A 70,852-nucleotide genomic window follows, 5' to 3' on the forward strand; every position below is an offset into this window, starting at 1 on the left:
TAAATAAAATTTAAAAAAAAAAAAAAAGATGGGCAGGATTGGGGCGAGAAATAGTACAGAAGATAGATCGAAGGGGGTGAGCGTGTGGGAAACTTTGAGGGGTGCTTGGGGAAGAGCAAGTCCTCCAGTTTGATTAGAAAGTGGGGGAGCCTTTGGAGCCAAGGTTGGGAAGAGTATGTAGAGCCAGGTGGGAGGATCTGGCTTAGGGAAGGGGCTGGGGGCTGCCAGAGTAGCCCCGGGGAGAGGAGGGGAGCGTGCAGCTGTGAAGGGGGTGCTGAAGGCGTGCCGATGCGTCCGCGACAGTGGCTCTCAGCAGTGGCTGCACACGGGATCACCCTGGGAGCTGAGAAACTGCCGCGGGGACCACAGGAGCGGAGCTCTGGTTTAAATGGTCTGAGGTGTGGCCCCGGGCAACAGGATTTGTGAAAAGCTCCCCCTGAGCAGTGATCCTAAGATGCTGCCAATGTTAAGAGCCTCTGGTTTGGGGCAGAGTCTGGTTCAGTAGGGTGGGGCTGAATCACAGTCTTTGAGTGGCAAAGGTCTGTAGGACTTGGCCATGCCACGCCAGCAGAGCACCTGCCTGCAACTTAACCCTCCTGCGAGGAAAAAGTGAGAAAACCTTTCTTTGGCCTCTTTCATCTGGTTTGCTCTGGGATGCTGGGCCCCTGCTGAGGGAGGGCAGCCTTGTTCACTAGTGGTCGCTGACCTTCAAGGGCATATGGAGACTTTAAACTGAAACACACATACCCCTGGGGCTCTAGGAAGCCCTGCAGGGGGTGTGTGGACAAACAGAGTTTTTAGCAGAATCAGTTTTCTCAGCTTCCACGCCTACGCTCTTCTACAGCCGATCTGCCTGAGCGAGCCCTCCTCAATACTGATTCACCCATGCCGCCTCCTCTCTCCCACTGCCCCACACGTACTCAAAATACAGTATTCTGCATCTTTGGCAGTTACTTAAACGTATGATAGAAAAAATTTGTATATCAGGTTTAAAATTTGGCTCCGTGACTCTGCGGTCTTGGCCCAATCCCACCCTTTCTGAGGTTCAGCGCCTCCTCTGTAAAAACGGGGCCAACCAGCTCCACTCAGCAGGGTTGTTGAAAGATCAAATGAGGGAGCCCCAGAAGTAGCCTGGCCTGCAGCCAGCTCTGGGTGAATGGCAGATGTTAATAACGGAAAACCATCTTGGCATGTGGACGAGCTCCTTGAATGTGAATGCCCTTCCCCCTTATTAATGGGTCCCAGATTTTATTCCCATGGAAGCCCAGACCTCTCATGGAGGGTGAAGTGTGATGCAGTGAGGTTCTGTGCCTCCCTTGTCTTCCCTTCTCAAACTTCCTTGAAGAAGACCTCCCAATGCACCTCCTCCAACGGGCCTTCCCTGAGTAGTGAAGCCTCATGACGGACGACTTTTCTCTTCTTTGATCATTTGACTGGCTCACTCTAGGTATGCCATAAATGAGTTAATGCATCAATGAATGAATGCCGGGAATAAGGTAGTGAATGAGGCAGGCGTTTCCCCCGCCCTCTCCAAACTCGCGGTCTAGATGTCACCAGACAGTTACAACACTAATAGATGCCACAGTAGTAAAAAAAAAAAAAAAAAAGAAAGAAAGAAAGAAAAGAGGCCAGTGCAGGCCCAGAGAAAGGGCATGAAGGAAGGGAAGGCTTCCTGGAGGAAGCGTCGTCTAAACTAAAATCAAATGGGCAAGTGGAAGTCAAGCAGCAGGCTTGCCTCTGACCAGTGGGTTCAAGGGCCTGGAGGTAAGAAAGAGCATGCTTGGCTCTGAGAACAGAAAACACTTAGTAAATTTGGCCATGGAGATGAAGGTTTCCCAGTGTTTTTCTTCCCTTTTGTTGGCCCTCCCAGATGATGGTATGCTCTGGAAAACACAAAGGATCTTCTACATCTTTTATGTTTATCCCCATATTTGCTCCACTATGCAAAACCCACTACTGACACTTTAGTAAATGCTCACTGGGCGTTGAACTTGCTAGAAAAGGAGGCCTCCTAGAGCTTCTCTGGAGCTCTTCTCATACCTCCCTGGCTCTGGGCAGCAGTGCATGGAACCCAGTCTAGCCAGGGAAAGGGCTAACAGAACCTCCTCTGCTGGCCCCTAAGACATGAATCCCCGGGAAGCCATGCTCTGAAATATCTTTTCATGCATTATTCCAAAATCGGGATTATGGAGGAGCGTTTCATCTTCAAGGGGTGTGCACCCCAGTGGCCCTGGGGCTGAGGCCAGGGGCCTGAAGGATGGATGAAATGTGTGTGGCTTGTGTCAGCCTGCCTTTCATGTCCGAGACCAGGGAAGGGCAGAGAGACAGCAGCAGGGACGGGAGAGTAGGATCACTCATTTACACTCTGGCTCTGTCACTGGCCCATCAGGTCCCATCACCAGCAGACAGATTCAGCCTTGCTTGCTGCCCCACAGTGGCCCTGGCGAGCCACATCCTCCCCCTTCTCCCTCACACCCTTCGGGGTTTTCTGTTCAAGTGCACACAGTTTACTCCTGCAGATGACTCAGGGGAACAAGCTCTGGTCCCTGACAAATCAAAACCAACTGAGATCAGATATATCTTTTGAGGCACAAAAGCGGGAATTGTCTGTGATGTTTCGGCACGGTATTTTCCTGGAAATCCACAACTAAGTGCTGCTTGTGGTCTAGAAAGCAATGAAATTCATTCTTACAGTTGGCTCCAAGCTGGTCAATGACCGCACAGGCCAACTTACTCCCTATCTGTCTGCGGGACAAGGCCACATGTATGTCAAACCAGTTTATATGCTTCCAGTTTTAAATATTCAGAGTTGATTTTCCCTGTGGTTGGATGAGCAGGTTGGCAAATAAAAAGCAACAGAAGAAGGAGGCTTTCCCAAAAGACGGAGGAGGATGGAAGCAGAATGTGAGAAGCCTGGGCTCCGTTGGCCTGGCCTCACGGCCTTGGGCCTCTTGGAACCTGACTGGTACCTTGACCACGGTCTGAGGTCCAGGGTGAAGTTCCCCATGTGTGGAGACTGGCCACTTGGTCTACGCCAGAACCTGCCATTTCCTAAGAGCACCTCTTTTTGCTACTGAAAGCAGGCCCAGCTGTCCTTTATGAGTCCTTTCATGGGCATGTTCTATAGGATGTCTTTCCTGACAAATCTCATCTGGCCCCAGTCACTCCTGGCTTTGTCTCATGGGTGTGTGCCTGGCCTCAGGTTGTAAGTGCCCTGAAGTCAGAAGCAAGCCTGCCCTCTCACCTCTCCTCTGGGGAACTGTAGAGGAGACATTTCATCAATGGTAAGGACAGGGTCCTGGGCTAACGACTGCACATGTACCATTTCCCTAGTGATGTGATGTTTGCCCCCAATTCAGCCCCCATCTTTCTCCATCATTTAGGGCCACCGTTATAAGGATACGATTCTTTCAGGAGACGCCTTGCACTGAGGTTCTTGCGTTTGACTGGAATCAACTCCATGGCCTGTGCCCACTAAACAGTCAGCAAGGGCCATGCTTCCAGCCGAGCAAGTCCTCTGAAATGAAAACACAGAGAGAGAGGCCATTTTGCTGGGACCAGTAGCTGCCTGCTGTTAGCTGGAGAGGAGGGACTTTCTTCGGTTACTGTCACCAGGCTGACGCTGTGCCAGACCCCACATCTGGAAACAGTTATGACCCTGCAGTCTTCCTTTCTGCTCCTCCATTTGTTAATTTACTGGTTTGGAATGATCAACTCAGGTCCCCGGTGTAAATTATAGGAACCAAAGTTAAAAAAGAGGCCATGACTGTCACAATACTCTTTGAAAACAGACCAAGGTCTTTTTATGGGGTCTTGGATGAACTTTGTATCTAAATAAATATGTTTTTCAAGTTGCATATTGTGTTGGACTTTAACCACCAAGCCAAGCCTTTATAAGCTCTGCCTTGAGCCTCATACCCCTCCCCGACTCAGCACAACTCGGCCCCATCTGTCTCAAGGGCTCCATAGGATTTGCACTTCGTGGATTTGGACCCACACGGTCTGCTGTTTGCACATCATACAGACACACACAGAGATGTACACTTCTTGGCCTACCCCGCCCCCTTTAAAATGTAAGCAAGTAGAAGGCTCGGAAGGAGCCTGAACATGTTTGCACGCCAGCAGCACAACATGCCATTAGCTGTTGATGGTGCCCTGCAGATGAAATGGAGCCCAAAAGGCTTAGGGGCCTGCTCCAGTGCTTATTGCTTTTGGCGTGGAAAGTGCTCACATAGAAGACCTGGGTCTATTTTTGAGAGACACCAAATATTAAGCCTTAGGATATTTAGTAGATTTCTCAACAATGGAGGAAAAAAACCCTGGATGATCTTGGGAAGGTGGCGTTTTCCTTGGCCATTAAGAGTGGACACACAGAAAAGCAATTCTTTCAGGCTCTTCTGTCTCGGGAACTGTAAAGCCCTAACGAGAACCAGAAACGCAGACCAGCAAGTATGTCTCTGGTACTAACCCTGTCTCCGGTTTCTGGTTTGATGAGTTGCAGTCTACCTTGCTGACTTGGCCTCTGTTTCAACCAGATGATGAATCACCTTTTCTGGGAAGAATCCCAGTCCCCCGTCACCCCTCCCACCCTCCGCTACGCCCCCATCCTCCCTCTTCTTCCCCGTCCCCCCCCACCCCCCACCTGCAGCAACGGAGTTGTTGGGTACTTCCCTGTGGAGTTCCTTTCACATCAAGCCATGTATTCGACACTTATTTCATCGTGTGTGCGCCTGGCTCCCCAACCAGACTCAGTGCCTCATGTTTAGAGAATGACTGACTCATCCATGCTGGGCTTATAGCATGAGCTTAGAGAGTGTTTGTATTAGAATCTGTCCAGAACCACTCTGTGGAGAAATTTGGTTGTCCATATGTTGTCGGCAGTATTTTTCTAAATGATGTAGACCAGCAGGACTAACTCAAACTCTCGTTCAACTGTAACTTCAGAAATGTGCCAGTTAATGTAGGCAAATCTTTTCTACAGACCCTGGGGGTCATTTTAATTCTTTCATCATCCTGGGATTTTGTTGTCTTAAATGTTAATTAAAGCGCCCATGCCATTCGTTTGAAGAAATCTTGGGCACAGATACTTAATATTTGATCAGTAATTTAAAAAGGAATAAAAGGAAAGTTTTTTTAAATGTGCCTTGCCAAGGTGTTGTCACAGGTGGGGTCGTGCCAATTACCAGGAGAAAATTACCTTTCACTTATTTTACGTCCTTTCATGGTGCTTTCAGAGAAACGATGACCGCCAGGTAAAGATTAGTCCATCACCAATGTGAAATACATTAGGAAAGAAAGTGACCCATCTTGCCAACCAAAGAGTCAGACAGAGGTCACTGTGGAAGCACAGAAGGCTGTAAGAGGCTCCTGGAGAGTTAAGGAGGAATGGTGCGACCTTGCCAGCTCCTGCTGCAGTATGTTGAAGAATCCCAAGTGAGCTGAGACCGTAAATTGGCCCCTGGAGCCCAGAGGAGACCTGAATGGGGTGTGGCTCGGGGGACGTTCCCTTCGGGAGGTCCCAGGCCACAGGGAACCCCGGGATCAGTGCTGCAGACTCCCTCGGGTATCTACCCAAACCCCGGGGAAAAGACAGGGCTGTGCTTCCCACACATTCAAGGAAACAATTCGCCTCTTGCCCAGGCTAGCTGAGGAGCATTTTTATTTGTTTAACTCAAATTCTAGAGACTTCATCAGAGGGGGATCCTGCAACTGGATGATTTGGAGGAGCCGAAAGTCAGGGCTGCCGGAGCATCAGTAGCCCTGGGCTCATCGTCCGACCCCCCTGGCCCTTGTGCCTGGGAGGTACTGGCCCCCACGGATTCACTGAGCAGTGGATACAGAGCACTCTATTTGCAGGCTGGGAGTGTCCATGGCAAGGTTGTTAAGGATTGCTAAATAAGTCTAGCTGATCCGTTCAAGGAATACTGATTTCCTGGTGAAAATAAATTGTGGTTCCAACAGCTCAGTTCCCCTGCCTGTCTAGGGTAGGGGGGCAGTGACTGTGCCAGCTGCTTTCCTCACCAAGGCCGCCTCATTCTCCAGAGTGGCTCCCGGGGACTTGCAGGGTTTTGCTCTCCCTTGCTGTGCAAGGGAGAGAAAGTTCCAGGGCTCTCCAAAAATGTGCAGCTACACTACCTGGAGAGGGGCGTAGAGCAGTGATACAGGTAGGGCAGGCGCTGGGAGCTGGGCTGTTCCCATTCAAACCCTGACTCTTCTGCTTTCTGGCTTCCTCACTACTCTGGCAAGTTGCTTCACCTCTCCTGGCCTTGCCTTCCTCATCCGTAAAACAGGAAAAATAACAATACCCAACCCACAGGATGACTTTAAGGATGGAATGACTTAGTGCATGGAAAGTACTTAGAATAGCACCTGCCGTTGGTAAGCTATAGCTCTCCTTTACTAGGCTCTGACTCTGTGTGTGCACGTGCAGGCACACATCTGCTCTCCTCCCTGATTGCTTCCCTGCATCATTCTCAGGCTCACAGCCTTTCCTAGACACAGCCTCACCTGGGGCAACCTCAGAGGCAGAGACCTCCCTGCTTTGGCTGTCCTTAGAAGCAGCCATCCAAGTCCCTTTAAGTGCCCCCTCTTATTGCAGCATTTACCCCATTCATGTCCAGTGAAATATCAGGAGTCGTCTGAACGAAAGAATGAGGAGGAAAATGCTGGAAGAGGCTGGGGAAGGGGTGTTGCACTAGCTGATGCTGACAGGTGTGCCCTTGGGCCTGTCCTGTTGGAGGGGCCCAGAGCCTGCCTGCTGGGTGAGGGGGAGTGGAGGGTGCAGAGAAGTTGGGGTGGGTATCATGGGGCACGCGCATGGGTTTAATTTTGCCCTTTCGTTCCAGGGTAAAGGAGGATGAATTTGTTCCACAGTGTTAAAACCAACAGGCTAAATTTTGTGGCTCTCATCTCACGAGCTCCCCAGCCTACACAGATTGCCTTCTATACCCTGGATTCGAATGTCCAGAGCTTTTTGGTGGAGGCAGGGTGGTGTCAGGTTAGAAGCAATATCTTGGGCACTTTTTTTTTTGTTAATAAATTTATTTATTTATTTTTGGCTGCGTTGGGTCTTCGTTGCTGTGCGCGGGCTTTCTCTAGTTGCAGAGAGCAGGGGCTACTCTTCGTTGTGGTGTGCGGGCTTCTCATTGAGGTGTCTTCTCTTGTTGCGGAGCACGGGCTCTAGGCACGTGAGCTCAAGTAGTTGTGGCACGCGGGCTCAGTAGTTGTGGCTCGCAGGCTCTAGAGCACAGGCTCAGTAGTTGTGGCGCACGGGCTTAGTTGCTCCGCAGCATGTGGGATCTTCCCGGACCAGGGCTCGAAACCCGTGTCCCCTGCACTGGCAGGCGGATTCTCAACCACTGCGCCACCAGGGAAGCCCCTGAATTATTTCACTTAGCATAATACCGTCTAGGTCCATCCATGTTGTCGCTACACAGCCAGCAGCTTCCCCTTTCTGCTCTCTGATGCTGGCACAGCTCTGCAGCTGAGGAAGTGGAGCCTTTCTTTTCAGCTAACATGGGGGAACCTTCCGTGAATTGGGGAGCACCGGCCCCAGAGATGCTGACGCCTTCCTGCTAGGGAACTGAACACCCGGCTAGGGAAGGTGGGGAGACGAGCCAGGACCAATGTTCCTTAAGGCCCATCAGAGTCTCTGCCTGAACCGGAAGGCCACACAAGTCAGTCTAGCCCAGGGTGTGGGGGTGGAGCACCCAGCTAAAGCAGTGCCAGTCTCTGTCTAGAATCCACGGGAAGAGGTGTGAATTGCACCAGCAGGGATTTAGGCTAGACCTTTCAAAACACAGTCAGTCAGTTAATGAATCTGTAAATGTTAACTGGGTTCCTTGCTGAGTTATGATGAGGTTATAAAAGAAACACAGATATAATTATGTGGGCCAACTGTGATGGCACACCCAAGGGCTAAAGGCTAGAGCTGGTGGACATGGCAAAGGAGAATCTCCATGAAGTGGGAAGGTCATGGAAGGGAGACCAGCTGAAAGAACAGTAGCCCAGAAAGGTTAAGGAATTTGCCTGAGGACACACAGCTTCTCAGTAACAAAGCTGGGTTTAAAGGGAGAGTATTATACAGGTAAGTGGAAGCAAAGAGGTAGCCCAGGGCTCTGCACAGAGGAAGCAGAAGTGGGCTGTGTGAACTGTGTGTGGGGAGGGCGGAGGAAGCACGTGCCCTGCAGGAGCCAGAGCTGACCCTGGGACACATGGGAGAGCAGGCGAGATGGATGACAAAGAGGAATTCTACGAAGGACTTAGAGGCCAGGCGCAACAGAGGGAGGGCAACACCTTGGATGCGTTTTGGTGTAGGAACCAAATTTGGTGTAGGGTGGATAACTTTTATGCTCTAATGTCGCCTTTTCAGTGTGTTCCAAGGTTTGTTCAATGTGCATGTATTTCTTTTTAAATCAGTGGTGAAAAAAGATGTTCATTTAAAAAAACAAAAAGAAGAAAATAGGCAGAGAAGTCTGGATTTTCTCTCATAAACAATAAAAGCCATTGGCAGTGTCCTAGGAAAGCAGTGCTTTGGTGAAAGCGGTGTTTGGGGAAGATAAGACCGGCAGTGGTGGGATAGATGGATGGCTGCGGGTCAGAGGAGGGGTGTGGGCTGCTGGTGGTGAGAGGTGAGGCCTTGGGGATCTGGGGTATTTGAGTGGTCGATGGGGAAACAGAAACATCTAGGAGCGATTTGGAAAGAACACTTGTAGGGTCTTGGTGACTGATCGCATGTGGGGGGTGAGGGGCGGGGGGAGAGGCAAAACTGGAAGCAGGCTTTCCAACCTTGGGCAGTGCCATGCAAGAATACAGAAACGGAGAGGAGCTGGACAGAGGCGGTATGAGGATTAGTGGACTTGGGAAGGCGTTGTTTCTCTGAGGCCTTTGCCCTCCATGCAGGAAAACTTGAGGGGAGCAGAGGAAAGGCATGAGTAAGCTTTGCTTCTCAAGCCAACAATCGTCTGGTAAGTTCCCTACAGTGGGCATCACTCCATAAAAGTATTTGAGGTCAGGCAATTGAAGCAACCTCAAAAGTGCCTCTGGATTCTTCTCTTGTAAGATATTTTATCTGAGCCAAATCAATGCAACTCTCTTGTGAAAAATCAGTTTCCCTGGAAAATAAAGTTGGGTTCTAGCCAACAAGTAGCATTTGGCAAGCCCTGATTAAGAAAGCCAGTGTTCAGAGAAGTTGTGAAAATAACAAGTCATTTAGGAAGGTAAACACTGGGTACCTAATGCCATTTTAGGGCTGTGACAGCTGTTCTGTCTCCATCAGTTGTAGAGCCTGAAACTGCAGGTTTATTTTAAGTTCTTGCTGTTACAAACCTGTAGACCACCCACGCCCCCTTTGCAGGCTTTGAAAGGGGAGACGAATTGAAGATGACCTGGAGTGAACACAATTTCCTTTCCCAGTTCAGTGAGTAGAAGCCACCAAATACCCAACAGCTGGACCTAGAGAAAAAGCCACTTGCCAGTCACCCAGGCATCTTGACTGTCATTCACAGTGTGAGCTGGGCTTCCGTGAGAGCAAAGATTTCCAATGTGGTCCTTGGTACAAATTTTCAGGTGTTTTTTTTTTTTTTTTTTTTGTCAATGGCTATGTTTCTTGAAAAGTTTTACGTAAATTGAATCCTATTTTAAACTCATCTGAGCTTTAGCTATTTAACAGAAACCTGTAGGCCTGTGCTTCTCAAACTTTGAGGTACACACAGATGACCTGGTAATCTTATTTAAAATGCAGAGTCTGATTCAGTGCGGGGGAGGGGGGGGGGGCGGGGGACAGAGGGCAGTATCTAAGATTCTGCATTACTAATAAGTTCCAGGCTGCTGCTGCTGCTGCTGTTTGCAGATCACATTTTGAGTGGCAAGGTTATGGAAAATCCTTGAAAAACCAAATCTGAATCCCCTAAATGGCACTATAATCACCCCTTAATTTTAGTAAGTGGGGATGTTGCTTGCATTTGTTTGTTGGGTGGATGGAATAATTGCAGTGTGTAAAGTACCATTCTAAGTGCTGTGTATTGTACAAGGAATGGAAAATTTCCCCCAAATTTGATTCAAGTACTCTTAAAAATTGGATATCTCATGCCAAAACCCACCCTTCTTTCTCCCTGGCAAGTAATAGGGAACTGAATTGTCAGAGCTCTCTCATTCACTACATGGTGGCAGGTTAGAAAGGCTGAGTGTCCTCTGGGAATTATTTTGACCGTGTCATCTATCTTCACTGATGCCTGACATCACCCAGAACATCACCCAGGGAGGATGGCAAAAGGGAGGCATGAAGTTGGTCAAGCGGCAAATGCCAGCTCTCCTGCCGACAGACCCAGAACCAGTTTCTTTCTCTGTTTCCTTTGTGGAGAGCTTGTTGGAACTCTCACTCATCTTGATGTTGAAGCCCTGTTGTCAAGCACAACAGGGTTATTTTCAAAAACTAAACTGTTTTTGGTGATCTCGTAAGAGCCACAAAATGAGAAAATAGTTATTTTTATAAAGTGTCTGAAAAAGTCTAGTAATTATTGTTCCAAACAAGCCTCTCTTTCTCTTTAGTTGGTCTAACATGGAAAGAAAAGGGAAATCTTTCCCAAATGAAAGTGAGCGGGGCTAGCCCCAGTTGGTGGCAGGCCATCTGGGATGGAGGACCCCTGTTCCTTTCCCCAGCAACATCTTTTCCTGTGGAAAAACACCCCTCCCACAAAGCAGCAATCTGTGGTGGAAGAACGTGTTTACATTCACAGGGTTCTGCATTTTCTGGTTTTGGAGGGAGGCGAGTGGTGGGACACAGAGGTGGAATTTTTTTTACATCTAAACAGTAAATGAAGTTTTACTGTAATCTCTTTCCTGAGCTCATGGAAAAACTCAAGTCATCGAATGTTAGTTTTACAGATCAGGGAAGTTTTACGACGAGATTACCTGACTTGTCCTGGAGCCTATAAATCTTGCTAGAGGGAGAGCTGGGCTGGGGAAGGCACAGCTCCCAGGCTCTTACACACACAGGGCATCTTACCTAAAACTGTGATGCAGCCAATGCTCCATCCCCAGGGGAGACATCAAGCCCAAGCTTGAATCTCTTTGAGCACTTCCCAGTGTCCTATGCCAAGCAGTCCTGTTGAAACAGAGAAATGTTTTGTTTTCAATCAATTAAATGATTATTTTCAGATGATTACACTTCCGTAGGCGCTAACCTATCATATCTTTTCAGTGATCTCTATTATATAGTGCAATTACTGGGAGAGGTAAGCGGCTCGTATCTGTTGGCCAGTTTACATGAATTATATCATGTAATCTACCCTAGAGTCCTGTGAGGTAGGTTTTGTTATCAGCTCTATGGGAAAAGTAGCAACTGAGGCTCAGAGGGGTTGAACAACTTGCCCAAGACCACACAGCTTGTAAGTAGTAGGACTGGGATTTGAACCCAGGTTCCCTGCCTCCAGAGCCTGCACTCAGCAGCTTTGTTTTACCAATGCCATCACTCAGGCAAGGCTGGCAGTCTACCTGATGGATCCTGGCTTGGGCACCCAAGCTTTAAACCTAAACCATCAAGCAAAGTTGCCAAAAGGCTACTTCCTCACTTCTCAGCATGTATCCTTCCCAGAAACTTCCTTTCATTCCTTACCCTACCCTTCTGGTCGGGACCACCTCGATTTTATAAAGGAGTTATTTTACAGCAGCTTAGACTAGACAATCCATGGAGGCTGCTGTGTTCTTAGACCTCAGCCCAGCTTTCCAGCTCATGATCTTAGCAGCCGTCCACCTTGACTCACTGAGTAGTCACTGCCAAAGACACCTCTTTCTTTGCCCGATCACTGTCTGAGAACAAAGTCAGCAGATAGGATTTTTGATGTGGAAATCATCAAAACAGTTCTTCCTATCCCCTGGCTTTTCTTCTTGAGGCTCCAGAAAAAAAAGAAAATGATAAACCCCACAATGAGGAAAAAGACTCATAGATAAAGTGGAGCTAAATCGCAGGCGCCTGAATGCTGAACTTAAAGCCACTGGAGAGGCACCCTCCTCCCTCAGAAAGTCATTTTCAGGAAAGTCCACTCATTCCAGACTGAAGTATGTGTTTGACAGTCCTCACCAGCCGGCAGAATGAGCCCCATCTGAACAGAGACAGGCAAAGGGATCATCTCCCCCGAAGTGGCAGAGGTCCCAGCCCGGGGAGCAGCCCCCCACAGGTAGCCAGGGGAGGGACTGTCCCAACCCTCCCTCCAGGGGAGATGGGAGGAGAGGAATAAGCAAGGGAATCAGGGAAGGACCTGGCTCTCCCCAAGGTCAAAACCACCCCAGAACATCCCCTAGTCTTCAATGAGGAAGATACGAGCTGGGGTTAGAATGTTCCAGAAAACATTCCGTAGTCTTGTGGTCTTTGGTTTCCTGAGCGCCAACCGTAGTCTAGGAACCGCTCAGTGATAGGGTCCAGCTTGGATCCTCTGCCCCACCTGGCAGTGATGGTGGCTCTCTGAAATCCTCCTCTCCTGTGGCCTCTCAGGGTGTCCCTGGGCCTCGGTTCTGTCAGGGTTCCTTCTCTGTTTCCCCTCAGTCTCTCCAGATGGGTGCTCCCCAGGGCCTGCCATCTCCTCCTCCTCTTCTCCGACACGTGCGCCCGAGGGAGACTGCCCAAGTCCAGGGCTTTAGCCACCACCTGCTAGTGTGATGACTCCAGTCTGCATCTTCAGTGCTCACACCTCCCCTGAACTTCAGACCTTCAAAGGCAGCTCCCTCCTGCACATCTCCACCCGGAAATGTGGGTTCTTGTCAGGCATGATATGAACGCACCTGGAGTCACACCTCGCTCCCCACGGGCAACCCAATGTGCACCTTCACCAGCGCCCGTCCTGCATCTCATCATCGCAGCTAGAGACCTTGAGGTTGTCCCTGACTCCACGCCCCCCTCCCCTCCATGCCCTCGGGTTTCCCAGTCTAGTCAGTGCTACCACTGAAATCTCCCTGAAACCTGACCCGCCCTCTCCTCTCCCTCCACCACACTCCCAGCTCAGGCCCTCAATAGCTTTTACTCCCTCTGCGCTCTGCCCCTCCTCCAGCCCCCAACTGCTCTGCTTCAGCCTCTCCTTGCTTCCCTTCCCCTCACTCGGATGATCCCCCTCCCCCTCTCCCGTTACACTGGGCTCCTCCTTCCTCCCTCCTTTCCAGCAATGTCCTAGCATGTCCAGGCCTTTGTAGACTGTGTCCCCTGTCTTCCACACTGACTCTCCCTTCCTTTCTCAGATAATCTTCTTGGAAGAATCGTCCACACCCTCTACTGCGCCATCACTTCATCAAACCACCATCACCTGGCTTCGCCCTCCTGCTCCCACAGCCAAGTCCCCAGTGCCTGTCTGTTTCCCACAAAGCAGATAAGCTTCAGATCTGTGTGCAGCGGTACTCGCTGCTCACAGCCCCCTCCTTCTGGGGCTCCGCATTTCCTCCTGCTCTCTGTCAGCTCTCCTTCACCTCCTTGCTGGCTACTCTCTGCCATGCCTCCTCTCTGTCATCTGTCATCACCCACCTCTTGCTCCATACGCCCAACCAGAGAATCCATCCGCTCCCACGCCTTCAGCTGCCTACAGCTAAGGAGGACTCCCATGTTGGGATCTCCGTCCCAGAATCCTCGATGGAGCCCCAGATCTTTACATACAACTGCCCACAGGACAGCTGGATGAGTCACAAGCACTTAAAGTCAGTATGTCCAAAACCACTGACCCTCTCCCGGCAAATCTGCACCTCCCTCCATATCCCTCATTCTAAGAATGGTGCTACCATGCGACAAGATGCCCCTGCCAATAGCACCTTAGATATCCCTGGCTCCTCCTCCTCCCCCCCCCCCAACTCTCTGGGTACAGCCTCCAAGTTCTGCTGAGTCTTTTACCTCCTAGACACCCCCTGGTGTGCCACCCTTCTTCACGCCCACCTCCACTTCCACGGAACAAGCTCTTGGTCCCCTCCTGGTCACCTGACCTTCCTGCCTTCAGTCTTGCTTATTTTATGTTGTCCTCTCCTAGCCTGCTCCTGCCCCTGGCCTGCTTCTCCATCACCTGCAGGACTCTTAGCTTGGGTCTGGGTCCTGTGACATGCCTTCCCTTCTCTCTCTCCTTGACCCTGCCTCCCCATGCTTCAGCCAACCGGACACTTTGAGGGCCCAGAATGCCCTCACTTTGCCTGGCTAACTCCTTCTCATCCTTCCAGCCTAGAGCAGGTGTCACCTCCTGTCAGGCCGGTGCTTCCTCCAGGCTCCCAAGGCCCCAGCTGCCCCTCCCCATAGCAGCTTGTTTTCTGGCCCTCGGGTCTCTGGACTGTGAACTTTTTCAGAAAGAGCCTGGATCTCACTCACTCATCCATCTTTGTCTCCCCAGGCTAGCAGTGCCAGGTAATTCGTGGGCGATTAATAGGTGCTTGAGTGAATACTTATCTCCCTCCCAGGTGACTAGTTGTTTACTTGCTCTGAGCTCCTCCAGGGCAAAAATCTTGTCTTTGCTATCTTTTTGCAGCATCTTTCTCACACGTAGTGCTATACAGATGTTTATTAAAAGAGACAATGAGTGTGTACCAAGGTGGCGGACCCCACCCTTCTCCACGGTTTCCAAGAGTAGCTTGGAGTCTAACAAAACCTGCCATATATATACATATATACATATATATACACATATACATTTATACATATATATATATATATATATATTGTCTTCTGTCAATCATAAGATTTACTCCCTACCCATCTTACAGTTAGCAAGCTGGGGGAGGAGAGGGGTGCGCGTGGAATGCGGAGGCAAGTGTGATGGGTAGAATATTGTGGGAATCAGCATGGCCTGAGGCCGGTGAGGCATGTTTGGGCTCAGGACCCTGCAGACCTCGAGGAGGGAGTGAAGGAGTGAGGCCCCGTCGGCCCGTTGGTGGACGCTGGGGAGCACGGGAGAGAGGGGCTGGTTGTGAACGATCTTGGGCCGCGGAGGGGGAGTGGGCGGGGCGCGGGGCGTCCGCAGCCCGCCCTCCGCCCGCTCCCCGCCCCTCGGGCGGCTCCCTGCTCTCCGCTTACTTAACCTGCCGGCGGCGACGGCGCTCGCACTCCTCCACGGCTCGCCAGCTCGCCTTGCGCGGCCTCTCGCTCCATGGCGCTCCTCGGGCGGCTACTGCCCCTCGCCCTGGCACTGGCCCTGGGCCCCGCCGCCACGCCGGCGAGCCCCGCCAAGTCTCCCTACCAGCTGGTGCTGCAGCACAGCCGCCTCCGGGGTCGGCAGCACGGGTAAGCGGGCGCCCCCATGGGGGGCGGAGGGACTGGGCGTCGGGGCCGTCGGAGCGGGCTGGGGGCGCCGGAGACAAAGCCCGAGCCTAAAGCAGGCTGTGTGGGACGCTCGGAGGGACCAGCCCTGCAGGAGGTGGAGGGAGGGAGGCGGGGACGATGGAGGAAAGTCAGCAGGAGGCACTGTGTAGAGGAAGAGGATGGGAGAGCTGACCCGTCACCCCAACTCGGGCCAAGAGCGTGAGAGGGATCCCGGGCTTTGAGCTTCTCCCAGGGGAGACCGCTTGGCAGCTCTCTGCCCCGAATCACCGTGGGAAGGTGGCCAGGGCAGAGAGGGAGCCCACCCAGCAGGGCACAGATTCCAGTCCAGCCAGGTCCTTGTCCAACACCTTAAGACGTGTCGCTGGGGCCACACAAGCTGGCAGCAACCAAGGCCCCCAGGCTCCTGTTCACCTGTCCAGGCCTACACCCCCGACCTGGCAGCAGACAGTGCCCTCCAGGCACAGCGAGGGCAGTGCGGCATCCGCTCCCCGGGCGGATGGAGAGCAGGAGAGTGTGCCGAGCCTCGCACACATTGTACAGATGGGGAAACAGTCTGGAGAGGACACACCACTTCCCCACGGACCTTCAGTATGTACTGGAGCTGGGATTGGAATCGCTCTTAAAACACTGGCTGGGTTTGTAAATTTGGGACGTTATCATTGCAGATATTCCTTTGAGACACTGAAGATATGTTGGTTTTAGGGGGCAAACCCAGGCAAAAGGTCTGACCTGGTAAAGACCCCGGCCCAGACCCAGGCAGAGGTGGGCAGTGTTTCTACATCCCAAACTAGGCCCTCCCGCTTCACACATAGCCAGGCTTTGCTGGAGCTTCCAGCCTACCTGGGTGCACTGACTCCTTTTTCACAACTAGGTAGAACTGTATGTGGATAGTCGTGTCACAGCCCAAATGCCATTGGGTCTGGCATTTGCTCCCAGGTGGTGCCCAGACCACCATGTGACTGGGCAGATCTGTACTCAGATCAAAACTCACCGTTGGAAGTGATCAGAGTTGTCTTCATAGGGCTTTACAAAGCCTTGGCTCCCTGCCCTTCGAAGCGCCCCCTCCTTGGGAGCAGTCATCCTTGTTCCCTCTGCCTGTGTGTGGCCTTGTGGCCTTACTTGGCCTTTCAGGTGCCCAGGGCTGTGGGGAGGGGACTGATGGGAGCGAGTCTGACCCCTCTGCAGAGTGAAAGCCATCCAGGCCATGCTGCAGCCTCAGCACCCTGCAAGAGAGAGGAGAGCACAGGGGATGTCCCGGGGTCTTTCGGGAAGTGAAAGATGCACCTTTGACTTAGGCCGGGTACAGTAGGGTGAGGGGACAGGGCAGAAAGACGAGGGGGAGACGAGGCATAAAGTCAAACTGTGAGCACCTGGCATTTTCATTGTCTCTGCCCAGCTCACCATTGTCCCTCTGCCTTTCTTACCAATGGAGCATGTCCTGTTTGGGTGCTGCAGTCCTCCTGGGAGGTTTCTGTTCCCGCTGTATCTTCTTAGGCACTAAGTCAAGAAGAAGCCCCAATAGCATGCCCTGCGGCACTGTTACCCGGAATGGTGGCTCTATGCGCTCCACAGTGAAGCTTCCCCAATGGTGCTGACAGGGTTCCAGCAGGAGCCACCTCTGCGGCAAGCCTCCTTCCTGTCAAAGCCCAGAAAAGCCACAGACCAGCTGGAAAATAGGTTTTCTTTTCTTTTTTTTTTTTTTTAATGCAAATGCTCTTTATTATAAAGTTCAGACATTAGATCAATTTCCTCCCTCCCCGCCCTCCCCCCCACCCCTGCAGGCTAATCCTCTTGACTAGCCGCTTGCAGTGCGGTTGAAAAGGCCTACAGTGAGCTGTGATGGACAGGATGGTCTAAGCAGTCCCTGGTGTGCACCCTCCCCCGAAAAAGCGTGGACACACAGGCAGGTGAACTGTGACAAACAGTTGCAGACACAGTCGCGTTTACTCTGATCTATGAAAACCTCACAGGGCTGCCTGACTTTGCCCTTGGGGGTGGCACCCTGAGCAAAATGGATAACCTTGTTCAAACTCTGGCCATCTTTTAAAGTGAGATCTGGTGGGAAGGGAAAGGTAAGCTCTTTTTTAAAGGAAATGTTGGATGTGTGCTTCACATGACGTGAAGGAAGAAATAATAAGCGGGCCCTGCTCACCCTTTATCACCGTCACCACTTTTGCTTTCATCTTCACCACAACACAGTGAGCTCTGTAGTGTGCGTTCCCATTTTACAGATGGAGAAACTGTGGCTTAGTGAGGTGGAGTGACTTAGTCCAAACACAGAAAGATGCTGGGAAAGTAGTGACTATGACATGGTCTCTTGACTCCCGGCTGTTATCTGTGTTGCTATAGGGAAGGAAAAAAACAGTACTGAAAGAGAAGTAAAAATGCAGTCACACTTCCAAATATCAACAACCAAAACTGGACTGAATTTTCTGAAGCACTTGATTTTCAAATCCAAGTTGAACAGCAGAGCTGTTGTGCTTGAGGCAGAAGTCCCAGAAATGGGGTGCTCATTTTGATTAAACTTCAGCATAAATTTCCTGTGTACACAGCCCACCCCTCCCACCCTGATGTGAGAGGGCGTGCGTCACAGAGACCCCCAGCCTCCGCTCCTGTCTCAAAGGGCAGCAGCAGTGGAAACTCACTCCACAGAGGAATGTTGGAGCCACATCCACAAGAGACTCTGAAGATTTTGCCAAACGCCTACGGAAAGTTGCAGGGAATTCATCAACAGTAATTGTTTCCTGCTTGGTCAGATAGAAGAACTTCTGAAATTGTACAGCAATAAACAGCACCTATGGCTGGAGTGTGGCCAGCGGGGACTCTCTCAGGGTTATCTGGGGACTGCTGTAACCTATGAATGCCGTGCAGCAAACTGAGAAACAAGTTGGCTTCTGTAAAAATCCTCTGGAGGCTGTGGGCATTTGGTCAGACCCAGCCAGGAGCAAGGGGATAAGGGCTGTTCTCCCTGCTGACCTGCGGTTTCCTCTCTAGCCTCAGCTTCTCTCACCCTCAGGTTCTTAACAGTAACTCACTAATATTTACTGGGCTTCCTTGGCCCTCTCACCTTTGCCTGCTGAACCACAAACTGGACAAGAGGTGACATCCAGGTGGTAGAAGAGACAGGGCAGAGAGGTAAAGGGTCAGTGTGCCCTCCCACCCAATAACCTGACTCTGAGTATTTGAGAATTGACCAAGTTCCCATAGCCATATGATGGGGACGGCAGGTGCTGCCCTCACTGCAGTATCAGTGTCTTCCCGAAAAATACCATGCATCTCAAATGATGGCAATCGATTATATTTGTAAAGTATCAAAGGAAATGATATTTAGAATTGATACCTGAGGTTCTCTGGGCATAGAGGTTTTGTGAAAGCCCTTAGTCTCTTCGCTTTGCTTTGCTCTGGCTTGTGATTCGGCCAGGTGAACTGCCTGCCTCTGGCTCAGGAAGACCGCCTCCCACTTGTCACCGCACAGCCACAGCTGCCTCCTTCCCCAGGGGCTCCCAGTAAATGTCCTGCCACCACATGGCCTGAGCATGGTTTGGGTCAGAACTTGGTACACTGGGTAAAATACACAAAAACAAAACCCCACGTCTCTGGGAAAGCAGACTTCTCAGCAGAACCTGGGTGTTTGCACGGGGTTGCTCAGGAGGCTTCTGAGCTGGGTGGTCCTGGGAGCAGGTCATTCCAAGCCCCTCTGCACCTGACCTGGTGCTCAGCCGCATCTAGAACATGAAAGAAAGAACAAGGCAGAACACCTGCCCTCAGGGTTCTTTGGAGGGTAGTTGAAGAGAAGACATACACGGCCCGGTCAATTTTGGGTTCTGTTTGGTAGCCAGCATCAAACAAGGGCTGTATCACCAGTCAGAGGTGGACAGAAGAGTGTCACCTGGGGCACTGGAAGAGGGCTTTCTGCGGGGAGTGGGATGCAAGCCGGGGCCTAAGCAATAAATGACTGAGTTCAGTGAGCGAGCATCTCCTTCCAAGGTCCTGACAGCAGGTGGCCGTGCCCCCTAGTTTCCAGGGTGGGCACTTCAGATAGGCCACGTTTGGGAGCCAGGCAACTGCCTAGGGACGCAGAGGATGTCTGTGTGTGGAGCTGCCTGGGAGGTGCTGGGGCCCGGACCTCATGACCACAGGACCAGCAATGCCCACAGGGAGGCCAGGTTAAAGCCTGTGGGTGTTTGGGCTCAGTGTGGAGTGGAGGTGCAGAGAAAGGCTGGGGGGCCTCTCTCAAAGCTGCTGTTCTTAGCAAGCACACCACTTTTACTTAGCTGATATTCTCCATCTATAACATGGAGTCTAAAATTTTTAAGATGTTTGTATTTACACTTACCAAGTGTCTGTGTCAAAGAAGAATGCTTAAACGAAATTACGTCACTGTATGAGATATACTTCGACAATTTTCAAATCGGAGGGGGATATTTTCAGGGGGATGCTGGAAATCTAGGTCGCGAGGGCCAGAATGTACCCCCAAGCCAGCCCCTGGAACCAAGACCGAAATGACTGTATCTTCTCCATATCTAGAACGTTCTGGTGACCCAGGAGGGCCCACGTGGTGGGAAGGATGTGGAGGTGGGTGGACATGCTGACCATCTTGCTAACACGGCAGCTTTTGTTTTCAGCCCCAATGTGTGCGCTGTGCAGAAGGTCATTGGCACCAACAAGAAGTACTTCACCAACTGCAAGCAGTGGTACCAGAGAAAGATCTGCGGCAAATCCACGTGAGTATCTGGAACCACCCGAGCCCTCCAGCCACTGGGGAGGCTGCCCTCGATGTGCACGGGCTGCAGGTGCCCCTGGGCGTGGGCCAGCCTTCTGGAGCCATGAAGATGCGTGTGCAAACATGTCAGGGGACTGTGTGCTTGGGAGTGGTGTTTTTTGTAGGCTTGCCAATTTTGTTTTTCATTTTTAAGGCTCCTGACAATACTTGGATACATTTTTCAGGGCTGACTTGGGATTACAAGAAACATGAAACATGGTGTGGGGGTGTGTGTGTGTGCGTGCTTCCTAATCCTCACTAAATGATACAAACACAAATATTCAGTGGAGAAGCCATCAGCCTCTGACTCTGGGAAAGAAAGCCCATTAGTGAACTTATACCCGGTTCCTGCTCTGCAATCCAAGGTAAATGCCCTCAAAAGACTTAGAGTGCCTAGAAATATGCATATAATAAGACAGCGTAACATATTAAGAACGCAGGCTCAGACTCCCTGATTCAGGGGCTGGCTCTGCCACTTACCTGGGCAGGTGGCTTCACCTTTGGAATCCTCAATTGCCTCATCTGTAAAGTGGGAATAACAATAGGACTACCTTATGTGATTGTTATGAGGATTGAATGAAATAATGCACAGGAGAGGCTAAGTTAGGTACCTGGCACATAGTAAGTGCTCAGTAAATGCCACCTGCTGTTATTTGCAAATCTCAGCCCCACAAACAGAAGTGAGACACCAGGGGGTGTGGACCCCTGTGGTTACAGGAGGGCTTGTTGGTGCCTCTCTCAACACGATCAGCACGGAGGGAGGCGGCATTCACCCCGACTGCCGTGTGGCCTGCATGTTCTAACAGAATTCCGGGGAAACCTAATCTATTTTGGCACCAACCATCAAAAGATCTCAAAGCTGGCTCTCTCCTACGGACAGGAAGATGTGCCGTGCAGAACTCCTTGAGCCACTTGTGAGGGGCTGACCTTCTTCTTATCTGTGTAATGAGAGGATTAAGAGATGCTAAGCCATGATCTTGAAGCCTTTCCCATGTTAGGGATTTTTAAATGTATTGCTCGTGACTTGCTTTTGAGCAGATGTCTCCTCTAACTGAAGGAAGGGAAAAATGCTCTTTCCTTGAGATGTACATGGAAATAAATATCCCAACTTGTGACCCTGACTGTGTCCTAACACAGTTATCAACTCTAGTATGGATCAGGGAAATTGTAGATCAGGGCAGAGGTGGGGAGAGACCAGTAGCTCCCTGGGAGCCTGTCAAGGGCAGGGCCATGACAATTGGTTCCCCACTTGACCAAGCCCAGCCACAAAGGCAAGAGTTGAGTGAGCTAAGAGGACCCACCTCCCAGGTTTAGGGAACAAACAAACCCCCAGCCAGAATTCTTGCTGCTGTGGACAAAAAGAGATTATGCAAATAATATACACATGTCCTTACCTGGAACCCAAGTTAAAAAAAAAAAAAAAAAAAAAAGAATACCTTCAGTACTCTTTGACTTTTCCCATGTGTGTATATTATCTACTAAAATAAACAATTAATTACTTAATTAAACACAGAGCCAGGCCTCACATAATTGCTTCTTGGAAGATGACCAGAGCCCTAGGTATCAAGCATCTCAGAGCCCTGGGTTTCAAGCATCTCGGAGCCCTGGGTTTCAAGATGCCACCTTTTTGTTCTTTCTGGTTTCCCTAAAAATGGGACCCACTCATGATGTCAAGCTGGCAACAGGGTGGCATTGGCCATGGTATTTCAGGGTGGCCCCTGTTGAAGCATTTGTCTGACTAGTTAACAGTAGCTTGGGAATATTCCCCAGCAGTTCCCAGGTTGACACTGCTGTGGGTGATGAGTCGCCTTGGCTTATTGGCTCTTGGTACCTGCACCCTTCTCCACTGATGTGCCAGGACGGGTGCAGGCAGCACAGCTGTATGTTGGCCAAATGTTCTTGTTAAGGGGTCATTAAGATGTGATGGTGTAGCACCAGTGAGCACAGGGGGAGCCCAGGCACTGGGGGAAGGAATAGACAGGTAGGTGTGGGTGGGGAAATGGAGGTGTAGAGCAGGGCCAAGCAGAGCCCAGGGCCCAGTCCCAGCCATTGAGCTGGTCTTACAAAGCCAGAGGGGATGACCTGCACCTACAACTCTGCAATGTGCTGTTGCTTTGGGCAGCTTAAAAAAGAGGAAATGGGGACAGAAAATCATGAGTTGATAAAAAAAAAACTTCACGATCCAGGATAAGAAGGTCCCTTCCTGGAACATTGTGTGCAGCGTCAGGAAGGTGAAGCTGACAGCGGGGGGGAAATCCAGAGAACTCAGGCAGGGAAAGGGGAAGTGGTTGGATTCATCTCCACTGTCCCCGAGAGAGCTGAGAAGGAGCAGCCTTGTAGTTTGCTTGTGCCCGGGATTAAGACCCATGAAGGAGCTGCCATCTGGGCACCAGGAATTCAGTGCCATAGCTGGTCGGGAGAGGAGAGGGTTGTGCTGGCTGGAGTTGATGTCATCCTGGTGACAGTGGGTCCCTTGGTGCATTTATTTGGGAGATGACCATACTGGGAAACGGCAAGCATGGTTGTGGTTGGAGCAAAGAGGGCCTTCTCAGCGTGGGGTCCGCCTGGGCAGTGGGGATCCTCCCAGCATGACTCCAGGGAAGAGGCTGGAGCAGAGAGGTGTGCACTGGGGTGCATGGGAGCAAAGTGTCACGGGGAAGGGGGTAGCACAGGTCACCAGGGGGCCCAGGACCCACAGGAGAATTTGAACTTGAAAGCAGATAATTGGCACTAAGTACAGGACCAAGGGATGAAGGCTTTGCCGGGTCAGGTCACACAGAGGCCCAGCAGCCTGGAGCCAAATGTCTGCTGCAGTGAGGCCCTGACTCCACCTCCACAGAGGGAGGGAGGGGAATGGCCACGTTCAGCACTCAGCACTCCCATCAGGCCACTGCATCCATCATCTTTAGACGATAGCTTTTCTGTATTTCCAAAAAGAGTCTTGGTGCTGTTTGTCAAGCCTGATGCATGGATTTTTATTACAGGAAGTAGTTACCAGTGGGCCCCTATTTAGTGACTTGAGTGAATTTTATTACTTAGAAATTCATTTAATTTCAGATCCTAAAGAGCACCAGTGTAATACAACAGCTAATCAAGCAAAGAGGGTCATTTCAGTCCTCGGTCTGATCAGTAACCATAACACTTTTACATACAGCAGCTGAAGCAATGGTGCAGGAAATTGTGCTCAGGAAGCCTGGCTGCCTCTGACAGGCCTTCTTTGTAGAAGCCCCGGCAAGAGGGAGGCCCATTTAACAGCCAAGTCAGAGCTGACATCATGGGGATGTAATGAATCACAGCAGGAGCTCAGGCACCCTCAGTGAGGCACAGGGAGGGCCAGCGCAGGAGCTAGCAGGTAGGGGTGGCAGCTGTCCATTCCAAAAGGCTTGACGTTGTTTCACAAGCAACGCAATTCACAAACACAGTAGCCAAGATGAGCTGGCAGGACATTCCCCCTTCTCTAGTAGCAAGCATTGCTTTGCCCAAGGGCTGAAATATTAATACTTCTTCAGCACTGCCTTCAAGTTTAGACATTTCACTTCTACCGAAGCCAGCTGGTGTATGGTCGAGATTTTCCATCATTTGGCAAAGCTATTTCCTGTAGATCTCATTTGGGCAGGGCACCCAGGGACATCCGCAGTGAAGCTGAGGAAGAACCTTCCTTTCCTCCCTCTCCTGTATCCCACAGCCTCGGTCCCAAGAGGGAAAAGAAGAGGATGGTGAGAAGCCATCTAGGGATGCCAAGCTAGCCTCAGACCCACACCAGCACCCCCTTCCCTGTTTCATATTCCCTGTGCAGCCCCCTGGGACCGCGTGGCTAACCTGCTCTGAAATAACTCAGATTTGACATATGCCAAACACCTCTGTTGTGCAGTGCTTCCTGAAGGTTCTATCCCATTCTGTAAACTCCTAGGAGGCAGCTTAGCTGACAGGGAATCTTGTTCTGTTGAGTATTTACATGAACCCATGTACCATTTGGGGTAAGGCCCTGTGGTAGGCAGAATAATGACCCCCTAAAGCTGTCTACATCCTCACCCCTGAACCTGTGAATATGTTACCTTACAAAGGAAAAGAGACTTTGCGGATCTGATTAAGTTAAGGATCTTGGCGGGGGTCGGGGGGGGGGAATGATTATCCTGAATTATCTGATGAGTCTAATATAATCATAAGGGTCCTTGTAAGAGGAAAGCAGGAGGGTCAGAGTCAGAGAAGGAGATATGACAATGAAAACTGAAGTTGGAGTGATGTGACCACAAGCCAAGAAATGCAGGCAGCCTCTAGAAGCTGGAGAAGACAAGGAGTAGGTACTCCCCTAGAACCTCTGGAAGGAATACAGCCTTTGGTTTTAGCCTCGTAAGTCCAACTTCTGACTCTTAACATCCAGAATTGTAAGATAATAAATTTTGTGGTTTTAAGTCACTAAATTCGTGATGATCTGTTCTAACCACAGTGGGCCCTATCTATTAACTTTTATAGCTGTGTTATGGGGAATTTATTTATTACATGTGATTTGATCAGTGGTCTCCTGCAGGACATGGCTTTCAATGAAGTTATTAACCTAACTTCAATTTAAAGTTTATACCTGGAATTTTTTAGGAAGAAGCTCCACAACTGAGTGCTTAGTAAATATCAATTAGCTGGTAAGTGCTTTTCATAGGTTAGCTCGTTCAGTTCTCACAATCATCCCTTAAGACCAGTGTGATCATTAGCCCATTTACAGAGGGGAAGACTGAGGCTCAGAAAGCCTAAGCAACCTGCTCAAAGTCATCCACTGGTGAGTGGGAGAGGTCCAGTTATTCTGCATGCTGCCCCCAGGGGAGAACCAAGCCCAGCAGCTAGTTTTGGTGACATGGGGGGGGGAGCCCAAGTGAGCAGCCTTGGAGCGCCTGGGTCAACTGCCCCAGATCTTTCTTCAGCCCTAAAACCTGTGACTCTAGGTCCCAGGGAGAAGGCCTCCTCGGGGTCAACAGAGGCCCTTTGGCCCAGAGCCACCAACCTTTGCTTACCCGCAGCCTGGTGGTCATTGAGAACCCCTGTTGCAAGGGGGCTCCCTCCCTAGTCAGATGGAGAGCATGGGAACTGAGGAGACACAGCCAGCATCCAGGAGACCCCCCCCCACCACCACCCAAATACCCTCACAAACCATGTGCAAACAGACATCACCAAAAAATGTAAGTGTATTTTCCCAAGGTTCCGTCTCATCACTCGCCAAGCTGGACCCTGGTGAATGGGATAGTGATGGAGTCTTTAGTGGTAGACGGTAGGTTAAAACAAGCCCTTTTTTACCAGGGGACTCAAGATTTTCATTTTCTCCTGGGAGGCTTAAGAGAGCTCAGCTGAGTGCAGAAAATGAACTCATCCAGGCAGGCACATGTCTAGACAACATCAGTCTGTGTTTGTTCAGTGATTCCCTTGGAAATCATGACACGCTGGATGGTTTACCTTCGGTCACAGGAAGCTGGCTCTCAGGCTCCGTTCCTTACCGCACTACTTCAGAGTCAGGTTAATCCCTAGGTGTTTACAGCCGTCACAGCGGCCAAAATCGTGAAGCGTGCTTGGGAGAGAGTGATTGTTTTAACTTATTATATTACCTCCTTGAAAAATTATTTTGGGGAGAGAAAAACCAATGCTTCTCTCTTTGTCCAGTCGTGAGTAAAACTTTGGAGGGGAATGGAGGAGAGCTTTGAGACTCTATTTCAGTTCTTTAGGCCTTGGATTGACACTGCCTTTTGCACCCACCCCCTGCCTCTTTCAAACGCCCGTCTAAGTCAGGCACCTTCTCTGACTTTCTTCCTCAAATTGCTCTTCTGACATGGGAAGTTGGAATAAGAAAATTAGTGTCTCATTACCCTAGAGGATATACTTTTTCTGAGGTTTTTGCTTATTGGACTGTGTCAGGCCAAGGAGAAGCCAGGAGCCTTTAATCAGAGCAGCTTTTGCTGATAAGATTCGATTCGGAGACCAGCAGATTGGTTCTCCCTGTGCAGGGAAGCCAGGGAACCAGGGAGGCACGGAGCGGGGCTCCCTGTGGTTTCCATCCTTTCCTGCGTTCATCCTGGAGAGATGAACCTCTCCATCAGAACCACAACTCTGTGATTGCCCCAGGGGCCCGTCTCCCCACAGCATGTGTGTTCTCCCCAGGGCCAGAGCCCAAGGAAGGTGGCACACGGGGCTGAGAAAAGGGCGTGTGAGTCCTGAAGGGTTTGGTCAGGATCACCTCAACGGGCTTTCTTCTTGGTCTGCAATTTACAGCTGCCCTCTGCTTCTCCAGGGCCAGGCAGACAGGTTCTGAAAAGACCTGGTATTGTTGGGACAGTTGAGCAGGGTAACAGCCAGCCGTGGAAACGTTTCAACCCATAAGGCTACCAGGCTGAGGGTGAGAGGCGTGGGTCACCCCATGCACCTAGAGAGTGCCGGGGATGCCAGAATATGGGTAGCACGAGGGAAGAGGAGGGAGAGGCCAGCAAGGCGGGAGGATTAGGAGAAGGCTTCCTGGCAGGGAGCCACACTCAGCTAACCAGGAAAAAGCCTTTGGCTAGGGGGCTGAGCCCCTGCAGGGGGTGGTGTGTCCCCCACGTCCAGCCTCTGTGGGACACAGGTACAGAAAGCCCACCTGGAGAGAAGGGGCAGTGAGTGCTGACAGGGGTTAGCTCTGATCACATCGGGGAGACCACCTGCGTCCTTTTGATGTCAGACTTTCCAAATCAGTCCACTTTCCCCCAAATATGTGCACTGTCAAGAGCAATGGAAAAGGGTCTGGACTTGATGAAATGTGGGGAGAGTCCTAGATCTGCCCCTCCCCAGCTGTGATCCTAAGAAACCCCTTTGCCCCCAGAGCCCTTTCAGCTTTCTGATTCCATCCTGCATTTCCTTCTCCACGCGGAGACGTCCCTGCTTACGTCTGTCCCTGCTCCCCTGCCCGGCAGCCTCCATTTCTCCTGTCATTCCCCCCATCTCTCCCCGCCTCCACACACACGTGGCCACAGGAACCAGTAAGTTCAGACCTGGGGAGCTGACTTTCTGTTGTCCTCAAGGAAATCCTGGTGAGGTCCCCGGAGCTATTGAGCTCTCTTGCGGCTTTGTAGGATGGAACTCAGACGCTGACACCCTGGGAGAAGGGTCTTTGGCCAGAAGAGCCTTTGGCTGGGGGCTCCAAGGCATGGAGTATCAGCACCATGTGCCTGGGGGACCCCAGAGATGATGAAGGCTTTGAGGAGAAGACCCCTCCTCCAGCTGCGCTTCTCCAACTCCAGGGAAGGTCACCCAGGCACTTCTAGAAAGAAGCTAAGCTTTGGGGGACTTGACCGAATCCCACTTCCTCAACCCCAGCCACAGAGCCCTGGCGTTTATCAGAGGAAGCCTGAGATTCCACGCATGCGTGTTCCCGGTCCTGTGGGCTCAAGGCTTGCGGCTCTCCCTAGGTTTAGCTACGAGAAGCTGGCAGACACTATCCTACTTTGAAAAAGTGCTTCTCTACCCCTTAGAAATAATCCCATTGGCCGGAATTGTGAGTGTGAAATTGGAAGTAACCTTAGAGATCATCTAGCTTAACTTCACCTTATTTTACAAAAGATCAGGAAGCTGAGACCCAGAGAGAGAAATGGACTTTCAAGGCCACCCTGCTAGTTACTGATGGATGACAAGCCTAGTCTCCTGATTCTAATACTGTTTAGTTGCATCGTGTTGCCTTTGAAAGGTTGTGGGTCAGTCAGATCTCACGTTTGCTGCAGAAGATGACTAGTTTCCAAAGAGAAAACCGTGAGTTAGTCAAGATCAGTCCTGAGACCACCGGCCTGTTTAACCCTTTTAAATAGGGCTGAAAGGTTAGAAAGGAAAGGGCTGGGAGGAAGGCTGGGAGAAAAGGGGAAGAGGAAGTCAGGAGGATGGAGAGAGCAGGGCAGAGAAGGATGTGCATGGTGTCACTCCTCAGAAACGTCCTGGGGGCTCATTTCTGGCCCAGTGACACCCATAGCTCCCTAGCAGCCTAAGCGTCCTAACTAATCTGCCTCTGAAAGATTAGTTAACAGAAGATGAAGCCTGGACAACAGATGAACCAGGCTTCATCTTCACATGACTCACCCGAGCTTCCCTGAGACAACTGCAGTGGAATTAGTAAGAGCAGAATGTCCTGGGCTCACTGAGAGCACCCTCCCCCCTCCCAAAGCCCAGACTTCTGTCTGATCTGCCTGCTTCTCTCCTGGTGATGTCATTAAACATCCTGTGAGTGGCCGCGGTGAGCGGCTCTGTGGTAAACCCGCTGCAGTTCGAGGCTGAGTTCTCTCCTGTCCTGAAGGGCACATCCATGTGAAAGAAAGGAAGGGGCGGGACAGGGCTGTTGGCTTCTGGTTCCAGGGCTTCCGAGGAGGGGCTGTGCTCACGCCGCTGGTGCAGGGGTGGCATTCGACGGGACGGGGGATTTGATATGAAGCAAGTCTTTCTTAGAACACTTCCTTCCTTGTGATGTTCTTGGAAATTCTCAGTCTTCTGGGTTTCACCAGGATGCCGGGTTAGCTGAAGCTTTGCGTTTCAGACCTCCAAAAGGTGGTGAGTGTTCCACAGTGGAACAGTCTGAGTTAGAAGAGGAGGCTTTAAGTTTTCCTGCCAAATGAGTTCAAAGTTTAAAACCATAAACTGCCAGTCTTGTTCATCCAAATACAAAGAATCTCGCAAACTGGCAATATCAGTCGCCTCCCGGAAGGACAACGAGATGGTTGAGGGAGGAGGGTGGATGGGGAGCATTTTACTATAGAATCCTTTGTAGATTTTGAAACTATATAATGTTTTCATTGATGAAAAATTTGTTTTTAATTTAAAGAAACAGAAGAACAAGCGTCTTGATAAGAAAGAGCTCTGTTTTTATTTTAAAGTGTGATCGTGAAGATTGAGAAAAACTTGATCATATATACAATACACTACCCTTCCTGGTTATTAAGTCAGAGAACCAGAAGACCATGGGCTGTTTAATCCGATGACCATTGCACAATACATGGATGCATCTTACAGATGAGGAAACTGAGGCCCAGAGAGGAGACGGGACTGGCAGACTCAGGGCCAGAAAGGTCCAGGGCTCCTTCTCCTCCTCCCTGCTGCCTCTTGGGAACGCTGCCCACTGGGTTCCCCATGAATTATGTTGGAGATAACGTCTTGGTGAGGATGTTTTCTAATGCCACCGCGGATATGCTGCCGCCATCCTCTGACTGTATCCCGGTTGCATTGCTATAGGTGACGGCAACTGCTGGGCACCTTGTACAAAGCTGAAGAGGCGTGACAGGCTTCTTGCCAATGAAAGGCACAAAGATGACTGAGTGTGTGGTCTCCTCCGAGAGCAGGCTATATGCCCCATCGTGTCCCTTCCCGGAGCGAGGGCTGATGACACGGGAGGGGGAGGGAAGTCCTGCCTAATACACGTGTGTGTCTCGTTACAGAGTCATCAGCTACGAGTGCTGTCCCGGATATGAGAAGGTCCCGGGAGAGAAGGGCTGTCCAGCAGGTAAGTAAGCCTTGCCTGTTGGCACGGATGGAAGGGAAGGAGGGAGAGAGGAGCACCCACGTGAAGGGCAGCAGAGTCTGAGTGGGGGTCCGAGGGGTGAGGTTCCATGACAGGGCCAGAGGATGGAAGCTGGAAACAGCAGGTTTCCTGCGCTGCTCCTTCCTGTGCAAGCCGACTGCTTAACACGCTGCGGGAACAGACTCTGATCCTGACCTGCCTGTGCCCTCTGCACGAGGCACAGGCTCCCGGCCTTGCTGTCTCTGGCTGCGACTGATTCTAAAGACATCCAGCATTTCTCATCAGCCCTGCTGGAGAGTGGATGGCGTGGGCCTGGTCTCCGGCTGGGCTGGGAACACCGGGCCACGCCCCCCCTCACTCTGTCGGAAGCCGGCCCAATGGAGCTCGTAGGGACGGGAGCGGCAGGCCAGGCCGGCTTCCCCAGAATCAGCCAAGGGTCCCACGATGGCCATGCGGGTCCACAGACGACGTGGTACCTGTGAATTTACTAGATCCTTTCCTTTAGTCCCACACACCCCTGGGGACTGTACAGAGGAGGATTTTTTTTTTTTGTTTTAACTTTGAAAACTTCGCTATTTCATTAGTTGAGAATGTGAGACTGAGACTTAAAAGGAAGGGGGTGACTTGGTTGGTGCCATGGTCACGAAGGGGGTGTGGTTGGCATGGGCTGGAGCCGCGGCCTTCCTGACTTAAGTGGCAGGACAGGTGGGAAACGTGGGATGGGGAAGGAGATGACCTGGAAGGTGGGACCCAGCCTCTGGGCCTTAGTTTCAGGCCCTTTAAAAGGAACACGAAGCTCCCTGTGTGAGGGGAAGGGCCTCCTGAGCTTCTAGCTACTTGTAGGAAATAACATTTTATTACTTATAAATACCTAAAGTACTTCCAAGATCTGTTTCATTCTGGTGGAGGCCATTAGGGAACCAGTTTCAAAAACAGCTAGATAAATCCGTAAGGCTAGCTTGTAACTGGGATATCTGTTTCCAGTGTATGTTCCCACCTGTGTTATCTAAATGTCTATGAACAAAAGCTTTGCTCTGCTTTAGTTAAAAATGATTAAGAATGACCAATCAGTTGAGTTCAAGTAGGGGGGCACTTGGCCTGTGGAGTTGTTCTAAGAAGCACGTGACCAGCCTTTTGGGCTCCCCGACAGCAGGCTGTCTCTGGCCTTCTCCAGCGGGTGTGCCATCCCATCTCAGACAAGGGTGTGGTCTGGTTGCGGCGGGGGGGCATCCCACAGGCCATCCCCTCTCTGTCCTCTGCCCCTGCAGCCCTGCCGCTCTCCAACTTGTACGAGACCCTGGGAGTCGTTGGTGCTACCACCACTCAGCTGTACACGGACCGCACGGAGAAGCTGAGGCCCGAGATGGAAGGGCCCGGCAGCTTCACCATCTTCGCCCCCAGCAACGAGGCCTGGGCTTCCTTGCCAGCTGTGAGATGACCTCCTTCTGCCCAGGGACCCGTACTGGGGACGCTCTTACTGAGACTCCGTAGTGATTTCCCACCGTCTCAGGAAATGTCTCCCTTAAGCCCTCAGATAAAGCCATGGCACTTGAGCTAAAATACGCCTCCCCAGGTGGCTTCCCATGCCCCATCCATTTAAGTGGCCAGACAGACTTTGGTGCTCACGGGTAGGGGTCCTCGGCAGAAGGGGGGTCCCCGGGGCACCTTTCCCAGGGTGGCAGGGACCCCTCTGTCGAACGTGGGGCCTGCAGCCCCCTCACTGCCACACTGACCCCCCTCCTAGGAAGTGCTGGACTCGCTGGTGAGCAATGTTAACATCGAGCTGCTCAACGCCCTCCGCTACCACATGGTGGACAGACGGGTCCTGACGGACGAGCTGAAACATGGCATGGCCCTCACCTCCATGTACCAGAATTCCAACATCCAAATCCACCACTATCCCAATGGGGTAGGGAATCCCGCCTCCACAGCTCTGCCCCGTGCCCACCCTGAGCGCACACCCGGTCCACGCGTGGGGCTGGCTCCTGGGGTGGTGTCCCGCGGGTGGGGTCAGCTGTGCACAGTCCTCTGCCCCCTGCACCTGCTTCTCCCCCGCTCGTGGAGGCCACATGCTGTCCTGTGTTCTCCCCGCCCGGGCCTTAGGGGCTGTGCCTCCGAGGTGTTAGCTGCTCATGCTCGCTCCTTCTCTGGGCAGATTGTGACCGTCAACTGTGCCCGGCTGCTGAAAGCCGACCACCATGCGACCAACGGTGTGGTGCACCTCATTGATAAGGTCATCTCCACCATCTCCAACAACATCCAGCAGATCATCGAGATCGAGGACACCTTCGAGACCCTTCGGGTGAGGGGAGGGGCTGCCCCGGGGGAGGCCCAGCTGTGGACACACCACCTCCCAAGAGGGCCTTCTCCTGCGGGAGGGGTGGAGGACGTCTCCATGTTCGTGGGCGCTTAGGTGACATGGCGAGTCCACTAACCAGGCTGTCAGCTTGGCCCCAAGGAGACATCGTAATTCTCTGCTGGGAACGTCCCCCCGCTGGTCTTCTCCTATGGACTGTCCTCTCCTTGACTCCCCTGGGAAGCTCAGAGGCGGTGGCTGCAGCAGGACGGCTGCCCGGGCCTGCACTGTGGGTTCCAGAGGTGGGAGGGCCCTTCCTCCCAGCTGCTGGTTCTCTCATGTGGGACTAGATAAATGGCCTTCCAGCCTGCATGATCTTCTGGACCACACGTCCCCACCATGGGACCTCTGATGTAGCCACACCCCTGTTTCCTTGGAGCCCGGACCATCAGAGAGGACACAAGTATAGACACAGACACGGAGTCTGGGATTTGACTTCTGGCCTGGCTTCTGCCTGCTCTGGGGCCTCAGAATGCTGTTCCTGCCCCCCTGCCCAGCAGGCATTTATCTTACTACTGGGGTGGCACATGGGCCTTCCTCTTGGCACCGGCTGCTCAGAGGAAGTTAGCACGGGCTGCCCTGTCAGGCTTTTTGCCCTGATTCAAGGAGAACTTCCTGACCACAAAGGATACCAAGTGGGCGTGGGATGGTTGTTCCCCTGGAGATCGCCAACACAGAGAGACAAACATCCCCAGGCTGGGCTGGCACTCAGGTGGCCTCAGGAAGTGGCTCTGGAGGGCCCTAGGGAACCTGCCCTCTAAGCTCTTCCCATGCTTTCCTTCTGGGCCGCTCAAAGGTCAGGGGTCTGCAGGGGGACGATGTTCCCACAAAGTTGGTGGCACATCTTTTGATTAATAGCAGCTGATCCCCACCGAGTAACCTCCTCTTACTGTTCAGGGTTGGCACATATTCCTTCCTTTCTTCTTCCCTTTGGCTCTTTCTAACGCCCATCTGTCCTTCTGCTAACACATACTCGTTAAGCACCTGCTACTTCCCAGGTGTGCTTTATGTGCCCGAGGAATAGAGGAGAACAAGACAAAGTTCTGTCCCCGCTGGCACTGGTATTCTTCCGGGGGACACAAGACAAGAAACAGACAAGGCAGTCACAGATCATGCTAAGTGCTGTGAAGTCGGGCAGTAAGTGGTGAGCAGAGGAGCCCCTGGGGACTGGCTGGTCCGGGAAGGGTCTGTCTGGAAGAGATGACCTTTCAGCTGAGGCCTGAATATCGGGAATGGCCAGTTATACAAGACACAGGGGCAAGAGCTAAGCTGGCAGAAGGGAGATGGAGAGTAAGGCTCAGAAGCAGGATGAGCAAGAAGGAGGCCTGCAGGGCTGAGTGAAGAGCGCTAGGCAGCCAGCAGGTGAGGTGGGCGTGGCCAGGCTGGTGAGGCCAGATCCTGCGGGGCCTTGCAGACCCGGCAAGGAGTGTGTCTCCTCCTGGGAGCAGCGGGGTGCTTTTAGAAGGTCATTTTCCTGCTCTGTAGAGAAGGGGTTATGTCATCCTCATGCTCACGGAGCCCACACAGATAATTAGCACCAGTAACGACTGAATTGCACAACGTGAGAATATGTGTCTAATAGACTCATTTTCATCTGGGGGCAGGGGCGGGGTGGGGGGCAAAGCCAAGTTGACTACCTAGAAAAACGACATTTTCGTCAAGGCCCGAGGAAGGAATAGGAGTCAGAGAAGCAAAGAAGGGGGGAAGGGCAGAGGGAACAGCAGGACAACAGCCCCGGGGGTGGAAAGGAGGAAGGCAGGGCAGCAGCTAAGAGGTGGTCAGAGTGGGCGGAGCTCAGGCTGGCAAGGCTCCTGGAGGCCGTGGGACGAAGTGAGCCTTGGGTCAACCTATCTTTTCATCCAGGGCTTCTACAGAAGTCTGGAGCCCTCCAGAGGGGCACTGGCGAGACCACGTGTGCCCAGAGCCTTCAGGGAACGCTCCGTCTTCTCCCCTCCCCCACAGGCTGCCGTGGCTGCATCGGGGCTCAACACCCTGCTCGAAGGGGACGGCCAGTACACACTCTTGGCCCCGACCAATGAGGCCTTCGAGAAAATCCCCGCTGAGACCTTGAACCGGATCCTGGGGGACCCAGAGGCCCTGAGAGGTGAGCACCCCTGGGCTTCTGCTGCCGCCTCATTGGAGTGGCCAGACTAAGCCCAAGGCCTGCTCTTGTCCAAGACAGACACGCTGCCTGCCATCCTGTCGCATTGCTCCCAGCTGGCTGTGTCTCTGCAGAGGCCACAGCAGAACCCTGGTCAGAGGGGCGGGTGAGGAATCCAGCAGCCTTTTTCTAGGGACACAGCTGGGCTGAGGAGGGAGGTGGAGCTGGAGGTCCAAAGCAAGCTGTGGCCAGAGTCTGGAAGAGTTAAAGGCCCAAATGATCAAAGCTAGAGCGAGGCTGCCGGAGTGGGCGGTAGCTTGGAGGTGTGGGGAGGGGGTGGCAGGTGCTGGCATCCTCGAAATGGAATCATCATGTTGACCCTTGAACTTTTCCTGTGTCTGGCCGGGGGCCTCAGGGATAATCCAGAATTACAATGAAAAACCCAAAACGGACAACTCTTGACTCTTCATTGCTGAGTCCTTCCTCACCTTCTCAGTGAGCTGATAAGTTAGGAGTGTTGATTATTGCTGGAGGAGAGGGAAGAACCACGTGAGGGCATGTGAGGGAGATTAGGAGGGGAGGCCAGGCTCTGCCACCCCAGCTCCCCAACTCCAGGACCACTGAGATGCTGCCTGCAGGTCCCTGGGTCCCCTTCAAAGGGGAGTAGGCCCCAGGTCCCCTGTGCACTCCAACCCTCCAATCACACTTACTCCTCCCACATATAATCCAGGGATGACTTCGTTTCTTTTGAATCTATTTAAACCCACCTTCGAAATGCCTAATGCATTTCAGACACCCCATAAATGTAAAACGTTCTCCTTGAAGCTATGCAGGGATGGGAAGGGGCACATTTCTGAAAGCACAGATGGGGATCTATTATGTCCAGATATTGTGGTGCCAGGAACCCAGGCCACAAAAGTGAACATGGTACAGTCAAGGAAGTTTAAACCTAGTTGGTGTAACAGGCTTAATTAAAAACAGGTCATTGGGGATCTGATGTGCTGAGCGTTGTACTCAGAGATACTCCCAAGGTCACGGGGATGAGGGCAGGGATGGGCATCCGCAGCCTGAGGGTCCTGAAGGCTTCCGAGGAGATGAGACTTGGGTGCATCGCAGCATTTTAGCTTTTTATTTAGAGCTGTTTTCCCCCTAAAACATGTTTTGTACGGAGCACATTTTTATCTTTGTAGCCATCAGAACACCTTATTATAAAGTGAAAAAAACACCCCAAGTTTATCCCTTTTGCACATCTGCCTTTTCCCACTTTAAGCTGTTTGCTCAAAGCTAGGGCCCTCTGTGTGGGGCTGCTACTGCAGGCTGGGGGGCGGGCGGCCACAGTCCACCTGACAGTCTCCTGGTTGCTGGCGGGTCGGCAGATGGACGAGAAGTGCCCGTTCGCAGACTGGCTTCCAGCCCTGGCCTGGCTCACCCTCCGAGGGGCCCTGGCAGTTCACCCACCTCCCCACCCCCGGCCTTCAGCTTCCTTCCCTGAGAAACTAAATCCCCAAGGCCTCATTCCCACAGCGGTCTTGCCGTCCTCTGTCTTCCCCACCAGCTGAAGCGGGTCAGCACTGGCCTTCAAGGCCCTCAGCACTTCTGCGGGGCCTCAGAGCTTCCTCCTGTCTGTGACAGTGCGGTTTTGGTTCCCACACTCAGGACACATTGGAACTCGCCTCTGTGGTGAGCACGCAAGACAAAGGGCCCCGGGGACCTTGGTGAGCAACAGTCCTGGAACGGCTCTGCCTGGCTGGGGCTGGAGCATGTCCCCTCCGCTGCTCCTGCAGCCTCAGCACCCCCAGCCCCTGCCCTGTCCCTAAAGCAGCACTTGGGCAAGTAATTAAATGATTGTGTTTATGATTTACGGGCGGGGTGAATGGGGCTGCAGAGACCATGTCTTACTGCTCACCGTCCCCAGCCTCTAACAGGCCCTGGCAACTAAGGAGACCCTTGGGGTAAAGTGAACAAAAACAAATAAAATGTAGAAATAATTCAGAACTTTCATTTGCTACAGTTTTCATCTTTCCCTACCACGCTTTACATTTTCATAAAGGTCAGTAGATTAAAAAAATCCCAAGGTAAACTCATTTGAGTTTCTCCCCTATCTGGGAAGTTCAGATACAAATAAGAGAATTCACCCTGAAGTTCAGGTACTAAGAAGCTAATCACTAGCATTCGTTGGGCGTTTACTCTGTCGTCAGCCGCTGTGTTGGGTGCTTAACCTTCAGAGTTTCATGTCATCCTTACATCAGCCCTAGGAGATGAATGCTGTGCTTATCTCCACTTGACCAGTGAGGAAGTTGAGACTCAAAGAGGCTCAGTGACTCGCCCAGGGTCCCACAGCTGCTAAGTGGCCGAGCTGGGATTCAAACTCAGGTAGACTGCACAGAGCCCAACTAGTTTTAGAGGCTAGGAGGAGGAGAGGAAGAGGAGGATCCAGGCCACGTGGTACCCCAGGCTCGTCTGATCGTTAGCCTCGGAGAGAATGGAATCCTCCTAGCCGGGGCAGGCGGCGAACTGGCGCCTCGGGTCAGCCCGGCTGGCACTGACTTGACCTGTGTCCTGTTCGGCCCCCAGACCTGCTAAACAACCACATCCTGAAGTCGGCCATGTGTGCCGAAGCCATCGTGGCGGGGCTGTCCTTGGAGACCCTGGAGGGCACCACGCTGGAGGTGGGCTGCAGCGGGGACACGCTCACCATCAACGGGAAGCCCATCATCTCCAACAAAGACGTCCTGGCCACCAACGGTGTGATCCACTTCATCGACGAGCTGCTCATTCCAGACTCAGGTGATCCAGGCCTCGGGGACCTTGGGCCTGCCAGGTCTGCTGTGCCCTGTGCCGTCCATGGTGGCGCGGCTGGGGGAACTCGGGGATCTTGGGAGCCGCTTCCCTGTCTGCACCCAGCTCACAGCCTCCCAGGAGAGACAGCCTGGGCACCTGGAAGGTTGCAGCCAGATTATGAAGAGTCTTGAGCTGCAGGCTTGGGAGTCCGGGCATTACCCTGTGGGCAGGGGAGAGCCATTGGAGGTGTCTGGGGAGGGAGCGACTCAATCACGGAGGCCTTTCAGAAGATCTGCCTGCGCTGGTTGGGCACAGAGGGCCATTTGCTGACTTCAGAGCACTTGCTTTCTCCATCATGCCCAAGGATCCCAGGGTCACTGACCCAGGGAAAAATGACTGAATGGACTTTGGCTTGGGTCCCATTCAGCATCCTTTCCCCATCCTGGATTGCCAGGGAGTTCTACTGCTAATGAGTGAGGGAATTTCACAGGAAAAAACAAACCCAGAAGAAAACTTTCTGTGGGTGTGGTCACTGGCATTATCAACTCTTCAGAAGCCATGACACAGACAAATGCTTTCTTCCTTCCCAGCATTGGACAGGACCCTGACCAAGGGCTGGGACAGAGGCCCTCTGCCCAACTGAGCCTCACCTCACTTCCCCAACCGGTGTGGTTTTCTGGGTGACCATTCCCCTGATGACACAAACCCGCTGTGCCCCAGCAGTGTTTAGAGGGGTTGTTGACTCAAGAGATGACATTCCTGCTGATGTATGTCATGCTCTGGGATGGACGAATGATACATGAAAACAGTACTTTTAACTTTTGAACCCACTTTCTCCTTCCTTATAGCCAAGACGCTATTTGAGTTGGCTGCAGAGTCCGATGTTTCCACAGCTGTTGACCTTTTCAGACAAGCTGGCCTCGGCACCCATCTCTCTGGAACTGAGCGATTGACTCTCCTGGCCCCCATGAATTCTGTCTTCAAAGGTATCGTGGGGAAGGCATCCCTGTGCGTTTGTCTCTGGGGGCAGCTGCCCCACCGCTGTCACCTCCACAGCACCCTCCCCAATTTACAGCTCCCCGTGGACCATTCGTGCTTCCACCCAGCTCAGCCAAAAGCAGAAGTGACCTCACGAGAAAGTGAAGAGGCTCTGCTATTTCGTTTGGTAGAGCAGAGGATGCACGTGGCAGTCTTGTCCTCAGAATTCAAGAGTGTGCATCTGTTGGGAGAGCAAAGCACTCCCTTGTCTTTTTATTTGCGGGGTCAATTGCCAGTGTGATAGTCAGGAGGTCAGAGAGAGGATACAGCTGAGCCATGGCCATGGGGAAGGCAGAGAAGGGCCAAGTTGTGTCCGTGCCTACCCCTCCCTCTTAGGGCAAAATTCCAAACACCCTTGGTTATCTAGACATTTTTTTTTTTTAATTCTCAGAAGATGCCAGATGTTAAGGAATATTGGCAGCCTTGCTTGATTTCTCAATTTCTATTTCCAAATGGAAGGAGGGACGGGCTTTCTGCTGCATTGTCTGGACCTGACCACGCCTTCTCTTGCAGATGGAACCCCTCCAATTGATGCCCGGACGAAGAATTTGCTTCTGAACCACATCATTAAAGATCAGCTGGCCTCCAAGTATCTGTACCACGGACAGATCCTAGAAACTCTGGGCGGCAAAAAACTGAGAGTTTTTGTTTACCGTAATGTAAGTTCTGGGTCCTAAATCACGCTCTTTCTTTGTCTCAGCTCCAAGAAATGCAAGCTATATTAGTGTTAAAAAAAAAAAAAAAAAGTGTTCAATAAGCAGGAGCTTGCCTGAGAACTGGTTTCTAATAAGGAAGGAAGGAATTTTAGAAAGAATATCTGATATCAAAGGATCGAAATGAGGGTCTTGCCAAAAGAGTCAAACCTCCTTTTCTGGAGGCCTTTGGGAATAAACTGAACACCCGTCTGGCCTGGCTGGGTAAGCATTCATCCACCCTGAACCCAGAGTGATGAACGAAGAGAGGGATGCAGGTTTTGGATCCTTCTTAGCTCCCGTGAAGAGAAACCTTGCCTGAACTGACACTCAGCCCTCCTTGGTCCAAAAGCTTCTCTTCCCTCTTCTCCTGTTTCTGCTCTCTCTTCAAACCCAACAGTTACCCTGGGATATCAAATAGGAAGTACAACGCAACATAGCCCTTGCTCGGGACCAGCCAGCGCCATTTGGCTAAAGACGGTTGTCATTTGTTAAATAAATAAATGAAGAGACTCAATCTCTTTATTTGATCATTGTCGATGGCCCTCGTGTCACGTGATAATCTCATTATGGGCCCTCTCTGTACATTTATTGGGGCCTCTATAGCTGTTCTTTCCTTAAGGAACGCCATTTTTATTTTTTTTTTTCCTGGAGGAAACACATCCTTTAATCCTAGTCTTAATGCTGCAGCCCCGTATATATTCACTGATCTCTGCGGGTGAAGCCATCAGCACATGCCCTGAACAAATCAGGAGGCCCCTGCTTTGGGTTGGGGGGTGACGTGGCCTCTCTCTGCCCCTCTTTTGTGCAGAGCCTGTGCATTGAGAACAGCTGCATCGCCGCCCACGACAAGAGGGGCAGATACGGGACCCTGTTCACCATGGACCGGGTGCTGACCCCCCCAGTGGGCACCGTCATGGACGTGCTGAAGGGGGACAGTCGCTTCAGGTAACCGGCCCCATCCCGGGGCGGTGCTTCTGCAAGTGGCCGTGCTGGGGCAGGACGGTGGCCTCAGCTGTCTGTCGAGCTCCCCACTTCCTCAGGGCTCCAGTGAACACTGGCCATGTGTCCGTGTGATCTCCCAAGCCGGGGATTCGGAAAGGACGAGGGTCACCTTGAAAACTTAGGTTGAGAAGAAGGGTGGCTTCTGGGAGTGTAATCCTCACACCCTTGGGAACAGGGAGGGGGCTGCACTTGTATTCCTGAAGGGCAAGGGAAACATCCTGCTCTCCTTTTAAAGTCCCAGGGAAGCTGAGAACACCTGGCTTTGCGCGCGTGATGAGTCTCACTCTGTGTAGTGTCTGCTTATTGCCCCTGAAGTTTCCTTCCTTCTCAGGCTCCTGATGTCACGTTGTTTTCTTGCCTTGCTCTCTCCATTTCTGATTTGCTCACTCGCCACCGGGTGCTGTGACATCGAGCATTTCTTGTCACTGAATTCAGCCATCTGCACAAGAGCCTAGGAGACCACCCACCCTCTGCCCCCACCTCCCACCCCCCGGAATCACATCCCTCGGGCCCTGGGGCTCAGCCAGTCTCTGGGTCAGCCATGGCACTGACCTCTCCCTTCCTCCTTCCGCCTCTGGCCACTGACTTTTGGCTTTTAACTGAGCTTAGCATTTATGGAGAGAAGATGCAGACCAGAATCGTTCCCTGTCTGTATGAAAACCAGCAAGGGGTATGAATGCCAGTGCTCTGGGCTCCACCTACCCACAGTGGTGCGGTATTTGGGCAAATGACAACCCCCCCTCACACACACACAGGGAGGTGACCTTTTCCGTGTGTGTATCCACAGCATGCTGGTGGCCGCCATCCAGTCTGCGGGGCTGACCGAGGCCCTCAACCGGGAAGGGGTCTACACGGTCTTCGCCCCTACCAATGAAGCCTTCCAAGCCTTGCCACCGGGAGAACTGAACAAACTCTTGGGTAAAGACCAACCTAAGTACATTTTTCAACTTCTCTAAAGTAACTGTATCGGTCAGGGTTTCAGCAGGAAACAGTTGGCACATTATGAAGGGTTTGACTGAAAGGAATTTAATGACAAGACTATTTGCAGAGGTGTGGGCAGGGTTAAGGAACCAGCAAAGGGTGATGGTACCCATTGTTTACCACTCCAGGCCTGGGGGTGCTGGGGGCAGGGGATGGTGGGGGGAGGGCCGGTCCAGGGAGACCCTAGGAGGAGGAGCATAGCACACTGGCTAGAGCCACATGCAGCTGCTGTCAGAACCATGGCAAGGAGGCCACTAGGTGCCTTGGCCTCCTTCAGCGGCCTCCTGGCAGCTGATCGCAGGAGGGTGAGGGAGCCCGGATGATGTACTTCACGGTGGTCAGCTTCCCCGGGCAGTGAACAAGGCAGAGAAGAGTAGAAGGGAATTGAGGGTAGATGACAACCAGCCCAGTCAACAAGGCATGCCTTCCCCTGAGGACCTGTGAGAAGCTGCTGATGAAGCCATTTACCTGCATCACATGTACCTCGGGATGAAAGCTTTACCGAGAAGCTCATCAAGGCCCTGAGCAATTAGGTTGCGTATGTTTGAGAGACAATCTAGTGGTGAAGAGCTTGGGCTCCCAGATTACCTGAAAGCAGACCAAACCCTGGCTCTGGCATTTACCAGCTGAGTGACCTCTTGCAGGTTGCTTAACCTCTCTGGGCCTCAGTTTTCCCATTAGTAAAATGGGGGTGGTAAGAGCGCCTTGCTCAGAGTGTTAATAAGGATTAAATGAGCATTGCCCACAATGCTGGGCACACGTGCCCCATCGATAATGGGGTAATGGCTATGACGGTGCGGAGGTAGGATGGGCCTGCGGTGTTTACTCTGATGCATGCCTGTGAACGACACATCCACCCAGTGCAGAAAGGTGAGGAGGAGGAGGAGGAGGAGGAGGAGGAAGAACCTTGGCTAAGCCTTGGGACCCAAATCGTCTACAGCTCCCTTCCCGCTCTGGAGTACAGAACAAAAAGCTCGGGCAGCTGTGAACTGAATTTGTGTCCTGTTTAATTTTCTTTATTGCTAAATGAATGCCTGTGTCTGTGGTGCTGACATATGTTCCTGAGGAGAGGGGAGACATTCATTCTGGACATAAACTTTCCATTCTGTCTCTGTTCAGGAGGAAGGGAATATTCCCCAGGTGTCCCAAGCCTGCTTGGCTTGCCTTTCATTTTCAGCTGTGCAGGAGCTGAGGGAGGGCTTGGGCAAAGCTCCCCCAACACGCCCTCCCTCAGGCCTGCGGGCAGGATTAGACCCCAGCACGCCTGGGGCATGGAGCCTGTCCCCATCCCCGTGTTAGAAGTCGATCCAGATGTTAGAGATCTCAGAAGAAGGAGACCCCTCCCATCCTGGGGGCTGGCTTGGCTCAGCACCTCCAGGCCGTACTTTGGTGGAAGGGAAACTCTTGCCAGCTCCAAGTTGTGGATGTTTGGAAATCCCTTTGTACCTGGTAGCTCCATCCCGTGGCACTCATGTGGATTCGTCCATAACCAAGTGAACTCCCCAAAATACTTTAAAGCTTCCTCTGTTCTCAGTTTCAAGTTGCTGGAAATAGCCGTCCATAAGCCCTGGGGATACCCGGCCATTTGGCTGGTAACATGAGTGCCAGGGGCAGCCTCGATGCAGAGGAGAGGGCAGCTGGCAGCCTTAAGATTGCCTCCCACACTTAATCTGGGGACTGCCTGTGCACCTTGATGAGCAATTGGCTGCTTTCCCCAGTGGGTGGAGGAGCTGACGTGGGCCGGAAGGAATGCTGAGACGTGACGAGGAGGGACACTGTGGAGGGATCCCCCCTTCGGCCCTGACCTCATCGGCTCCATAGCTCCTCCAGACCGCAGCTGTCGACTCTTTTAAGTTCTCCCTTAGGAAACAGCCGTCTCAAAGTATGCATTTGAGGGCAGAATGTGTAAATATTTCACTACTGTGTTATAACTATTGGGAGCCATGCTGATGATGAAATGTCTCAGATGCCAGTGCTGGAAAGGCCCCTGGCTTTCCAAGCAAATATTTAGTCATGGAAACATGAGTCACACTCACAGAGGAGTATAGATTAACTCCCTTCTCAGCATCACGGAAGCGTGTACTTAACCCAGCAGCCCATCCAGTGCACAAGTAGAGTCATGGCCACGGTCATATGTCTTGTTCCCCTGACCATTATGCACATGGTGGGTCGGAGGGCTGAGCACACAGTAGGTGCTCAATAAGTGCTTATTACCTGGGCAGGGGGTTCTCCATCTCGGGGGTGACTGCTTACATCTTCTCCTTTGGGCCCTCCCTGACCACACCAGTTACCAGCCTTAGGATTAACTCTGCTTTCTTTTCCCACAAACCTGCAGGCAACGCCAAGGAGCTTGCCAACATCCTGAAATACCACGTTGGCGATGAAATCCTGGTTAGCGGAGGCATCGGGGCCCTGGTGCGGCTGAAGTCTCTCCAAGGCGACAAGTTGGAAGTCAGCTCGGTGAGTATGTTTAACAATTAAAAGGCTGGCCGTGCCCTACCACTGGGGTTTAGGGCACACCTCGTCCCTAGAATGGCATTAGACACACACTCCGTGTTTAAGAAGCATCTTGAATCTCTGAGTGCATTTTGAAAGAAAAGAGAAGAAGGAAAGAAAAGAAAAAAGGAAAGGAAAAGAAAAAGAGTCTTCAGGGAAATCAAGGGAGATTGTGGTTAGACCGGAATAAGAACTTCCAGATCTGCAGGGGAATAAAGCATCTGATTGGCATCTGGGAGAAGCTATTAAATCTCCCTTTCCTTAAGGAAATGATAGTTACTTACAAGTCTTGAAAGATCAATTCCCAATCCCCTTCCCACTCTATCCCCCCCAAGTCCAGGGGTTCACTGAGCTGTACCATGAACCAGACCAGCCCAGGAGGCTTTTTCTTCTGACGCTTGTTCTGTGAACCTTCCCTTACTCTGCACATTCCACTTTGGAGCTGCCTCCGAGGGTCCCTACCTTGAAGAGAGGGAACAGATAGGCAGCCCAGCTCTGCGAAGCTGCCTGTGGCCTCCCTGGCTGTACCAGCCAAGGCCACTGACACCCCGTGGAGGGACCACCCTTGCAGCATGTGGCTGGCTCAGCTTCTGCTTCCTGCACCTCTCTCCTGGCCTCCAGCCATCCCTGTGCTCAGCAGCTTCTCCCGGGAGCACAGGAAGGCAGGCAGGGACGGCATGACTTGTTTGACTTCTGCAGGTCACCTGAGAATCTCCCAGCTCCTAGTCTGGGGTGTCAGGGTCCTGTCGGTCTCAGGCTCCAGTTCCCCCTTCCCCCTTGGGTCGTTCAGGAAAGCCTGAGACAGATTTACCCTGTGAGAAACTCTGAAGCCAGGCATGGAGGAAAAGCGGAAAGAGCCCTTCAACCAGAGCCAGACACCTGGCTTCTGTTCCCAGCTGTCCCACCTGCTCAGCTTAAAGGAGGCCATGATATCGACCTCCTCACCACGCACTGCTGTGAGGATAAGGGAATCACACAAAAGAGCACTTTGTAAATTGCAACATGCTGGGTCCACACAAGGATTAAATTGAGTCTACCAGACCGAAGGTCTGTAGCTGACAGGGGTCTTGTTCCAGTCACCAGAGTATCCCCAGCACTTAGCACAGGATCTGGCATCCAGAAGTGCTCAGTAAACATTTGCTAGGTTTAAGAATGGATAAGGTAAACGTGCTTGGTGTTCAACAATTGTTGTCTCTTTTTCTCCCAGAAAAACAACGTGGTGAATGTCAATAAGGAGCCTGTTACTGAAGTTGACATCATGGCCACCAATGGCGTGGTCCACGTCATCTCCAGTGTCCTGCAGCCTCCGGGTAAGGCCCTAAAGAACCACGCCCCCGCTCATCCTGCTGCTGGCCCTTCTCGACACACAGCCGTTGGTGCTCGATAGAAACCCTGCTGTAAGCAAAGATGAGAATGATGTGGGACGTGTGGACTGAGCATCTCTGGATGGCATTGCTGGGTCTGGTTGAAAAGTAACTTAGGAACTCTTGGTTCAAATGCACTACACCCAGCAACTCAAGGACAGATTTCTCTTTGCTGCATTGCCTGGCTATCCTAGCCCTGTTCGAACAGAGCCCAGTTGTTTGTTACATGTGAACGCTGTGAACATGGGTCAAAGCACCCCTCCTGCAGCATCCCGCCCTGGGTGAGCTCTCTTTACCTCCAGCAAAGCTGGAGCCTAGCCTCTCTCAACCTGTGCATTCACCTTTCTTTGAGCTCTCTCCCCACGGGCCGAATTCCACCACGAGTTATGGAAAGTTATAAAGGAAAACTTCATCTGAGAATGTGAGCCAGAAAACCCAACAGTGCCCCCTCAGTCCTGGTGGTTATGAATGACACGCTAATCATTTCTCTCTCATTGAAGCTGCCTTTCCTTTTATCTGCAGCCAACAGACCTCAGGAACGGGGGGACGAACTCGCAGACTCTGCGCTTGATATCTTCAAACAGGCGTCCGCGTTCTCCAGGGTAAGACGCCTGCCTACGCTGGCCCCTGCCCTGAACAGCCTTGGGTCTTGTGCTTGGGCTCATGGAGGGGACTCTCCTGTCTTCCTTGGCTGTCCTCCCAGGGCTCTCCTGTAATTTCTGTCCACTCCCATGGGGGCATCCTCAGCCCCGGCCTGTGTGGAGTTTGGATAAAAGAACCCAGGCAGGCCCTGCTTCCTTTGTGGGCGACAGCCGAGGCCTTCCAAGCGAGGCATCTGAGCCTCAGTGCGTGGGGAGGCCGTAAGAACAGACACAGCTGTGGAATCCAGCTGACCGAGAAGCGCGGCCCATCTTGAACTTTCCTTACAGCAGACTGGCCTGCCCTGAGCCTGGGCTCCGAGTCACTCTTCTGTTTTCCGTGACGCAGCCCGCCGTGGCCAGTGCTGGGGCCCTGCTGGGCAGAGGTGTGGCTGCTGGATCCAGGGCCCTCTGTGTGGGGAACCTCCCTTCCTTGCCTCAGCCCCACCTCCCTCTCAGAACCTCTCGGACTTTCTGTGCTTCTCCTCCTGTTCCCTAGCTTGCCCAGGGCCCAGGGGTCCCACTCAGGCTCCCTTCAGGTCAGGTGGAGCCCCTTGGGAATACGGGTCATGTTACAGAAGGTTTGCATTTCCACAGAAGAGCCTGCAGGAGGTAGTCTTTAACCCAGAGGTATGGAGCTGGAATACGTCCCTTTACTTTTGGACATAGGGCTCTCCTTCGCGCCCCTTGAGGAGGGTTCTTGGCCCAGAGTTCCTATTCCTGAGCCACCCCCTGTGCGATCCCAGCTCCGCAAGCTCCAGGTGATAGTCTGGGGGGAAGCCTGACTTTGGGGCATCCCAGGAATGTCCGCCTCAGAGTCTCCTTGGTTGGGGCTAGCACGTCATCACTTGGGGCTGCCACGACTGACTGAGTGGCTCCCCGGGGCCCAGCAGTTCCACATTTCCCCTTCCTCTTCCTCATCCCCACCATTTTTTTCTGAGTAAGGATGGCAATGGGCAAAGCCACTGCCATGAGCAGGTGTAGGTATTACATCCACTAGAAAACTTTACACCTTGTGTTTTCTTTCAGGCTACCCAGAGCTCTGTGAAACTAGGTAAGTCTGGTCTGGGTTTGAAGTCCTTGTAGACTTGTTTGGGTCTTACCCCCAAGCAGGCCCAAATCTGCCATCTGCTGTCTATAGATAAGAACACCATGGTGCAGTAAAACATGGCCTTTGGGGTCAGACACAGAACACCTAGTTTCCTTCTCCCTAAGATGGAGATAATAAGAGTGCCAACCTTTTTAGGGTTGATATGAGTTTTTAGGTTTGAGAATCTGGGAATATTGCACAGGGGCTTGGCAGGAACCCATGATGAGGTCGTGGTCCCAAGCTGGCAGACGTAGAAAATCCCAGTTCAGAACATCATTGAGTAAGATATGAAGTTTCACAAACCAAAAAGCATCTGCTCTGTGCAGGAGAGGATGGTAGAAGAAGGCTGCTTGGCCCTCGTGCTCGTGATTCTGACAGTATCCTAGACAGACATGGGAAGCCTGCACCTTTTTCACCTTTCAAATATCTCTCTTTCAGCCCCTGTCTATCAGCGGTTATTAGAGAGGATGAAGCATTAGTGCGAAGGACCGCACGCAGGAGGAATGCATTTCAGCAGCTCCCACCAATTTCTCTCAGTTTGCCAAAGAGACTGAATGTTTCTGAAACCAAATATCACACTTCAATGTACCTGGGCCATAATGTACACCGTAATGAGATCTGAGCCTTGGGAGGGTGGGGGGAGGAGGGAGAGAGAGAGACTTTTAATTTTTTCCCCCTAAACGTGACTGTTAGCCCATTGCGTGCAGAGACCTGGATGTCACTGCCTGACATTCACTTCCAGGAAGGACCTGTCCCAAATGTGGAACTTCCTGCCTATGCTACTTACTCTGGAAAAGGGAGCCAAAGTTTCTGAAGCTCACAAAACATGAATCAAGCAATCCAGCATCATGGGGGTGTCGTGGCACTGTTTTTGTAAAGCTCTTTCACAGCTGGAGAAATAGAAATGGCATCCTTATAAGCTATGAGTTGAACTGCTCTGTCAAACATTTCTTGCACCTGCATGTAGCTTGGACCCTTCTGTGTGACCTGTCCAGGTAGAAAAGAGAGGGTAGGTAGGGCACGCAGAGCTCAGGATTCCCCAGTTGTGGTAGAGACATGGTGTGTCTGTAATAATAAAACCAAAGAAATGTGTGCCGCTTTGGATGGGAACTGTGTGCTGGCTTGGGTGTTTACAGGGTTGGGTTTCTGTTTCTTGGGGCTGTGATGCGCCTCCCACGGAAATTCCACCAGGAGCAGCTAGGCGACAAGCCCTGAGGGATGGTCTGTGGGGATGACCATAGCATCAGCTTCATAGGTCCATCGCGAGAATGAAGGGACATGATTCTTGTAAAGCACTCGGCACAGCATTAAGTATCCTTTTTCTTATCACGCTGTCTGGAGCTGCTCAGGATCAGTGCAGCTGAGAGCCTTTTTTTAGTGTCTTTCCCACAGGCAGCCCACTTTCCTGGAGACTGGGACGCCCCGCCTTCCCCCACATCACTGCCAAGGCTGCCTGAGAACTCATTTCACTTAGGCGACCAACTATCCAAAGATGGTGCTGCCGGGAATAGAGCAGTGGCGCACCAGACACTGCCCCTCCCTGGTGTGGCTTCCAGTCTGGGGAAAGACAGCCGTTAACACGGCATCCAATACGATCGTTCATCCATCCATTCCTCAGATGTGAGTGTTAGGCCTTGGGGAGCACACATGGCCCTGTTCTCATGGGGAAGAGACTTATTCGTCAGCTAATGGCAGTGCCGCCTGCCCAGCCACGTGGACTCTGAAGGATGGCACTGTGGTTCTGTGACAGACGGGAAGGAATCTGAGCAAGTGGGGGCCGGAGGAAGGGACACCCAGGAGCTCCTGGATGTGGGAGGAGCTAAGAGGAGTTGAAGGAGCTGACCTGGAGGGGTGGAGGTCAGGCTGCGGGGGGCTCGGGAGACGTCCCAAGAGGTGAGGTTTAGCCTTCCGCACGCTGCCGCCACTTTCCCGCCACTCTGCCCGGCTCACCGCCCCCAGGGGCTCGTACAGGCTCGGGCTGCCTGTGATGCCCTTCTCCTGCTGGGGGTGCTGGTCTTCGAGCACCCAAAATTGCACACGCCTGGACGCTACAGGATGCCGTCAGAACCCAAAGAGGTGATCAGTATAACTTCTAAAGATCCTTTCACTGAAAACAAAAATCACCACACATTTCCTTAAAAATGCCAAAGCCCCTCCATCTGTCCCTGTGACCCCAGCCCTGTCCCTACCCCAGCCTCCCCAATACGGGGGGCTCCATCCATTCTTTCAGCTGGAGAGTCCTCCTTGTGACTGAGAACCACGCACAGTCACGGCCCTGCCTCCCCCTCCCAGCCAAAGAGGATTGAGTTCCCTTTTGGGGTCCTAAACATCCCCACCTCTGTTTTTCCTGGAGACTCAGGCTAAGCATTAGGTGCTGCCATCTGAGGATGGACACCCAGGGCCAAGGGGTCAGCCCCTGGATGTTTCCAGGGAGGGGTGATCGCTGGAGGGAGGTGTGTGCTGCCCTATGTTGCATCAGAAGGCCAAAGAGGGGCCCAAGCCAGGAGGTTGCCCAGGCCTCTCTGAGCACTGCCGGCTGAGCGCCAGCCAGGTAAATGAAGGCGAAGGAGAAGGGAAAGCGGCTCTGCTTGGTTCCCTTCGCGCCCTGCTGTCACTCTTGGGCTCCCAGGCCTCTGGGCTAGACAGGACCACAGAGACCCTCAGCACTGGGGCCCCAGGGCCTTCCAGGCTGGGGCGTGTGTTTCCCACACAGGCCAGCTCAGAGATGGGGCCGGGGCCACTGCATTGGGCTGTGCTCCTAAATGCGTTATCTTTTCTATTTCTTACATCAGTCCTCCCGTGAAATGGGTAAGTACTCATAGAATCTCTATTTTACTGCTGTGGAAGTGGAAGGTTAAAGAGGTAAGGTAGTTTGCCAGGTCTCAGAATAGGAAGAGGCTGGCACACAAACCCTACACTCTTAACCACCCCTTGTGTCCCACCCGCCCCAATGTCCATTGAGGAGGAGCCCCGGCAGCCCCAGGCAAGCAGGACATGGGTGCCAGGGTGGCCTCCTGAGAAGCCCCAGCAGGCCTGAACGCTGCTTGCACAGCCTAGACCGTAACTTGTTTACGTGCTGCTGGGGAGCCAGGAGTGGAGTCAGTACCAGCCATGGACACCCCAGACACATGGATGTCAGCAAAGAAGGGCGAGGAGAGGGACTTCTCATGCAGAGGAAAATACCTCTGTGCTTGAAACCGTAGTTCAATGTCATGGTCTGAGAGGAGCTGCCCGGAATATTGTGCTCAGAAATCTTTCTAAAGCCAGGAAAGAAGGCCACGGAATGAGGGTTGGGCGCAGTGCCCTGTCCTGAAAAGTCAAATGGGGCCACCTCCCTGGCCGTCCCTGCCTGGCGAAGAAAGGAACACACCCGCTCCACGGGATCCTTTGTTCAAATCCCAGATTGAACCAGTTCAGAGAATAAGCAGAGTGGCCGTGGGAGTCTGGGACAACCCCCTACACACACACACACACACACACACACACACACACACACCTCCAATGGCCTGAGCGGCCCAAGACGGAGCCTCAGGCACAGATACTTTGCACTTCACACCTACTCCTGGGTTGGGGGAGGACTCTGGGTGGGGAGGAAGACAGCAGCTGAGGTCTGGTTGCCCCACAGGAAACTTCCAGCTCTGGGCTGCTGGGGGCGGGTTCCACAGAACCATCTGTACCCCAGGCAGCTGCACGGTCCCTGCCATCACAGAGCTCCTTGCGTGACAGGGGCGGTAGAGTTGACACTGAGACCTGAAAAGTGAGGGGCTGGGGAAGAGAATTTGGGCTGAAAGCACATGAAGTGCATAAAGTCTCCGAGGCACGTGCTGGAGAGATTTGTGCGGCCAGAGTGGGGAGAGGAGAGAAAATTCCTCTGCTGAGATAGATATCTGGGATCAGACCATGCCTGGCCTTGTGGGCTGTGGTAAGGATTTTAGACACTATCTTTCTGACAGTGAGGAGTCACAGTGGGCTTTAGCTGGGGGAGAGAGGTGGGAGAGCTGTGCCATGATCAGATTTTCTTTATTGTGGTAAAATATACATAGCATGGAGTTTACCATTTTAACCATTTTTAAGTGGACAGTCCAATGGCATTAAATACATTCACACTGTTGTGCAACCCATCTCCAGGATTCTTTTCCTCTTTCAAAACTGAAACTATATCCATTGACACTAATTCCTCATTCTCCCTTTCCCCCAGCCCCTGGTAACCACTGTTCGACTTTTTGTCTTTATGAACTTGACTACCCTAGGTACTTCATATAAATAGAATCGTACAGCTTTTTTCCTTTTGTGACCGGCTTATTTCACTTAGCATAATGTCTTCAAGCTTTATCCTCATAGTAGCATGTGTCAGAGTTTCCTTCATTTTTAAGGCTGAATAATATTCCATTGTGTATATACCACATTTTGTTTATTCATTCATTCATCAGTGGACAGTTGGATTGCTTCTACCTTCTGGCTACTGTGAATAATGCTGCTATGAATGTGGGTGTACAAATATCTGAGTCCTGCTTTCAATTCTTTTGGGTATATACCCAGAAATGAATGGGGGAGAAGCTGCCAGTAGAAGAAAAGTAAGGGTTCTGCTTTGGATAGTTTACATTGGAGAAGTCGTTAAACATACAAGCGGGATGTCAGGAAGGCTTTTAGAGCTCAGGGAAGAGGTCAGGCCTGAGATGGGGTGTTGGGGTGTCATCAAATACTGTAGGTGCTATTCAAAAACACTGACTGGGTGAGATCACCTAGCGAGAGAATACAGAGAAAGGACAGTGCCTCGGACAGAGCCTGGGGCTGCTCCAGCATTTAGAGGTTTGGCAGAGGGAGAGAAAGCAGCAGAAGGGATTGAGAAGGTATGTGAGGAGGCCTGGAAGTCACCAGAGAGCCTTTCAAGAAGGAGGGAGCATCAAGCATGTTAAATCACTGGTGTGCCCATTGGATTTGGCCACATGAATGTCATCAGTAACCTCGGCAAGAGGACTTGAATCTGGAGTGAGAGGGAAAGAGGGGTGAGAAGGATGCATTTTCTGGTCGGAGTGCTTGAATGGGTGCCATTTTCAAGGACTGATAAGCCTGTAGGTAAATGAAAAACTGGAAAAAATCTATTTGTTCAACCTCATCCTTTATGCCTGGATCAGAAACCCCTCCCTCCATTCCCTGTGAATCCATTATCACAGCCCTAATAAATTATTTGGAGTAATTCCCTCACTTCCTTTTCGGCTTCCCCTGCTAGCGAGTGATCTGCTGTGAGGGAGGGACTCTGTCCCAGCCCCAGGTCCCAGCACCTAGCACAGGGCCTGGCACACAGTAAGTATTCAAATGGTGTCACCCCAGAGCCTGGTTTCCAGAGCACAAATGGCCCCTTCATTCAACATGGCGGGCTCAGGCCCCTGTTGCTCTCTGAAAAGGAAGAGGAGGCTTCCTAGATAGTTGGGGTATCCTTCTGGGGGGCTCTCATGGATGTAGGTTGGAGGAAGCCTGCATCCAGCACCCTCCTCTGGTCTCTTCCAGAAAAGCAGACGGTGGCCTTGTGGGCATCCCTGTCCCCGAGGCCGCTTCAGTCCCCTTTGGCTGAGAAGACTCCCTGAGAGAGCACACCCACGGGTCACCAGGCCCCAGGTCAGGGAGAACATCTGGGTCCAGAGAACAGACATATGGCTACTTAATCCCACCGCAGGAGACTCCCTGCTCCCAATGCAGGGCACACGGGTTCGATCCCTAGTCACGGAACTGAGATCCCACACCGCACGGTGCAGCCAAAAAAAAAAAAAAAAATCACACCGCAGGACCAGTCACTTCATCTCAAGCAGGTGACCTGACCTTCTAACAACTTTGGGGAGGAAGTTCCATGCTTACATAGTTACTCCCCCTTTCCAGGATCCTCTTCCTCCAGTTCTGTTACAAGGAAGAAGGTCAGATTTGGGAGCAGCAGAGAGAGAGAGGAGAATTAAATAGCCTTTAAATATCCTTATTTGGGGGGAAATGAGTTTTTGAATGAACAGATGGAAAACTACTCTCTCCACTGTCAGGGGGGCCAGTGAGTCCCTGTGGCTTCTTGGCAACAGCTCATACATAATTCGAGTTCAAGGAAGCCATCTGCACGCAGGGCCCTTTCCCTGATGACAGCTTTCAGTTGGGCTCCCAGACGGGAGAATGAGGGAAGTGCCCTAGTGGAGGAGAAGGTCAGTCCCACCGTGGTGGGGGAGGGGAGTCAACACAGGGCCGATGTGTAAGCACCCTGTGACCTCAGTTCTTCAGTCATGCAGGGGCAACTCCTCCAAACATGCCTGAGAACGAAGGAAGAACAGTCTCCGAAGTGCCAAGATGCAGCTTCCAATCCCAGCCCAACTCGGAGAAGAAACACCTTCATTCAGATCCTAGTAACTTCCAGCCTAGAGCAGGGATTCCTAATCTTCCATAAACGAGGGACTCCTGACAAAAACTGGGGACCCTTTCCTCAGAGGAATGCACAGGGACCTACAACACAGTTTTAATGACCACTCCCCCTTGAGTCCTATTCTAAACACTTTCTTACGGGCCTGAATTCCACAGCACTGCACGCTTCTTGGTGCGGCAAGCCAGTCTTCTGCCCCAAAGCATCTAGCTTAGATACACAGTAGGTCGTCAATAAATATAGAATGAGTAGGCCATCAAAGCGCAACCCGTTTATGAGCCTACAACAGGGCATCGTGGCTGTCCCTCAATGGGACAGTGGCAGCTTGACAGCAAGAGAGGAGAGAGGTCGTAACCCAGTGTGATGTGGAAAGGCCTTCAGAGAGCATTCACAAAGCAGCCCACCTGGGCAAACCCGCAAACGCACACTGGTGAGAAACCCTGCTGGTGTCAGGAGTGTGGGAAGACCTTTACTCAGAACCTAAACAGTTTGCAACATGGGAGAATCCACACTGGTGGGAACCCCTGGGTACCTGAGTAATGTGGAAACACCTTTACTTGTGGTTTATAGTTTACATACTTGAGACATTCAACTAGGAGGAATACCCCCTACAGAAAATAGATCTTTGAAGGTATTTATCAACCTTTTTTGGAGATTATGGAATTTACACCAGTGGATGATTAAAAACAAAAGCCCTTTTTCATCTTTCTAACCTTATGTTTAGCTTTAGCTCTTAGTTGTACATTTAGTTTTATTTCCTAATGTGTCTATCATTTTCTTGTTAACTTTTCAATCCAATTTGAATTTGATTTACTCTAAGATGGGAATTTCACCTCCAAATTTTTATCTCATCCCCAGGAAGCCAACAGTTCCTTCCTCCCCCAACATTTTGTTTTCCTTCTTGGAGATACATTTGATTATTGGTATCAGCTTATGTCTCAACCACATTTTTCTGTTCCTTTGATCCGCATATCTGTGCTTGTACCTGTATCACACCACTTAAATTTGTGTTAATTTAGTATCTTTTAACATCTAATAGAGTCAGATTTCTTTGCTTTTGAAGATAACTTTTTCCTTTTTGTAAAATTAACACTTTCTCCTTGCAAAAGGTTCAGAAAATATAGAGAAGCAGAAAGAAAAAGTAAAGATGACCTATAACTCTAACAACCAGTGATAGTCTTTGTCAACTTATTGGCACAGATTCTTCCAGATTTTGTCTTTGAGGAAAATGTGAGCATACATCACATATTGTAATCCTCCTTTATTGTGCCCAAATAAATTACTAATAAGTTTCAAAATAAAACAGGCATTGTGGTAGGCCAAATTATAAGACGGCCTACGTGACCTCCTCACTCCCTTGATGGCCAAAGGGAGATTATCCAGGTGGGTCCAATGTAATCACATGCCCCTTATTTAAAAGCAGACTTTCTCCAGCTGGTGGTAGAAGAGGTAGGTAGAGGTTTGCAGTGTGAGGAGTGCTCCGTGCGGAGTTACTGCTTTGAGGATGGAGGGGACCAAGTGAGAAGGCACACAGGCGTCTCCTAGGAGCAGGGAGCAGCCCCACTGACAGCCAGCAGGGAAATGGGGCCCTCAGACCTTCAGCAGCGCCACCTAAATGAGCATAGAGCCCAGTTCTTCTCCAGAGCCTCCAGGTAAGAGCCCACCAACACTGTCATTTCAGCCCATGGGACCCTGAGCAGAGAATCCAGGCAAGTCCACCCGGAATTCTCACAGAACCGCGAAATAGTTGGTGTTGTTTTAAGCCACTAAGTTTGCAGTAAATTGTTACAGGGCAATGGAAACTAACATAGGCATTTAAACGCGTGAACGATTAAAAAGAAAAACCCTTTGATCAACTTTCTAACAGTATTTTCAACATTAGAAAAATCATGTTTGGTGATAAGCCTGAGTTTAGTTTCATTTTCTTTACTCAGCAACTGTGGGGGCCTCTGAATTGCCCTCGCTCCGTGAAAAGCTTGTGTCCTGGACCAAGATGGGGGTCTCTGGGGCTGGGCTTCAGGACCAAGCTCTGTGAAGCCCCACCGGGCAGGTCACGGCCCTTCCTCTGGAAGTGGGGTGATCCCCTGCCTCTAAAACTGTCCCAGACCCACAAGAGACCTGCTGAGAGCTGGGGGTATAGAACTACCTTGGGTTGGCCACACCCCCTCCTCACATGTTCTTGGGCATCCCCCCTGGTGGGCTAGCTGTCACCCCAAGGGCACCCACACACAGTGGAACTACACTTGACTGTCAAATGATGATTCCCATCAGCTGGGCCTGTGCGTGTTCACGGGGGCTTCTCGGAACAAGTGCCCACCTTTGCATTTTAACACTCGTCTGCAAGTTTCTATCCTATAGCAGCCAAGGGTGGCTGCAGAGCTGGCTGGTAAGAGGGAAATTGGATCACAAAGGGCCCTGGAGCTCCTCCAACCCGCCCCCCCCCCCCAACCCATGGCAACCATAATAATCTGAATGCTAGGACACATTCCCTTGAATTCCGACCCAACTCTGACTCCAAGCTCTTCTAACGACTACTTTGGGTAGCCAAGGGGAACCCATACAGCCAGCAGGGACCCAAGACCAGTGGTTCTCAATCCTGCTGCCTGTTAGAATCCTGAGGGACTTTTTAAAATCCCAAAGGCTAGACCTCATTGTCAGAGATTCTGAGTTTAGTTGGTTTTAAGGGAATCGGGGCCTCAGTAGTTTCAAGACCTCCCCTGGTGATTTAATGTGCAGAGCAATGGTTCTCTACCACTGCCCTGCCTAAGAACCCCCTAGGGAACCTTGTTACAGATGCAGATTTCCACGCCTTACTCTGTGAGATTCTGTTTCAGCTGGTCCTGGAGAAGACCAGGAATTAGCATATTTAACACACACCCCAGGTCAGTTCTTCTCAGACTTGTTAAAATGAAGACTGATTTAATTGTTCTAAGATGGAAGCTCAGATTCTGCATTTCAAATAAGTTTCCAGGTGACACTAATGCTACTGGACCGGGGGTTACACTTTGAGTGGCAAATGTCCCATCAGATTTGGAAGAACTGCCATAGACGAAAGTTTCTAAAATCGTAGTCCTGGGAAGTGTAGTCACAGCAGCAACACCTGTGAACTGGTCAGAAATGAAAATCTGGGGGGGCTCCACCTCAGACCTATTGGATTAGAAACTCAGGGGATGCAGCCAGCAATTTGAACAAGCCTCCCAGGTGATTTTGATGCAGGACAGAGTTTGAGAACCACTGTTAGAGAAATGGCCACACCTGCTGGGACAGCAGCTCAGGGCTGGCAGAGAAGTGGTGTCTGGTTCTCTCAGTCTTCTCTGCTTTGGGCTCCAAAGGCAAAGCTTTGTTTCCCCAGGGGGTCAGGTCAGGGTGAGCAGGAAGCAGACTAAGATCCTGCCAGCCTCATCTGGAACCCAGCATGAATCCCCCAGTTTCCAGCCGTGTTGGTATCATCATGCAAATATGCAAAAAACAACATTCTTAAAGGAAAGCCATTGACTTTATGATTTTAATGAGATCTGGCTCAGCCGTCTCTCAAGATATCTATTTAGTGGTTCACCAACACCTGCCAGGGAGAGGCAATACAGAGTTTGTTTTCTCAATTTAATGCATCAGTCTTTTGGAGCCTAAACATCCACTTCTGGAAAGCAAAGGGATTTCCCTGGCCTGAGGAAATAGGGAAAGTTAACACCTCCCTGAGAGGAGGGGGTGGGATTATCCCTCTGAACATTCATTCTTTCAATAGATATATATCGGATGACTGTTGCATGCCAAGAACTATGCTAGGAAACAGGGAGACATGGCTCTGGTGGCAGGAAAGCGAGGAAATTCTCCTGGGTGTACCTGAACTTATTTTATGAGATATAAGACAGGGCCATCAGTTGGGGAGGAGGTATGAAATAATTCTCCTAGAGTTCTTTAAAAATGCAGATTCCAGAGCACCACTGAATGATCCTGATTCAGCTGTCTGAGGTGCAGCCCAGGAATGTGAAGTTTTAACAAGATCCTCTTGTGATGACTGTTGGGGGTGAGTCCTCTGAAGCATAGCAGTAAGGGTATGCTGGTTTGTTTTGTTTTAGTTAAGTAACTTGTGTTCTTCAGGTAAAATTAGAAAATAAGGATTGAATAAGGTCCAGTTTAATCCCTCCCCCCTCCCCCGTCACTGCTAATAGCTCAGCTTCCAAGCTGGACCTAGAGCAACGGTTCCCCTCTCACTCAGTTTCTCTCCCTTGCAAGGTTCAAGGCCCTGTGGTTGGCGGGTGGGTGAATGCGAGGAGGGAGGGAAACTCCTCTTTCTGCACCACGACTATTTTCCCCCAGATTAGGGGTGTTTGCTTTCGGGCTGTCCACTGCTCCCAGCCCTCTTTCAGGATCCTGCTGCCGATCGGGTGGGGAGAAGAAGGGGTGCACGAGCCTCGGCTTTCTTCGTACCCACCAGCTTGAGGCGCATCAGGGAACCACACGAGGCTTGGTCACCCATCGCCCGAGGGCACGCGGTTCCAGGGATTCTCTCTGCCTGGGTCACCCACAGGCTGAAGGGAGGTGCTCGGAGCCCCAGGCCTGAACCTAGCCTGCGGGCTGAGCAGTGCGAGGCGAGGAGGTGGGGGCAGCGGCCCCTGTGAAGACTTGGAAGTGGGGTACATGGTGGCGTGATCCAAGGCGGGTGGAAGGCAAGGTCGGCTGGTGCACGGTCCCCATCCTTCAGAGCCGAGAGGAGAGTCGGAAATGTAGCCTGAGAGTGCCTCCAGGAGACCCTCTCCGCGCCCCTGGCCCCCTTCCCCCAGCACGCCGTCTCCTCCTCCCTGGGGTCGCTGGAATTTCCTTCCCCAAGAACCAAGGCCCCTCCTCATACCAACCGGCCTTTCCAGAAGGCAGCACGTATCTAAAGCCCTGAAGAAAGCAACTCCACTTCCAGGCACTTCATCTCAAAAATATTCGTGCACGTTTGTGCGCTCAATCTGGCCTGCAAAGTGCTAGATGGGGCAGATACTACGAAGGTCGAAGGTCCTACCTGAGTGCGGCTTAACCCCACATTAAACCAAGTCACGTACAATGTCTGGAGATCATGACGGAAACCAGGTGGAGGAAAGATAAGGGCAGAGATCTTTTAATTGGGAGGGAGATGCACAGCCGATCGTTCCACGGGCATCGCTCCACGGGAGTACAACCGCGTTAGTTGCAAGGGAGGGCCAGCTGAGGTGTAAGGAAAGGGAGGTCTCACTATGTGGTCCACTGACCGCAGCACACACAGAAAAAAAGTCGGCAACGATAAGATAAATGGCAGTGATTGTATTAAAGTTGCAGAGGCGTTCTGTTTGTACTTGTATATGTAGGATATCCATAATCCACACCACGGCCTCAAGGTCCGGGGGCTCTGACCTTGACTGTAAATCTCTAGTCGCATGCATTTTTTTTTTTTTTGCCGGCACCTATCCGATCTTGCAGTAGATGTTGGTCAGTCGGTCATCTAGGACCAGACTGACTCGGAACCCAAGAGTGACCCGTTCCATGCACTCCATCCAGCCATCAAAGGATTTTTAATTCAGTATTTTAATTCAGTAGACAAAGGGTGAGAAAGCATCCACGGGTCTCAAACCCCAATATAGGAATCAGAAAGTCCGATGGAACGGAGTAACAGCTTCAGCTAAAGCCGACCGGGATAGCTAGTAGTGATCCTAACCTCTAACGGCTAAGGAGTGACGGGGAGGGGCCGGGCTGCATCTGCGCCACGCCCCTGAGTTGTTGGCAGCACCCTGTCCTTCCCTGCCCCCAGCTCCGTGCCTGAGAGCTTGTCCCAGGTGTCGGGAGACCTCTCAGCCCCCCACGCCCGCCCTGCTATTGGCACCATGCAAAGGGACGGGAATCCCTGGCGGTTGAACGGAGCGTGTGGGTGAGCAGATCGTGGGCCTGGGTCAGGGCAGGCTGCCGAGAAGTTCTTTCCTCCTAGAAGCCCCTCAGGGTGTCCCTGAGCAGATGTGGGGAGCTGAAGGCCTTCCATAAAATAACCCATGAGCAGTCTCTGAGCTTGCCAAGGGCTGAGGCCAGGTTGTTTTAGCTCCATGTCAGGCCTTGCGCTGGGCCCTGGGGACACAGAATTTGTGGTCCGCAAGTGCTTTTTGCATGGAAGGTGAGTGAATTAATCAGGGTTTTGAAGTCCAGGAGAAAGCCGAGATGGGGCCCACAGGCCCAAGAGTTTAAAGACCCATAGCTCAGGAGAAAATCCATGTCTAGGATAAAGTAGCGTGACTCGCTCCTCCGTTCCCCCACCCCACCCCTGTGTCTCCACTTCTTTTCTTTTGGAGGATTCGGAAGCTAGATGGAGACCTTACCATAAATTGCTAACACAGGGGCTGAGACCTCAAGGATAACAATGTCTCAGTTTATTGAGCACACACCAGGTACCAAGCTCTGGCTTAAGCATTTTCCTCATTTAATGGCCAGAAAAACTCGGTGAGGTTGTTAATGATGGCCCATTTTGCACATGAATAAACTGAGACTCAGAGTTAAATAACTGAAACATTAGAAATTACAAAACGTGACAGAATTATTCAAGAACAGAACCAAAGTTTGGACTCTCAGGAAAGGGGAAGAGTTACCTGTAGAATCTGTCTTTTAAAATATTTCAAATAATTAGTACGCTCCACTAGACAGATCTATCATTTTGCTCTTTACTGTTTCCCTGTACCTAGCACAGTGCCAGGTCCACAGCAGACACTCAGTAAACATGTGGTGAGTGAATGAGTGAGTGAGGACAGTAGAAACCCATTATGTAAGAAACTGTGCTGCCACCAGCCTGAGTTGAACCCCAGCTCCCCCTACTTCCTAGCTATGTGACTTCAAACTCACACATTGCACTGTTTTGTTTTTTTGCTTTTGTTTTAGTTTTTTAATAAATTTATTTATTTTTGGCTGCATTGGGTCTTTGTTGTGGTGTGCAGGCTTCTCATTGCAGTGGCTTCTCTTGTTGCAGAGCACGGGGTCTAGGCGCGTGGGCTTCAGTAGTTGTGGCACGTGGGCTCAGTAGTTGTGGCTCGCGGGCTCTAGAGTGCAGGCTCAGCAGTTGTGGCGCACGGGCTTAGTTGCTCCGTGGCATGTGGGATCTTCCCGGACCAGGGCTCGAACCCATGTCCCCTGCATTGGCAGGCGGATTCTTAACCACTGTGCCACCAGGGAAGTCCCTGCACTGTTTTTTATATTCATGCTGTATGAAACAAAAACCACATGAAAAATTAAAACCATTACAGGCAATAAAAGCCATACTTGACATATTCCCGGCTACCAATCCACACCCCTCCCCAGAGGTGACGGCTATTTCTAAAAAGTTTGTGGTGCCTCCTTCTAGTCCTCTTTCTGTAAATTTACATATAGTACTAAATAAAAACACATAGCTTTGTTTGGGTTATGGCTCTGTTTTGCTTTATGTGATAGGACTGTACTGCACCAGCTTTGTGGGAAACTTCACTGTGTGTCTGGGAGATGTTCCCACAACAGCATCTGGAGATCTCTCATTATTTATAATAGTTCCCCAAGAGTACATGAACTATGATTTATTTTGCCATTCTCCTTGCAGGACTGGACATTGAAGTTGTTTCTATTTTCTTCACCAGTTTACAAATACTGTTCCAGTGAACATGTTTGCCCAAGCCTCTTCACGAACAGAGGCAAATACTTCTTGAGGATAAATTCCCAGAAGTGGAATTGCTGGGCTAACATACACATTTAAAATTGTAATTGTCGTGTTGCCATCCAAAAATGGCCTACTAATAGTATTTACCGGATGGAGGCCTGGGAAGATATACTGTAATAAGGCGCTTCATTCAGGCCAGGCACGTGGTAGGCTCGGTAAGCATTTACCAAAGCAATTGCCAATGTTCACTTCTATCCATTCCCAGCCCCTAATCTGAGCCAGCCCTGGCTGTGGTGCCTTGAGCCAGGTTGAGGAAGGAGAACTGGCCAGCAGAAAGGGGAGGACTCAGCGGCTGCGTTCCAGGCGCTCCCCCTGGTGGGCAAATGTCCCTGGACAGTAAGAAATCCCCCATCTTTGTAAACCCTAAAGCAGATGATATCATTCCCGCTCAGAACTCTGATAGACCTCCTCTCATTCTTAGAATCCCGCCCAGACTTCATCTTGCTGGCTGCTCTGGTGCCTTCGTGCCTGTCTCATAGTACCTCGTGCCACTCTCCCCTTCCCTTGTTTTGTTGCAAAACCGCATTGCCTTCTCTAGTTCCTCAAGCATGCCCTTTCTACCTCCTTCATTCTTTCTCAGAGATCTCCCCAACCTACAAGCTCGTCTCTAATACTCAGCTCATATGCCACCTCTTCAGAGGGCCCTTCTGTATACACACTGTCTAAAGAACCATCTCTCTACTCTCCACATCCCCGTTCCCCACCCCTTATTCTTTGCCTAATCAGCCTGTGTTTTTCCTGCACTAGCAAGTTCACGCCTAAATAAACCCAGACATTTCCAAGTGTGGCAGAGTGCAGTGTCATGAGGACATGGACCATATCTGTCTAACATGTGATCCCCGTCTCCCAACGCCTGCCAACAGCACCTGGCAGTAGCAAGCACTCAACATTTGTTGAATGAATGGATGAATGAATAACTAAATAATACTAACAAGCAGGAATAGAATTGACATTGAGAGACAACAAGGGCTAAGGCAGAACACACTTCCCAGGGTTTTGGCTGCGTTTCTCTTCTAGATGCCCTTTATGATCAATAAGAAACAATTTTCCTGGGGTAGGTTTTAGCCAGAGCTATCATCCTGGGTGCTGTGTGGTAGAGTGAAGGGGCCAAAAGGCAGGGGTGGTTTTGACACCTTTGCCTCAATAATCCTTGCCTTAGACTACAAGGTAGACCATATTTTCTGGATGAGCAAACTGACGCTCAGAGAGGCAGGGTAGGATTCACAGCTGGTATCAGCTCAAAGAATGGGAGTGTCTGGTGAGAAGAGGGTTAGCAAATGATCTTTTCCTCTAGTCCAAAAGGACACATTGTCTAAAGGAAGTACAGCTCCACACTTATGGCATGGTGGCCCTTCTCAGTGGAGAGATCTACACTGGCTGGGATTGGGTGGTGGACACACCCTTAAAATCATCTACTGTGTGCCAGGCCCCTCAGACATGATTAAGAGGTGAATTCAGCCTTTGAAAGCCTCACAGCCAAGAGATGTAATAGACCATTGTTCTGTAGGATGTCAAGTGGTATGTCTGGACTGTGGACAAGCAGGGAAGCCACATGGCCATGTTGTGCATACTTCAAATCTGGGCATTGCCTTTCAGAATGACCACAATGTGAATGGTGCTCTCTGGAGCTGAGCAGTGTACAACCTGAGCAAATGTATGTAGCTCCTGATGGGGATGGGGTAAGTCATCTGGAACTAGGTGATCAGTCTGAGAAGAGAGACTAGATCTCAGGGGAGCACCAGTATGTAGGAGTCTGTGGAAGAAGCAAGAGCCAGAGAGGCAGGAGGAAGACCAGGCTGTTAGAGAAATCAACAGAAGAGGAATCACGATGGAGAGGTAGCTAACAGCGCCAAAGGCCCTGAAGAGTCAAGCAGAGAAGGGCTCCCAAGTGACTGGCAACAAGGAGTTCGTTGGTGACCTTGGCAGGAGTGACGAGGATGAGAGTCAGAGTCATGTTTATTGAGAGGTGAATAGGCTATGTGGACAGAGTGAGGATGTTAAGTTCTTTCTGGAAGGTGGGCTGTGAAAGGAGAGAGGAAGCAAGGGTGGTGAGGGCCTTCAGGAGTGAGGAGAGCTTTGTTTTATTGTTGGGCTTTCAGATGAGAGCCTTGTGCGTGTCTCAATGCTGTTGGGGAGGAGGCGGTAGCAAGGAGAAGTTGAACACTCCTCAGAGAGTGTCTTTACCTGCATGATTCACAGAGGACAGTGGGAGGGGGGTGAGATTCAAAGTGGGCAAAGGTTCCAGATGATGGCTAGTCAGGATTCCAGAAGTCTTCTTGGAGGTGGTGTGCCTTAGACCTGGGCAAAAGGGGCCCCTGCCCTATGCCTAGTGCTTTAAAGAGCCTTGCCTGCAAGGCTCTCCACGAGGCAAGAGAGAATTGTTGAGGAACCAAGGGAAAATGCATCCCCAGGACTCTTCTAGATCATACTCTAGGTGACTGGAATACCAAAATCACCTGCCAGAAGGGCCCTGATGGTCTTCCAGGGTCTATGTGGGCCTTTTTCTCAGGATATCCTCCCAAGAACAGACCCCACCCAAGGAGAAGCCAATTTATTTTTATGTTGCTAGCATCACTCTAATACTACACCAGAAAAACTCATTATTAGAAAACAACAGACCGGCATACCCCATGAACATAGATAGATGTAAAAATTCTAAACAAAATCTTAGCAGAATCGAACAATCTATAAAAGGGATAAAATATCATGACTAAATAGGGTTTATCCCAGAAATGGAAGGTTTGTTTAACCTTCATATAGTTGGTTAACTAGCATATAGTTCACTATATTAACAAACTAAAAAGATATATACACACACACACACACATACACATGCACACACACAGATACATAAACACACATGAAATCATAGCAGTGGATACAGAAAAGGCATTCAAAAATCCAATATCCATTCCTGATTTTTAAAAAATACTCAGCAACCTAGGAACAGCAGGGAACTTCCTCAACCTGATAGTAGGGATCTATAAAAGACCTACATCCAACATCATACCTAAATGTCAAAGACTGAATGGTTTTCCCCCTCTAAGATGAAGAACCAAACAGGAATGTCCACTCTTATCACTTTTATTTAATATTACACTGAAGGTTCTACTCAATGCAATAAGTCAAGAAAAATAAGTTAACCAATTCAGAAAGAAGTGAACCTGTTCTTATTGGCCAATGACACAATTGTCTATGTAGAAAATCCGATGGAATATACAAAAAGCTACTAGAACTAATAAGTGATTTTAGCAAGGTTACAGGATACAAGATCAGCATACAAAAATCAATTGTATTTTCATCTACAGCAATAAACGACTGAAATTGAAATTTTCAAAAATACCATTTACAATAGCAGCAAAATTTATGAAATACTTCGGGATGAATATAATATGTGCAAGATCCATAGACAGAAAACTGTAAAACAGTGCTGAGACAAATTAAAGAAAACCTAACTAAATGGAGAAACATGCCTTGTTCATGGCTCAAAAGATTCGATGTTGCTGTCAATTCCCTCCAAATTGTTCTATAGAGTCAGTACTCTCCCAGTCAAAATCCCAGCTGGATTTTTTGTTGACACTCTGATTTTTTAAATTCATATCAAAATTAAAGGACCTAGGTTAGCCAAAACAACTTTAAAAAGGAAGAATAAAACTAGAGCACTAACACTACCTGACTTTAAGATGGCAATATTTAAAACAGCGTGATATTGGCATCAAGATGGACAAATAGGTCAATGGAACAGAACAGAGACTCCAAAAATAGACCCATGCATATAAAGACAACTGATTCTCCACGAAGTTGTAAAGTTCAGTGGAGAAGGTGGTAGTCTTCTCAATGAATGAGGCTGAAATAACTGGTTATCCATATGCACCCCCCCCAAAAAAAAAAGTTTGAGCCATTCCTCTCACCATATACAAAACGGAATTATTTTGAAAAGCTAACTAATGATGGATCATAGTAAAATCTAAAAACCATAAAACTTTTAAGAGGAAATATTTTTGACCTTGAATTCGGCAAAGGTTTCTTAGATATGAGAGCAAAAAGCATACTTCATAAAAGAAAAAAATCATCAGTTGAACTTCATGAAGATTTAAAACTCTTCTCTTTGAAAGATGCTGTTAAGAGAATAAGAAAACACACCATGGACTGAAAGTAAAATCTTTGCAAATCATGTACCCGATAAAGGGCTTGTATACAGAATATAAAAGAACACTTAAAACTCAGTAATAAGAAAACAAGGTCATTTTATTTTAACTAGGCCAAAGATTTGGACAGCTCACCAAAGAAGATACGTGGATGACAAACACATGGTAAAATATTCTCAACATCATTAATCTTTAGGGAAATGCAATTAAAACCACAGTAAGATATCACTACACATTTGTTAGAATGGCTAGAATGAAAAAGCCTGACCATTCCAAGTGTTGGCAAGGATGGGAAGGAAATGGAACACTCATGCACTGCTGATGGGGATGTGAAATGGTATGACCACTCTGGCAGGAAAAGAGTTAGGCAGTTTCTTAAAAAAGCTAAACATACACAAATCATATGATCCAGGCATTCCACTACTAGGTATTTACTCAAGAGAAAAGAAAGCATATATAGAAACAAAATCTTATACATGAATATTCCTGGAACTTTCATTTGAAATAGCCCAAAACAGGAAACAACTCAAATATTCACAAACAGTTTAATGGATAAACATTCTGTTATATCCGTACAGTAGAATACTACTCAGCCATAAAAGGGAACAAAATATTATTGGTACCTGCATCAACATGGATGAACTTCAAAATAATTATGTTTGGCTGGAGAACCCAAACAAAAGGGGTACATACCATATAGTTCCATTTATATAAAACTCTTTAAAAAAAGGCAAATTAATCCATTTTGAGAGAAAGCAGAACAGTGGTTGCCTGAGAATGGTGGGGGGTGGAGTGGGAGGTATAGGAGGGTGGAACTATAAAGGGCGGAAATCTTTGGGGAGTATTAGATGTTTTCACTATGTGATGGTGGTTCCATGGGTGTATGCATATGTCAGAACCTATCCTGTGGAGTTTATTGTGTCAATTATACCTCAATAAAGCTGTTTAGTATATAGGCCCATAGTATATGGACCTCCCTTAATACTCTGCCTTTTGGCCCACAAATGTTAGGAACGAACTTAATGATAGGCCATCAAAAGATAAGAGTGAAACATTTAGAAAGATGAGGAGCATATAGCCTTTTCTAAGCGTGTATCTGTGAGTGTGCTGTGTTTGTGAGTGACAGAAAAAGACATTTTTCTCAATTGCCCAAACAGCCAGAGGTTTCAAATAGTTACCAGATAAACATAACTTAGAGCAAGTATTTTTTTATTGAAGTATAGTTGATTTACAGTGTTATATTAATTTCTGCTGTACAACAAAGTGATTCAGTTATACATATATATATATTCTTTTTCATATTCTTTTCCATTATGGTTTATCACAGGATATTGGATATTGTTCCCTGTGCTATACAGTAGGTCCTCATTGTTTATCCATCCTATATATAATAGTTTGCATCTGCTAACCCCAAACTCCCACTCCATCCCTCCACACCCCACCACTTGGCATCCACAAGTCTAACAGCAAGTATTTATTTAGCAACCGCCATAACGCCAGGCTTGAGTTTGATTCTTGACAAATATGTACAGTAATCCTTTTGACCCTCCCAGCAAATTTACAATATTTTGACGGTAAAGAAAACTGAGGCTCAGAGATCTCAAGTCAGCTCTCCAAAATTACCCAGCAAAGAAGCAGCAGGACCAGGACCTGTGGGGCCTGAAATGGCTGGACTGGTTCCCTCGCTCTCTTTGTGGACCCCTCCCTGCAGGCAGGTCCCAGTTGGGTGGCTGTGGCTGGTGGCTGCATGTGGGCGGTTGTTAAGACAATAGACCAAGCCTGTCCAAGTGTTCAGCCGTCCAAGGTTAGCTATTGTACGAGGAGCTATAAATAGCCAACGGTGGGGAAGAAGGAGAAAATAAGATTTACTTTTTGGAGGCTCAGAGGTTTTAAGCAACTTGAAAGGTCCTGACAGCCTTTGCAGACCGGAACTGAAAGGTCTTTGGCTAAGCACTCTAGGAGTGTGGTGTTCTGGCAAAAGGGGGGAGATGTCCTGGCCCCGAGGTGTGACACATCCCTCTGCTCAAAATAGAGACCAGCCATTTCCCAAATGAGAGTCAGCTGGGGGTGGGAAGGCAGGCCCAGCCCTAAGGCCTCTGACCATTGGAGGGTCTGGCAGCCCTGCTGGAGAGTGGGAAATGGGGCGAACATTCAGGGCCCCTGAGGGCCTCAGGCTGGGTTTAGGGGATGGCAGACAAGGGCAGTGAGAAGGCTGCTGTGTTGCAGATGGGGGAGGGGCTGGTTCTCCCTCGGCCTGGTATGGGGGGCGGGGAGAGAGGGGAACATGCAGGGAGCCTTGAGGACTGGGAAGCGTTTCCAGGGAGAGGCCAGTCCCTGCCAAAGTGCGATGGTGGTGGTGTTGCTGAGGCTGCAAGTCGCTGGGTGTGGAGGGAGATGATGTTTCCTATGGGGGTAGTGAACAAAGAAGGGTCCAGAGGCTGGATGATGACCCTAGAGGTGGGAGTGAGTATTCAGAGGTCATTTTCTAACTGGGCGAGAGTCAGCAGTGCCTTTGGGTTGAGATCCTCCGTGAGATCTAACTCAGTCCCAGCTCCAGGGCTGACTGTGAGCTGATTTGCCGCCCTGGGGGTTAAATGCAGAAATATTTCTGAACTGTTTGGTAAATAGCCACTGCCCAGATCCTCTAAAATGACCCCCACCACCACAGCCATCCCTGCCCTCCCCTGACCCATGGTACGCCTCGCCTCCCACAAATCCAGCCACCAAAAGGTAAATGCTTAGCCTCCCTCTGATTGGCTGGTGCCAGAGTCGTTAACTATTTGAATACCACCTTTGATGAACCCCAGAGAATCACAGTAGTCAACTGCTATTTGCTATGTGCCAGATAACCACCATTCTAGATGCTTTACCTACTTTTACAAGAACAGCAATGACAATGAGATAACAATAGCTAATCAGTATTGGGTGATCGTTAGGTGCCAGGATTATGCTAGGTGCTTTGCTTTGATTATGACGTTTTAATGCCCACTCATGAACTGAAACCCTACGTGGTAGGTTCTGATATTATTCCTGATATTATATTATTCCTTCCTCCATATTGGAAGGAAAAAGACAAAAACCCCAAGGCCCAGAGAGGTTAAGTAACTTGCTTTGGGTCACATAGCTAGTAATTGGCAGATCTCGATTCAAACCCAGACCTTGCTGACTTTAAATCCCTTGCTCTGGCATTAGTCTATATTTGAGAAATAATTTGTAAATGCTCATAAAATGGAAAACCTTGGTTCTAATATTAAAAGCACTCCCTTCCCTTCTGATCTGAGGGTCGAACACCTTCATTAGGAAGTTTCTCCAACTTTGCTGCTTAGATGTTTCTAATACCTCCTCAGAATTTGTTGGCTACCCTCTCCTGGTATGAAAACAAGTTTGTGCCAGGAATTTCCCAGTTAATCTGGTTGAACAGTGGCCCTGAAACACTCTGTACAGAGGATGCAAGTGAGTCCTGGCCAAAGTCTACAAGAGACAAATGGGAAGACGGAGCCTTCCCCAGGTCCATGCCATCTATTTGCTCTCCAGACTCTAGGCTGTTCCTGGAAACCCTCCTTCCTGATTCTTTTTTTATTGTTTGACAGAAGTCAGTGTAAAGGCCATTAATCTATGCAGCGTCTCATTGGCAAGCCTTATAAGAGATGCCCTGTTCCTGAAAGCAGGCCTCCTTGTGACTGTGTTCCAGGAACTATCCAATGTATTAATGGCTGGTCATTAGCCTGCACTCATCCATTCACCAACCATCTAGGGAGGGCCAACCATGGGTCAAGCACTGTTCTAGATACTGGGGATAGAGCCCTGAATGAAACAGACCCTGCCACCGCCATCATGGGACTTGTTGTCTAGGGAAAGGAAGAGATATTAGATACATGATAGCAGAAATACAGCTAGCCATGTAATTATGCTTTGTGATCAATGATGTGAAAGAAAAGTAAAAAGTAAAATGAAAGTTGATGTCAGATCTTAGATTAGATTGTCCTGGAAGTAGGAAGAAGTAATATCACGAGTAATATTCAAGCTGACACATGAAGAGGCAGCCAAGTGCAGGAAGGAGAGGATCTCAGAAGAGAGAAAGTTCCAGGCAGGGGAAACAGCAAGGACGAAGGCTCTGGGGTCGGGTAAAAGTTTGGCACTTTTGAGATCATGATAGAAAAAAACCCCAAAAAACCCCCCAAAAACCCACATCGTATCTGGAGTTTAGTGAGCAGGGGAGAAAGTGAGAGGGGATTATGAGGTGGAACAGTGAGAGTGGGGGCAGATTTTCTATGAACAAGAGTCTCTATTTAGGAAATGCAGATGAGGATTTAGGGCCTGAGGAGGGCAGTGGAACCGTCCCAAAACAACACCCTTTGGCAGAACAAAGATAATGATAAGAGGAGGAGCCCCCTCAGATTTTTTATACATAAGGAGAATGAGGATGGCCTTTGCTTTCATTAAAAAAAAAATTATCTTGGGCTAAAATCATATCATGCTGGCAAGGGAAAGCATTCTTGATTAAAATAAACCCAGACAGGTCAAGTTAGTAACATATCCTGAACTTTTTGGGGCTGGGACATTGCCTTAGGATTCTTTTAGTTAACAGTGACAGAAACCAACACTAATTAGCTTAAGTTAAAAAAAAGAAAAGGTATGGATTTAAACAACTGGGAAGTCTAAGGAGTAAACTGGCAGGGTAGAGAGATTCAAGCTTGTCATTGTCTGTCCCTTTTGGTCTTCTTAGCTCCCTCTGTTCTCTCTTTCCTTCTGTCTCCTCACTGATTTACTCTGATGTGGCTTCATTCTAAAATAGGCAACGATGACGTCATGCTACTTCAGATAAAAGAGCTAGATTGTTATGTGCATTCTGAGTCATAAAGTCACATACTCATGGATCTTATACCCATCCCTGAACCAACTGCCAGGAGGACAGAGCCATCTGATTGCCCAGGATCAGTTGCACTCAACCATGTGGCTCAGGGAGTAGGAGTATGGAACTGGAGAGGGGTAGTCCCCAAAAGTGTCCTGGCAAATGAAAACAGATCCCTAGTACTTAAGGGGTGCAAAACTTGTCCTGCCTCCACACATAGAATGTAACTGTTCCATTATTTTTATAAATTAAAAAAGAAATGTTACCCATAAACCCACCATCAATTGTTAATATTTTGCTGTTTATCCCATCAATCATATACACACTTATGCACATAGAGGTACACACATTTTATTGGTTTTGTTTTCCTCTTTTTTTTTTTTTTGTAGTCATTTGGTAGGAGAATTTAACTCCATTGGCATTAACTTTTAATTTTTTTCCAAGGAAACTTAAACCTCTATTCCTCTAATCAGAGATATCCCAAATGAAACTCTTGTTGACACTCCTCTATGTAAACCTCAATCCAAAGCTTTCACTCCTTCCCATCTTTCTTAACATTTAACACTGATACCAAAAGCCCCAGTCACATTCTCATCATTTGATTTTAGATTCAGCCATAAAGGTTACAGTGCTCTTGTTCCCAAATGTTTTTGTACTTTTCATCTTACCACAGCTTACAATCTTTATTTCTGATTTAAATTTAACCTAGAATACTTTCCTTAGTCCTTTCTCCCAGAAAACACGAGTGTATTTCTGAGTCCTCGCATATCCAGAAAAAATAGTCTTTACACATAAATGACAAGTTGTAGGATTCTTGGAATGTAGTCCTTTTCTTTCAAAATCTAGGATCACTGTTTTACTGTCTTCTAGTTTCCACTGTTGCAGATGAGAAGTTTAATACCAGTCTGGTCATTTTCCTTTGTAGGTAAGATTTCTATGTGCCTGGAAACATGTTGGATTTTCTCTTTAACTTCAAATCTGAGAAACTTCACCAGGGTATGATGAGTTTGGAGTTCTTTGTGCAAGCTGAAAGTTGATGAGCCCTTTAGTTCTAAAATTGCAAGTTTTTCTATAGCTGAGTGTTTTCTTTCATTATTTCCTTAATTATTATTTTTCTCCTTCTATGCCTTTTGCCTTAAGGATCTCCTGTGGTATGCACACCAGATCTCCCAGAGCTACCCTTTATCTTGTACCCATGATTTGCATTTATGTGGGGTTTTTTTGTTTTGTTTTGTTTTTGGTCTCTGGGTATGTGTGCTGCTTCCCTCATTTGATTTTCCAGAACACCAATTCCATTCTCAGCAGTAACTGGTGTCTTTTCCAGTTTCTTGGTTAATTTAAAAAAAATTTTTGCAGTCTTCAGGTTATATCTTCTTTACAGTTTTCAGTGTTAGAGATTTCTTGTCCTTTTTCCATTGGAACTTCTTCCATAGGTACATCAGTACCTGCTGGGGACTTGGCTTCTCTCCTTTAAATGGCTGTGAGCTTTCTTTCCTCAGAACATCGACAGTTTCACTCCACTGTCTTCTGCTGTATTGTATTGTTGAGGAAAATTCTGATACAAGCCTGATTTTCATTCCTTTGTAGGACACCAGTTTTATTTCACCTGAGTGCCTAGAAAGCTGCACCTATGCTGAGGCTGGTGACGGGGTGGCTTCTGTCTTTAGTTAGGGAAGGTGACATCTAACAAG

The 70,852-nt window shown here is 50.2% G+C and overlaps 1 protein-coding gene across 1 annotated transcript; it reads left to right on the forward strand.

Annotated features, from left to right (window-relative positions):
- Positions 1-15,032: 15,032 nt before the first annotated feature.
- Positions 15,033-47,178, forward strand: TGFBI (transforming growth factor beta induced). Its single transcript, XM_068535931.1, has 17 exons — positions 15,033-15,238; positions 19,903-20,001; positions 29,462-29,526; positions 30,813-30,973; positions 31,289-31,453; positions 31,700-31,846; positions 33,863-34,004; positions 36,576-36,788; positions 37,631-37,768; positions 38,334-38,479; positions 39,324-39,460; positions 40,305-40,435; positions 42,834-42,958; positions 44,202-44,304; positions 44,881-44,960; positions 46,026-46,050; positions 46,525-47,178. Exons 1-17 carry the CDS (start codon positions 15,105-15,107, stop codon positions 46,563-46,565), a joined length of 2,052 nt encoding a protein of 683 aa, XP_068392032.1. The 5' UTR covers positions 15,033-15,104; the 3' UTR covers positions 46,566-47,178.
- Positions 47,179-70,852: the final 23,674 nt, after the last annotated feature.

Source organism: Eschrichtius robustus, chromosome 2 (genome assembly GCF_028021215.1).
Source record: "Eschrichtius robustus isolate mEscRob2 chromosome 2, mEscRob2.pri, whole genome shotgun sequence".
Lineage (NCBI taxonomy): Eukaryota > Metazoa > Chordata > Mammalia > Artiodactyla > Eschrichtiidae > Eschrichtius > Eschrichtius robustus.

What these genes read in the sequence shown, in the direction of transcription:
- TGFBI (XM_068535931.1), top strand. Translation starts at nt 15,105, where the DNA reads ATGGCGCTCCTCGGGCGGCTACTGCCCCTCGCCCTGGCACTGGCCCTG. An exon ending in ACACCTTCGAGACCCTTCGG is followed by an intron (nt 31,847 to 33,862) that starts GTGAGGGGAGGG and finishes CCTCCCCCACAG; the next exon opens with GCTGCCGTGGCTGCATCGGG. An exon ending in AGGCGTCCGCGTTCTCCAGG is followed by an intron (nt 44,961 to 46,025) that starts GTAAGACGCCTG and finishes GTTTTCTTTCAG; the next exon opens with GCTACCCAGAGCTCTGTGAA.